We start from the raw sequence: 72,089 nt of genomic DNA, 5'->3' as shown, positions 1-72,089 counted from the left end.
TATTTGGGAACTCCTACAGTGTTCATGATGAATTGTTTATATCAGGCCTCAATGCCTTTTAGTTAATACAACGTGTGTTGCTTCTTCTTCTGTGTCTTTGCTGCTGCCAATATCTGGAATCCAGAACAACCATACCCCATATCTCAACTTTTGTATATCCAGGCACACAGTCATTTATTCCATTAACTACTATTCATATTTCAGATCACAGTACAGTTGCCTCTGTCTCTGGGAATATTTTGTTGACAGGGCTGAAGTGGTCAGTTTTCATTGAATTGAAGTGATCAATTCAATTTTCTAGATTGAATGCTCTATAATCATTGAATAAATTCATAAATGAGAGAAAAACTGGAGAATTACTAAAAGCATGAATGAATAACTGTATGAATGAGTAAACAATCTTTAATGAACATCAAGGTTGTTTCTTCAAAGTGGAACACTTTTCTCAAGTTCCTATATATCCACTTCAGCTGCAGCTTAAATCTCACATTATTAAGCCTCAATACTTGTATTTGATTGATATAAGTATATAAATGAATGAGTAAATAAAGTCATTATAAGGAATTGCCTTTACTTTTGTTTTTAGAGTAGAAAAGTGTCTTGGTTAACAGTGAAAATGAAGGGAGGAAAAAGAAAACCTCAATAAAATCAAGAAAAATGCATAAAATTGGAAAATAAATGTAAAAAATAATTTAATTTTGAAGAACTTTTATTTAAACTTTGGAGAAATTAAAAGCTTAAAATGTTATGATTGCTGTTCTCTTCTAGAATATCTTCCAATCTCTGTAAGCCCTTAGTGATTTCTCCCACCTCCCAGGACCCACAGAATTTAACAGCTGAACCATTCATTTACACTTTACATAAAATTATCTATGTATTGTAAGCACATATGTATTGTAAGTACTATTGATTGCAAAGGCTGTGGTTTATACTGTTTTGTAAGACAGTTCTACTACAATTTCCACAACATAATAGGTGCTCAAAGTTGTAAAATTAATTAGAATGAATTGTTAACATATTTATGAAAAGTCAAGGAAGACTCAAAGATGAAAGGAGAAATCAGATCTCCAGCTCCATATTAAATTCTAGCATTGTTTCCTTCATACTTTTATGCCATGAATTAATAAAGTAAATTTCATACTGTAATGACCATAACGCCTTTCATTTAGGATATAAATCAGATCATCCTTGAAAATATGCTAAATACGTTAACAATTCAACTAAATGCTAGAATGTTAATTTGTCTAACTAAATATTGCATGCACTTAGAAATTTTTGACCACAGGAACAGAAAACTTCTTCAACTTTCAAGCAGTTCTATGTTTTAAAAAATGACCTAAAAGGGAGTTAGAATGTAATGAGTTACAGTATCTTGCTGTCTAGTCTTGTTGGCATTTTAATGATTTAATATCCAACTGTTTAAAAAAAACAATAGAGGTAGAAAATAATTTTAGTTAATTCTCTGATGCATTTTATTTTTAATTCTCATAGCTCAGGGATAAGACCATCTGTGCTATATTAGCTGGGTGCAAGATTTTTAAAAGCCAAGAATTTCCTTAAGCCTGAATATACAGGTGCTATGACTCATGCAGTGGGGAGTTAACAAAACATTAGTATAACTGCATAATCTAACTCTTAGAGAAGCAAAGATTGTCTACTGCAAGAATTGGGTTTTGTGTTCATGACTGATGAGATTGTTGTATTAAGTGAAAGAAAAGGCCTCCCTGGTGGCACACATATGCTAGTTGCTGATAAGATGTTTCCTGGTTGCGTTATTTTTATGCTATCTGCTTTTAATAGACTTCTTTTCTATTTTCTTTTCTGACCACTTAGTTATTCATGACTGTTTGTTCGTATCTTGATGCGAGGGCATTTATAGGAATGTAAAACCAAATAATTTGCTTGCGGAAATTATTGTGCTTTATAGAGTTACATACTAATTTTATCTTTATTCATTATCATGGATTTCCATCAATAGTTAAAAGTTACAAGACCCCTGAAAAATCTTTCAAATATCAATTTTTAATGGATAAAACATATTGTAAAAAGGCTAAAGATCTATTAATTTTCTCTTTAGTGTTTCATTTTTAAATGATCTTTAGCATTTTTCATTAGTGATTTTATTAACTACTTTAGGATTAAATTCCGTTGAAAATCATCATAACCTCCACAATATCTAGATGTCTTTGTGTAACATAGACTAAGTTTTTACAACATCACACAAGTTTATTCTGATGAATGAGACTAAGGTGGGTAATAGAAATTTGTTCTTAATTGCTCAATTGAGATGATTACAAACTGTCAGAAATAATATTAAAAATAAGATTTAAATTCACAACTCAAATATTCTATAAATAAGCCCACATTCACTCAAGGAATATACAATGTGTGCAGATCAATTTGTTCATTTCTATGAGAAAGTAAATAAACTACAGCTTCACACAGCCTATTCTATGTAGAATGCTGAGCGTGTACTCATAACAGAAGGGAAATATGTGGAATTTCTGCCTGCAAAAATTCTCCAGGATCCTTTGTCCTCAGATGCATATTCAGCCCCTATATGACAGCTTCCTATACAAAATCATTATCAGTGAAAGTCAGTAAGTACTTTGTTTAGTGGTTACATGGATCCAAACACTGTCTTTGAATTCAGAGATAGGTAAGACCATTGTCTCTCCAGGTGCTCATAGTCTTTGGAGAGATGTAGGAATATAGCAGGTGGCTCTATAAAATATAGTAAGATGTAAAGTATAAAATCCTATAGGAATATAGGGGATGAACCTCTGCTGCGTTTGTAACTACAATTTGTAATATAAAAGGAACCATTCCTTTAGACTATGAGCCACAAGTGGGAAGTATATTGCCTGAAGACATTGCAGGTGCCCTGATGAGGCAGATGTTTTTCTAAGTAAAAATATTAGCAATATTTTATCAAATTTATTACATGTTCAATTGCTTGTCTCCACCAGGGTTTTGAATATGCAGCCATTGCTTTAAACCTTGAGTATCTTGTCTGAGTTCCCAACAGCAAACAGATTGCACACTTAAATTAGGGCAATTCAAGTTGGGCTTAAAGGTGTAAGTAGCACGTAGGGAAATAAAAAACTAATAACATCTTGACTCCTACCTTCCAAGCTATGAGGAGTAGGAGGGGGAAAACTTGAGCAGGATGGAGATTTTTGCGTGGAGAGGACTGCATTGACAGGAATGTAGCCAAAAGCTGGAAAGCAAGAGACTATTGTTTTAGTCTATACAATTCTGCTTTCTGGAAAAGACAACAGTGTATAAAATGTTACCTAAAAGTGTTAAAAGGATAACTAGTAAAATGAGTAAAACTATAATGAGGTGGATAGACCTAGAGTCTGTCATACAGAGTGAAGTAATTCAGAAAGAGAAAGACAAATACCGTATGCTAATACATATATATGGAATTTAAGAGAAAAAAATGTCATGAAGAACCTAGGGGTAAGACAGGAATAAAGACACAGACCTAGAGAACAGACTTGAGGATATGGGGAGGGGGAAGGGTGAGCTGTGACAAAGCGAGAGAGAGGCATGGACATATATACACTACCAAACTTAAGGTAGATAGCTAGTGGGAAGCAGCCGCATAGCACAGGGAGATCAGCTCGGTGCTTTGTGACCACCTGGAGGGGTGGGATAGGGAGGGTGGGAGGGAGGGAGACGCAAGAGGGAAGAGATATGGGAACATATGTATATGTATAACTGATTCACTTTGTTATAAAGCAGAAACTAACACACAATTGTAAAGCAATTATATCCCAATAAAGATGTTAAAAAAAAACAAAACTATAATTAACTAAGGAAAACGTTTTCCTAACACCATTTCCTGAAGAGACTATCCTTTTTCCATTGTATATTCCTGGCTCCTTTGTCAAAATTTAATTGACCATACATGCATGGATTTAATTTGGGACTCTCTATTGTTTTAATTGAAATTTAAAAAAAAATAAAAAAATAAAATTCCAATTATTAAGATGATTTTTATAGAGGTCATATGAATGGTATTTTAGAGCAATAAAACTGTTGTATGAGATTTTTTTTGAGATATTTTTAAATTAAAAAATAAAGGTAAGTGAATCTATGTAATTGATGATTCTCTAGTGTGCATCTCAAGACTTGGAATCTTTTTGGTTTCTGGAAACCCTGTCTGGAATTAAAAATTTAAACAAAGTAGTGGTTTATTTCTCTCTTTGAAAGAGACTTGAGGTAGGCACATCACAGCAACCCAATCTTCTATTTGATATCAACCATCCATAGAAATGGCTTCAATCTTTAGCATCACTTCATGATTTGAAATGGTCAGTTCTGTTTAAAGAAACTTTCATAAAAACTCAGTAATCAAATTATTTTTATATTCTCTTGCTAGAATTTATCATCTTTATGCCATCTATCTTCAAAGGAGAATAAGAAAGCATATTTTATTTGAGGCTGTTTTTGCCTTGCATAAAATCAAGGTTCTGATTAAGGAAGAGAGGAGAATTGATGTTTGTTTGGCAAATAATCACCCCAACAAGATGTTCAACTATAAAATATAGGTATTTGCATAATCTAAATATTCCTTAATTTTGGTATGGAAGGGTAATTTACTTTCTATTCATATAGCTAATAAATTTATAAGACATTTTTCCAAGAAGTTTTTTTATCCTACCAGTTCTATTTTATTCTTTTGAATTTTTCCTTCTCTCTTAGCATAAATAAAATTGAATTATTGTGGATGAATTTAGTAAATTGAATTATTTATTCAATATCACTGGTGCATTTCTGTGATAACTATGCTAAAATTCAGAAGTATAACAACTAAATTTAAGTTTAAAAAACATAAATAAGTCTTCATATTTTATCAGAACTGCAAATACATTGACTTATGATTTCACTGATGTCAAAGAAATTGTGAATGAAATACCCAGAATATTACATAGCATAAAAGGCTACATTACCATTGGTGACTTTCTTTGATATAGCTTGTGGAAAACCAGTTCTTCATCCTTAAGGAAACACAAAATTATAAAATTTATTGACCACAATACATAAACACAGGAGACATGTACACTGGCATTTGATTATTGTTGCTTAACAAAGAAAATTAAGTAAAAGAATTGATTATGTATTTTTACAAGGAGAAATGTAGTAAGGTTTACCATTTTAGCTATGCAAACACTGACAATATTGAGTTATAATACACTTGATTTCACACTAAATTTCAAATTCCAGTGTTACATTATTTTATCAATAGCACAAGTTTTGTTTTAAATAATATGGTATTCTGTTTGATATTTACACATAGACACTTTGGTCTCCATTCCATAGATCAGCACTTCTAAATATGAGTGAAAATATCAGTGCAGGCACATGCATGCTATATCTTTCATAAGACTACAAAAAACTTTTCTGCACATATATGGCAAACTTCCCTAAGGCTGTTAATATGCGGCAGATTTAATTGCATCCAGTGAAGTATATTTCATATGTGTTATTCATATGGTATACTTAAGTACCTTGTATGCCGAGAAACTGCATTAATAGGTAACAGCCACAAATAATGTAAACATTATAATTGGGTTAAAATAAACTGTATGCACTTGCTTTTAGTCTTTTAATTCATGCAGGTAATTTTCTTTAAAAATTACAGATCAATGATGAATAACTTTACCTACACTACTGTAACCCATTTTTGTTATTATTTGACCATTTTGTTATGGTACATCCATCTTTATTATTATTTTTTTTACTCAGTACCAATTTTTTATTTAAGTATAATTAACACATAACATTATATTAGTTTCAGATATATAATATAATTAATGGGTATTTGTATATGTTGCAAAAAAGATCACAATAAGTCTACTTACCATCCTTCCATCTTCACAGATGATACAGATTTTTTCTTGTGGTGAGAACTTTGAAGGTTGACTCTCTTAGCATTTTTCAACTGTGCAATGCAGCATGATTAACTATATTCATCATTTTTAAAGGCAAATCAAAACTGCAATGAGGTATCACCTCACACTGGACAGAATGGCTACCATCAAACAATAAATGCTGGAGAGGGTGTGGAGAAAAGGGAACACTCTTACACAGTTGGTGGGAATGTAAATTGGTACAGCCATTATGGAGAACAGCATGGAGGTTCCTTAAAAAAACTAAAAATAGAGCTACCATATGATCCAGCAATCCCACTCCTGGGCATATATCCAGAGAAAACCATAATTCAGAAATATACCTGCACCCCAATATTCATTGCAGTACTATTTACAAAAGCCAAGACATGGAAGCAACCTAAACCTCCATCTACAGAGGAAAGGATAAAGAAGATGTGGTACATATTGACAATGAACTATTACTCAGCCATAAAAAAGAATGAAATAATGCCATTTGCAGCAACATGGATGGACCTAGAGATTATCATACTAAGTAAAGTAAGTCAGACAGAGAAAGACAAATAACATACGATATCACTCATATGTGGAATCTAATTTTAAAAAATGATATAAATGATTATTTATTTAGAGAACAGAAACAGACTTACAGATTTTGAAAACAAACTTATGGTTACCAAAGGGGAAATATTGGGGGGAAATAAATTAGGAGCTTGGGGTTAACATACACACACTACTATATATAAAATAGATAACTAACGGTGACCTACTGTATAGCACAGGGAACTCTACTCAATATTCTGTAATAACCTATATGGGAAAAGAACCTGAAAAAGAATGAATAGACATATGTGTATAACTGTATCACTAAGCTGCACACCTGAAACTAACACAACATTGTAAATCAACAATACTCCAATAAAATTAATTTTAAAAATGTTACATCCATTTTAGACTGATGCTTGGTCTCCACTACCGAGAGGAGCTAGAAATGGTGGTATCAACTAGCTCTGCTTCTCTGGCACCAGAAACATATGTGTCAGTTTCTTTGTTGAATTCGGGTTAGTAAAAAATAAAGAGAAGAGGGGCTTCCCTGGTGGCGCAGTGGTTGAGAGTCCGCCTGCCGATGCAGGGGACACGGGTTCGTGCCCCGGTCTGGAAGGATCCCATGTGCCGCGGAGCAGCTGGGCCCGTGAGCCATGGCCGCTGAGCCTGCGTGTCCGGAGCCTGTGCTCCGCGACGGGAGAGGTCACAACAGTGAGAGTCCCACATACAGCAAAAAAAAAAAAAATAAAGAGAAGATAATTAGTGCTGTTCCAGTGGCAGTAGTGGTGACTTACAGGTTGGATTTTGACTGCAGAAATATAAGTGGTAGACAGCATCATCTAGCGTTTCTTGCTGGCAGCAACTGTTTTCTTTTCAGACCAGATCTCTATTGCTGTTGTTGTTTTTTCAGAGCAGTTGTGGAAGCTTAGGCTCAAACCTAGTCTTCTAGCATTCTCCACAATTCTGAGATTAACATTTTACACCTTTTGTGCTTTATCTTCCAGAATCAGTTTCTGTTAATCATACCACAGAATATAACTTATTTAAAACACTTGCATTTTGTGGTAAATCACAGTATATCATCTAAAACACAAATAAACATATTGAAGAAAATTTCTAAGTATTTATATTCATAGGTGTAGTAATCTATTCAAACTCATCCATGTTTTAATCCAGATGAGTCATACATGTTTTTACAGCTCTTTCTGAATTTATTTAGAATTATTTAGCACTGCTATATCATCTTTTCATCCATGGATTTCTGGGAAAATATATTGTGAGAATAGAAAGGAAGATTTTTTTGTGGAGATAATATATGAAAAAGCACATATTAAAATGATGTTGTTACATATATACACGAGCTCAGGTGCATATATGTTTTCTTTCTTCAAATTTCTGCAGAATATAATTTGTCAGTGTAATCAAGGATTTAAAAAGTGGGGTTTAGGTTGGACAATGAGAATTCAAGACATATATACAGAACTGAAGCTCTTATTCTCTAGCAGGTTCGTAGAATTAGGGGTTCTCCTACACTGAGCTTCCTGTCTACCAAGAGCTTCTCAGCCATTCCCCAAGATAAATGACTTTCTCTTGGCATATGTAAATCAAACAAATGTATAAGCATTACAATCCTTTGTTGCTGATCTTGGGACCTGGTATTTGACAAATAGATTTATAGACAATTTGACATTTGAATGTTGTAGGAAATCCTCATTTTATTCCACATCTCTTTCACATAGACTTGCTATAGTGTTTTCTTCTTTTCTCTTTTTAGCTCTATATCCCAAATTAGTTATGCAGGGACAGTATAGGAGAGCAAAACTTTAGGCTACTTCTTTGAGTTCTCCTGGATCTAAATTAACAAGATGCTACTATAAACATATTCAGGAACATAAATTTCTATGGTGGAGAAAGATGTGTGCTAGGCTGTGGAAACAAAAGAAAGGAATATACCCCCCCCAACCCCCACCAAAAAAAAGATGATTTTTTTGTAGAGTTTCAATCTTTAAAAGTTGAGTTCATAAAATTAGAGATGGAGATGTACTGAGTAGAGTAGATGGAAGAAAGCCTATCTGGGATATATTCCTAAAGAGCTTTTGGATTAAATAGCTCTACATTCCATTCCTGGCTCAGTAAACAGCTCAACCTTATAAATGTCCTCTCTTAACATTGGTGTGCTTTGCTTTCATAATCAACAAAAGAAACAAAAAGTCTGCCTAACAAGGTTGCTATGAGAATCAAGTAACACTCCATGTACGGATTACCTAATATATTGGATCCTTTTCTTGAAGGATTGGGATAGGTTATATCTTCTATTGTCAATGAAAATTCTACATTTTGTTGGACCATTGATGTCCATCCCGATCATGAGTATTTTGTCAATGGATGTGAGTGGCAATGACAATTATGTTTTGAGTAGAGGCTTTAAATGTGTGAGAAGTTTGGCTTCCACACTTACATGTCTGCCCTCCATGATGAGAACATGCCTAAGAACTAACTTTATCAATCTGGATCCTAGAGTGAGAGAGAGGTAGAGTGGACTTGAACCTGACCTGTAACATGGCACTTAACCCAGCAGAGCCACAGATAACCTGTGGATCTAAGAAAATGATTAAAAGTTTTTTATAAGGCTCTAATATTTCATTTCATTTTTTGGTTGACTAATATAGGCACCAATAAACATTACATTTTTTCTTATCCAAGCTTCAGAAATTTCCTGAAGGCCAACTCCAGCAAGAAAATCCTTTACCTGCTTAAATTAAACTTGTGGAGTTTATTGTTCTACTGTGGAACAATGACTTGAATTTTGTCTCCTTGAAAACTCTGGAACTAGTGACTTATAACAAGCTTAAAAGGTAGCATCTGCTGCAGCTTGACTATATAAAGTAAGGCCTGATGAAAATGAAATATTAATATGCAGTTTATGTTAGATGCTGCTTCAGAGTTTCAGAAAAATGAACAGTAATCAAATGAGGGTGTCACATAATACACAGCAAGCAGAGAGCCAATTATGTAAATGAATGCCCAAGGTTAGCATGACACAATGCTTTTTAATTTGACTAATATTAAAATCAGCTTGTTCTTAATGTAATAGATGGCTATGACAACAGTTAAAGAGCACCAAATGTTTTTGTAATCCCCTGTCAAATTAAAAATGCTGTTGTGAGTGACCTGCTATCCACAGTACAATACTTGAAAGGTACAAAATGTGCAATATTTCTTTGGCTTTACAAACATTAGACTAAAATGCTTCTGAGGTGAAAGTCATAATGACCAGTGTACATCTACCTCCTTCAATTGAAAATACACATCAGTGAACTCCAGTTACCACAGTGCATTTTCAAAGTAAGAGTTTCTCTCATTTAGCTGAATCATTTGAATTTAACAGATAAATCGCAGATACATTTTTCAAATTATATACATTTTATTCCTAACTCTATACAAAAAAAAAAAAATTCTTCAGCAGATTCTGCATTTCCCTTTTATTTTCCTCCTTACTAATCTACTTGTCCAGCTAGTACACTTTATAAAATTGCTCACAATGAATAGAGCTATAGATTTCATTCTCTATATAAAGTAAATGCACATGTATATATATTTATAAGGTGTATATGCAAATACATAAACAGACATGTAAAAACTAACCAGCCATACAATTTCCAATACTAAAAGAATACACTATTTGCAAAATCATTGCAACATTTAACATATTTGAACTTTTAAATTTAAATTTGGTAATGATAGTGTTTCATTTTGGGATGGTAATATCTTTATTTGTAATGTTCAGTGATTTATATCTGAAATTGATTTTTCTATAGAACTACAAGTGTAGAATTCTCATAAGCTATTGATTATCTTCTAAGAAGAAATGTCAAATCAATTTCACCTTGTCAGTGTTCTTTCTAACAAGTGTCAGAGTGTTTTTGTGCTAGCCTGAAATTTCCACCAGAATTTAAAAAAAAACAGGATGGGGAAAAAGAAAGGTCTGGAGAAGAAGGTAATATCTCACCTTTATATTTAAACCTTTATCTCTAGTTAGCAATCTTTATAAGTAAACAAAAGTAATGTGACTGTTGCTTTAAATTAAACAAACCAATTGGATGTCTTTGAACCTGATGATGAGAACTGATAGTGGATATTTCAGACATCTTTTTCCAGTTCTTAAGAAAGGTGAGCTATTAATCATTTATTCCTCAGTTTCTATACTAGTGTTTTTGGAACTGGAGATTATAGTATCTGCATGTCCTATTTAAGAAAAGGAATATCAAATTTCTAATACAAAATTCTGTACAGAGCTTAGAAGTGGCTCATGCTGTGAAGGGCCCTGTAGTTTACAGTTCATTAATTTCTAGAAATCTTTTCTTATGTATAAAAAATTGACGAAAAATCTGAACACATTATTAAATACTCTCTTCAAAAAAAGAAAGCACTTCGAGGTATTAAGGTGTTGAGATTTACAAAACAAAGTTAAATATAAATTTTTTTTCAGAAAGAATATATTGATTCACCATCTTAAAATACTATTATTCCACCCAATTTTAGTTATAAAAATATTTCAAGTATAATCATTTTTTTTACTCAGAAAGATAGGGAAAATTAGTTGATAGTCACATAATTTCACCATTTTAAATCTCTATTTGTATTCCAATATATTATACAGGTTACAAATTTTTATTATTCTTTATATAAAAGTTTATTAAAATGCTATACTCATGTTCTTCAAACTCTAAACAGGTTAATGAAAATTTAACGTTTCAGTTAATGGTGTTCAAGATGGTGTATTAGTAATGGGAGCTCAAAGATTCACCCATAGGCACACTTCCCATTGAAAATCACATATTAAATTATGTAAATCAATTACATAGGTTTTATTTTTTAATCTTTATCAGATAAGATTTAAGCCTATTTGAGAGCTTTAGATAATTAGAAGAAACAGTGTTTCTCATTGTTGTAATAGACATGTAAATGATAATGTTTTGAAGTAAACACATTACTTACAAATTTTTACTTCAGCTAATATATGTGGAATAATTGAAATTCATAAATAGTAATGATTTTAAAAAATTGCTCACTATGAATAGAGCTATGGATTTCATTCTCTATATAAAGTGAATGCACATGTATATATATTCATAAGGTGTATATGCAAATACATAAACAGACATGCAAAAAATAACCAGATTGTGCTTCTGTGATCACCTGTTCATTACTTAAATACAAAGGAATAGCTAGCCAATAAAATATCTAAATTACTTCTATTATTTTGTGCATTTGTTTTAAACAGAAAGTTAATAAAAGCTATAGAACTCTACTGTCAAATAAGATAACCATTAGCCACTTGTGGTTATTTAAGTTTAAATATCAATTAATTAAATGAAGTCAAATTAAAAATTCAGTTCTTGAGCTCTACCAGCTACATTACATAGTCACATGTAGCTGATGGCTAACATATTTGGTAACATATAGAACATTTCCATCATTAAAGAATTTATTATTGTGTAGTGCTATTACAGAGGTTTCACAAAATTATCTTAGAAGTCATCTCCAAATCATCTGTTGGTGATCTCCTGCTAATGATTTGAAGATACCCCAGATGCCACCAGCCCAATGTTTTACTTTTCTTTTTTGGCTTTATCTTTATTTGCTATATGCTGCTGGTTTTGTTTATTTTAAAAATAGTTTTGCTATTTTAAAAGAGGTCAGTGCTCAATGAAGTTGTACATTAACAAAGTTAAACATTTTTAGAACTGAAGTCTTCCTTTTTACTCAGATATTTCATTACAAAGTATTTTAAACATACAGAAACATTGAAATAATAACATGGTGAAAGCCCATATAAATCCTATCAATGTTTGAATACTCCTCCAGTAATTAAGAAAACCGCAGACAGAAAATCATTAAAGATGTTAAATATTTGGACAATACTATCAATCAAATCCAATCATTGATATATATTTAACACACCCAACAACACAAGAATACACATTACTTGAAGTGCACAAAGTATGTTCACCAAGGTAAAACACAAATTTTGGGCCATAAGACACCCACAATAAATTTCAGAGGGTTGTAAATATACCAAATATGTTCTCTTATTATAATTACATTAAATTTTAATCAACAAAAAGCATACACCTAGAAAATTACCAAATATTTGAAAATTAAGCATGATACTTCTAAGAACTCAGAAGTCAAAGAACTTGAAAGATATTTCAAACCGAATATTAATAAAGCCACAACATATTAACATGTGTGGGATGAAGACAGTGCAGTGATTAGATGGAAATTTATAACTTTAAATGTCTACATTAGAAATAAGAACTATATAACATCATTTTTCTAAGCCTCAAAATTAATACACTAGGAAAATAAAAGAGCATATTAAAGCTACAGAAAGTGAAAAGAAGGGAGTGATAAGAGAAAAAAAGCAATCATATAGAACAAGGACAAATATTTCAGAAAGTTGAAGTCAAAAGTTTGGTCTTTAAAAATATTAATAAAATTGATAGACTATACCCCGAGCAATACTAATTCAGAAAACACAGGAAAAATAAAAATTAATATTACATTGCCTCACAACATAAACTTTAAAAATTAAGTGGAAACTATTATAAAATAATTTGCCTTACCAAAACAGAAAGAAGAAGAAATAAAAATCCAAACAGCATTCTTTACAGTTAAAAAATGATTTTTGATTAAAAATCTTTTCCCCAAATAAATCTTGAGGCATGAATGATTTCACTGGAAAAACTCTATCAAACTTCCGTTGCGGAGCACAGGCTCCGGACGCGCAGGCTCCAGACGCGCAGGCTCAGCGGCCATGGCTCACGGACTCAGCCGCTCCACGGCATGTGGGATCTTCCCGGACCGGGGCACGAACCCATCTCCCCTGCATCGGCAGGCGGACTCTCAACCACACCACCAGGGAAGCCCCAAACTCTTTAATAATAAATAACACCACTGTAGTATATACACATACGTTCAGAAAAGAGAAGAAGGGGTTCTTAACAGTTTACTACAGGAAAGAAGTGTTATCAAATACAAAAATGGGATACTGACATTACAAGAAACACACACACACTCACACACAGAGGCACACACAAACACACAAATATCTTTCACGAACATAGACCCAAAAAGTCATAATCAATATTGGTTAAATCAAATCCAGCAATATATAAAAAGGTTGATATGCCCATGATCAATTGGAGTTTATCTTAATAGACCTTTTAACAAGTAAATCAATTTAGTAAGCACATAAACATTTTTCACCGGGGAAGCCATGCCCAGATCTTTCAGGAACATGAATCCATTGTTTATTCTTCAGCCCACAAGCTGTTGAGGTGAAGTCCTGTTAGCAGCAGTGGAATTTCACCCTTATTCCAGCTTTGTGATAACTATTTTACATCACAACATCAAGTCAGGTAGAGGAGAGCAAGAAGGTGAGTATTCTTGAACTCTTAGTTTCATTTATGTCTTCAGAGGTAATTGTTTCCTACTGGTTCAGTTCTGCATTGTTCTTATATCATTCCTGAAAGCTTAGCAAGAACCCACTCCTCAGTCCTTCCAAAAGTTTTGTAGTCATTTAATTTATCGATTTCCTTTTTGGTGATACTACATTTGGGTGATTTTGTATTTCCTTAACAAAACTGTCTGATAGACTCATGTTGGTACTAGGTGAAAGCCAGATAATTCATACTTGCTTACAAGCAATACAAATGAGTTAATATGTTTTGACAGTTTTTTGTTGGGATTATTATATTAATGATTTCATATTTATTTTCTGAATGTTTGCCATGTTATAATGCATTTATGCCATAAGAACGTTAACATTTTGTGGAAATTTCTAGGAATGTTAGAATATTTTGAAAGATTTTATTTTTATTTCAGTATATCTAGATTTAAAATTTGCAAGACATTTAACACTACTGTTATTACAGTCTTGTGATCTTTGTATTCAAGATTTTCAAGGTTGCTCAAGTTTCCCATCCTCCATCTAATGCATGGGTTTGCTTGCTTAAAATCTGAAAAGGAAGGTGGTGGTGACATAATGAGAAAGGAATTTTATTGAATATAAATATAAAATATAAATAATTATATATAAATATAATTTCTATACTTCTCATTTGAAGTATAGATGACTTCTCATCACAGTCTGTTTTTGTGCCACTGGCATGCCCTATTCATATTACCTAAGTGTCATTGTCTTTTTTTACATTCTTCCTGAGACCACTTAACTTTTCTGCCTGCTACCTTTTTGCTTCTGGTCTGCTGACATAGTTTTATTCATGTGATGTTAGATCTCTATAGTTAACCTAAAACCTTAAATATAAGCCTAAAAAGAAATTTTCTGCTTTAAAAATTAAAATTTAAATAATGACCTCTTATTTAACCTGGTCAATCTTGGTTTACATTTATGATTCAAGCATATTTACTTAGGGTGATTAATTATGTTTTCAATATTGCTGTGGGTTTTAATGATAAGTTTTATGGTGTCCCTACTTATAATATTTCACATAATCTGGAACTTACCCACCTCTCCAAACTCTTCTTTTATATGCATTTGTTCATGCACATAGTTCCATTTATTCATTCAGGACTATTTTATTTTTTCCTAAACATTAAGATCATTGTTGACAATCTATTTTCAAATATTTGGCATTCTGTGCCTGCATTCCACACACTTCATATCTTATCATCCTAATTAGGCTCATCCTTTAGGTCTTATCTTATATGTGAGTGCCACAGACAGGCCTTCTTCACTTACTAATTATAATTTGATCACTGCATATTTCTCTTTTATAACACTCTGTGTATTTTGTCTCAACTAATAATTGCATATTTATTCTTCATTAATTTATTTTCTCTAGTACTTTGTAAATTTTAGACTGGCAAAAAAAAAAAAAGCAAACATAACTATTTTGTATATAACTGTTTACATAGCACCCAGAGGAGTTCCTGGAATATACAAGTATTCAGTAAAGAAATGAAAGTTTACACTGTAACAAAAATGACCACCCAGATAATGTGACCCTCAGGACTTCACCCACAAAAAGTTATGCATTTAAAATTAATTCATAATAATCTGCTTATATGTCAATTATTGAAAATGACTTCATAGGAATAATGAAAATATTAAAAAGTCTCTTAAGCTTTATATGTTTTTAAAGATTTGTGTGAGAAGGTAACAAGAGGGAAGACAATGCCATAATCATATATTTATGCCATTGTCCAAAATTCTATATTTGTGATTATTACTGCTTTTATTTTGATATAGTGGAAGTGTTATTACTCTTTATTTAACATTGTGCTGCATGATGTCTATGAAATTGTGAGACTTAAGAAATAAGCTGAATCATTCAAACTACTTTTACCTTTTTCCATTACTAAAGTTAATGATTTTCTACTGACATTGTCATTGTTTAAAACACCTTTATGATTTATTATGAGACACTTTCATGTAAGAACATTCACCACTTTTTAGTTATATTTTTAGGCAATTAATTCAAAAGAAGATATTAAAAATTCTCATTGAACAATGGATCAATTCTAGACAAGATTATGATTGTAGCAGATGGCTTTTATGTTGTTTTCTTTCTTTCTTCACTCCTTATGCACAGGCCCAGTTTATTCATTATTTAATTAACATAAATTGATGCATATTATATGTCAAAATAGTTACAAGTTCTGGGGATAGAGCACTGCATATTGAAGCTTATTCTTGTTTTCATGATGATCACATTCTAGCAGAGAGAGACAGACAATACACAAGAGAGTAAAATGCAGAAAATGTTAGGTGGTGACAAGTGCCATGGAAAAATACTCATCTGAAAAAGGTAATAAATAATATTGATGGTTAAGAAACAGAGTGTCCTTTTAAATTCTGTGACTGGGGAGGGAAGGTTCTGTAGAGAATATTAAAACCCAGCAAAGACTGAAGGAAGTGAGAGATCAGCCATGCAGATACATACGGGAAATGTGTTCCAGACTACGGGTTCACCAAGTTCAACACTTTTTATAGGGTATGTCTGCTCCATTCAAGGGAAAACAGAGTGTACTGTGTCTGGAATTGAGTGAACAAGGGAAGCAAGTATTAGGAAATGAGACCAGAATGGTAAACATGGGCTAAATTATGTAGGGCCTAATATGGTTTTGTTTACTACGCTCAGTAAAATGTAAAGCCATTGCAAGAAATTAAGCAATAGGTTACATTATATAATTAAGTTTTCTAAAAAGACCCTTCTGGCCACCCTCTTCATATATGGCTAATAGTTAAATCAAGATGAGGACACAAGGGCTAAAACTGATTATTGGACTGACTTAGCAACATGGAGATCTTTTGTGATTTTTAGAGTTGCAATTTCAATGGTATTATTGTGAAATCTGAAGGAGAGAAGATTTAGAGATGAAATTAATAAGAGGAATTGATTATGACAAGTATAGATGACTCTGTTGAGTCCCAAAATTTTTTCAGTTTCCCGGGTCATTCCACCCGGGTGGAATGGGTGAAGTGCCCATCCACATATACTATGCTTTGGACTTTGGCCATCCAAAGGTCATTTCTCTAAGGACATGTTTTTTTACTGGATTATATGTTTAAGAAGTAAATTCTAACAATTTCATACCCACTAAGAGTTAAATCTTTTCAAATTTATTTTTCAGAAGTTCCATATGATTTTTAAAGGAAACACTTAAATATAACACTGTGACACAAAATAATGACCCAGATTTTCATTTTTTTCCAAGTATTTCACAAAGTGGTGAGGTGATAACTTAGGAAGCTCCCTGTACTGATGCATTTGTTGTAGTCATTTGCATATTTCATATGCATCAATATGCATATGAAGCTTAACTTTCCAGTTTAAACTGCTGGAAAACACACACAAGTATACTACATATGCACATACCAAGTATAATATACTATAGTCAAAGATCACTAAATTTAAGGCAGGATATCTAGAATTTAGTCCCTATTTCGCCACCCCCTATATGTGTGTCCTTGGATATGTCCCCCAATAAACTTTTGATATCAAAAATGAAAGTGTCACAACTACCACAGATGATTACTGTGGACATAAAGTAAGAGAATATTAATGAAAACAATTGGTAAATTATAGCATATTTATATACATATATATTCCAATTAATAATTTTATAACAAATACATTAATGTGAATGCTTACCTAAATCATTTATCACATAATGGTGCATTTTTATAAAACTCAGGCAAAATTCTTAGAGTTTTCTCACCTTGTTAAGCATCATAATGCATATCATTATGTGGTATCTTTTACACAGTTTGCAAAATTCTTATTTTCCTTGTTATCATGTAATTATTTTAAATGTATAATATTCTTTCAAACATTTCCTATGTTAGGAAATAATTTCTACAAGTATTCATACTATTTCCACATGTTCAAATGGTGACATCTGGGGGCTGGAGGAAGGGGCTTGTGATCAAGTGCTTAATGAGTATAAGATTTTCTTTTGAGATGATAAAACTGTTTTGGGATTAGGTAGAAATGGTAGTTACACACCATTTTGAGTGTATTAAGTGTCACTGAATTGTTCTTGTTAAAATTTAGGAATCTGAAAATTTAGCTCAATTTAAAAGACTGAAAACAAATTAAGAATATAATTTATAGTTTTGTCTTAAATCTAAGGGAATATCCCCTCCCACAATCAATCACTAGATAACAAACCATATGGTCATCTTATAAAACTTTATAAAATGATAGTTTATCTTGATTTGGACAATAAAATATATGGCTACCATATTTAAAGTCCGTAAAATAGTTAGGTACTAAGCTATATTCTTAAAATATTTCTACTTCTTTATACAAGGAAAAGTTCAATATTTTCAGAACACTTGAAGGACCCCTAATTTATATAAATATTTAGCATGAAGCTGACATTTTATATTGTCATAATTAGAATTCTACAGATCTTCTAAATATTACCTCCAATGTTATGTGAAATCTTCTAATTTCTCTGCTTTCATTAATCTGATTTTTATATTGAATTTAAACAGAATTTGTACAGTAAAAGTAACTAATAATCCTTTCTTTGTGAATGATAGTAATATGTTTCCCTTATTAATTCATATAATATTTTTAAGTTTTGGCAGTGTTGACAATTATTTCTTATTTGGTTGGGTAATGACAATAACTGCAAATAGTTGAATCTCAGTAGCTTAGTTTTACATGTGAGCTTCTTTTTGCTCCTCAGAGGCTATTATTAGTACATTATTGCTACTTTATAAAACATTCTGTACTAAAATTCAGTAGATTCTTTTTTTATAATTTTAGTATTTTAAAGCCCTGTGACATCATTAGATATACATTGTATAATGGATGTTTACATCTTTCAAAAAAACATTTTACTTTTTAATTGGCCTATTATTAATAAAGTGGGGAATTTTACAATATCAATGGCCTGATTATTCAACAATTAATAGCTTTGGAAAATAAAAGAAGAGGGATTATTAGAAAATAAAAATGATTTTATATATATATCATTTAATTTTAATATGTAGACTTCTTTCTGGTATCCTAATTCAGACATACAATTTTTTATGTAATAAGAGCTGTGATTATGAACTGGATGTTGATGATATTAATAAATTATTTTAGTAATTTCGTGTATGATAATGGCACAGAGTGTATGTTTAAACAAAAGCTCTTTGGGCTTAGTCACATAGCCCACTTGGGGAACTCTGGCTTGCTTCCTTTTCCCAGGCAAGCTGCATCTCATCCTTCCCAGTTACTCATTACTCAATAAATAATATCAACAATGGTTGGATTTGCATACAGTCTTTGTTCAGAGTTTCCCTTGTCTTGGATAAAGTAGATTTAGGTCAACCCTGAGTAATTCCATGAGTAAAGGTTATACAATGTATATAAACATGGACAAAAATCTTCTCGCATCTGAAACTAGAATAAAGATCTTAGAACCTTCTTTTAATCCATTTTTTCCAGTTTACCTCCACCCCAATCCTTGCTATCCTTGCTATAGCTTATCCAGACAGTTAAAAACAATTCTTAAAGGAAAAAAAGTCTACAAAATTAGAATTTTAGCCTCAAACACATTAAAGATATCCCTGATGAGATTTCTGATATTCCTTTACTAGCTGGTCTATTTTTCATAAAATTTTACCTACTATTATTTGCAAATTTCTACAGATGTTGATAGAAGTATTTAACTGTATGTTACTTTCCCAAAGCTAAATTTATTTCTTCCTCCTTCTATTATTAGTCTCCATGTATAATATATCAGTTTGAATTTTAAGTGAATTATTTAAAATATATGTTTTTCTGGAGGATCATTTTCTCTAGACTTTTATTCTTATTTGACTCTACATTTGGACAATAAATAATTTTGTTACCCTATAGAGCTGTTGAATAAGTATTAATATAATGATTAACATACCACATATTATTTACTATTAATGTCATTGTTTTATTTCTTCTTGGAGAAAAAACTAAGCAAAAATATTCTTTGCCATATACTCTATTTTTCCTAACTTTAAACCTTAGAGATCACTGCTTTGTAAACTCTAAGTTCCATCTTATCTGGAATATAACTATAACCAAGCTACAAAGACAATATTTTCTTTGATGCATGTTTCCAAAGTCACCCACCTACCTTAAATGGAGTCAACATGTTGTTCCTTAATCTGACTGTTCCAAATAATTGTACCAGAGAAAATAGAAGTTCCAGGCACAGTGGCCAAGAAGATGTAGCAGTAAATAAAACAATGGTAGTGATGATTTTGCATTATCTAATGATAGATAAGACCATAAGACCATAGGATTCCCCAACATTGACCTCATTATCCTGAGCCTCCAGCCCTCCCAGCCATGTCTTTTAAACACATCAGAGCATGTTGAAGTTAACATGCTTGTTAAAAAAATATTTTTTTAATGAAGATATACACCCTCTCCAAGATTTTCAATGAGATTAATGTCTTATTAAATTTGAAATAGTTGCATTTAGCTTTATCAGCTTACTAGGTTAACTACCAAACATGTTCAATTTTCTAGAAGTGAATGACATTAAGGTCTTCTTCCTGGACTTACCTTGTCATCTTCATTGTGTTCAAACCTCTAGATAATAAATTGTCCTTTGGATCCACATATTCAGCCTAGTTCCCAAGATCCGTAAGGCCCTCTTATGTATCAGGGCCTGTGTTGATTAAGCCTCTACAAGTTCTGTGTCCATTGAATACTTGTGGCATTAAAGCAATTTAAGTATAATGTATTTGTCTATTAGAATTATGTCCCCCAGAAAATGTGTTGTCCTTCATACCTATAAAATTGTCTGAACAGAATGTCATTCTGATTCACAGCAACACATGCATCAGATGTCATCTGCCAGTAGGAGTAAATCCAATCAAGCTTAGAGGGAAAATTTATCTCCAGGCTGAATAAGAACCAATATTATAAAAATAATAAAAATGTAACCTAAATGAAAATTTCTACACTGCTATATTCAAGCAGAATATTGCTGGACACAGACTGATGTCTTTCCTTCAGATCATCAAAGTATACTTGTTGGGTAAATTTCATAGCTTGAATCCATTCAATTCTTCTAAAAGGATAACAAATCAGGGGTGTCTTTGAGAACTGGCCATGAATTGGCACCAAAACTGAGAGAAACAACTCTGAGTATTCTCCTATTCTGATATGAGCTCTTTGAAGAGAGTGATGGTATCTTTCTCAGCATCATTCTCCATTTATGGGCTTCCGTACTTTCTGTGACAACTTCCCCTAATTTTCTATTTTTTACCTATCATTATACAGACTTGGCATTCTGAATGAGAGTCTCTGATTAAGCCATCTGTACTGGCTATCCACAGGGCAAGTTTCAGGAATAGACCTACCAGAGTTTTCTTTTTGGTTTTGCCTCTGGAAGGAGTAGTATTAGGAAATTAAAATATAATGTGATTGCCTTTACCACTAGGAAGTTGGGTGCACATATCATCAATTCTAGTTTAAGCTCTGAAGAAAGGTCACTCTTCAGCCTACTCTTGTTTTATTCTGAGAAATTAAAATAGTGTCCTGAGAAAAAGTCTTCTTCTGCTGGTTAATAAGTGCAGTCCCTCTCCTGGTGTAATTGTATCTGTCAAGGTAATGGCAAACATTTTGTGATGTAGGAGACAGAGAAAATTTTATCATCCCATGATTCCCCCAACACAGGCCCCCACTCCCACCAACACTTATGACACCTTTCCAAAGAATTTGCTATTCACTCACATTCAGATGAAGTACACATTCACACAGATGAGGCAGCCAGCCCTTCATTCTCTTACCATCTCCTATTCTAGTTACTATGGCTGTGTAGCAAATTACTTCAAAGTTTACCTCAAGACTGTGAGCAAATTTCAGCATAAAACCATTATCTATTATGCACCTGAATAACACTGGTTAAGAATTCAGAAAGGCCATAATGGAGATCATTTATCACTGCCTCATTAAATCTGAGGCCTGAGAGGGAAGACTCCAAGCCTGGAGGCTGAAATAATCTGAAGGCTCTCTAAGTCACATGTTTGAAGGAAGATGCTGGCTGACAGTGAGAAGGACCTTGTTAATTTACCACCTGGGCCTATACATGTACACTCCCCAAGTTGTATTCCTCATAGGATGGTGGTTGGGTTCCCAGGACAAATATCTTTAGAGTGAGGAAGGTAGAATCTATGTACTTTTTACGATTTGTCCTCAAAAGCCACAGAGTATCCCTTTTGCCATACTCCAAGGGTCTAAACCAGGGGTCGCCAACCACCAGGGCTGAAGACAAGTAGTGGTCAACGGCCTGTTAGGAGCCAGGCCACACAGCAGGAGAGGAGCAGCGGGCGGGTGAGCAAGCGAAGTTTCATCTGCTCTTCCCCATCGCTGCCATTACCACCTGAACCATTCCCCCCATCGCTCCCATTACCACCTGAACCATCTGTCCCATCGCTAGCATTACCACCTGAAACACTTGTCCCCAGCCCGTGGAAAAATTGTCTTCCACAAAACCGGTCCCTGGTGCCAAAAAAGATGGGGACTGCTGTGCTAAGCAATCCACAAGGTCAACCTCAGATTCAGTTGAGGGGGATATAGACCCCACCTCTCAGTGAAAGGAGTGTCAGTAACAGCAAAATTAGAACTTATAAGGGGTTGTGGGGGAAGGATGGAGTGGGAGTTTGGGCTTAGCAGATCCAAACTAGTATATATAGGATAGATAAACAACAGGGTCCTACTGTGTAGCACAGGGAACTATATTCAATATCTTGTGATAAACCATAATGGAAAAGAATATGAAAAACAATAAATAAATAAATAAATATCTATATCTGAATCACCTTGCTGTACAGCAGAAACTAACACAACATTGTAAATCAACTAACTTCAATAAAATATTTAAAATATTTTTTTAATGTAAAACATGTAAGATGGGAGAGAGAAGAGAGAGGACACTAGAGAATTGTGGAAATCAGTGAAAGTCTAAAACATGGGTCATTGAAATTCAAGAATGTGAGGAGAGAGAATACAGAAAGCCAATATTTGAAATGATAATGAACACACGTTTCCAAAATCTGCTGAAAGTTACTAGAAGGGAAAGGTATAACTGTTTTGGTAGTCTTTACTCCAGCATCAAGGATACCTGAGGAGTCAATTCTTGATTAAATCTACCTTAAAACATCACCTCAGGGAACTATTAGGAATTTGATTGTATTGGCTCAATGATAAATGAGAATCCAGCCCAGGGCTATGTACTGAATTAGCATCTGTATCTCAATGTCAATGTTGTTTATCAAGTAATGAATAACTGGATATGGTTAGATGCAGCTGCACTAGAAAATGGACATTATTATGTATCCCTTGAGAATTTTGCACCTAGCTAGTAACATAGCCTTGAGGGAATAATGTGAGCTGCTAAGGAAAATCGCTGAAAGGAAACCATGGCTTCTTTGAGCGGACCTCTTCCTCAAGTTATGTTAATCTCTCATAATTACACACATCTAGACTGTAGGACATCTGGGCCTTTGGAAATAGTGACTATAGGTCTTAGACTTTAGCTATTCTATGTTGGTTACCTCACCCTCAGAGACTATTGATACTCTTAGCTTTTAGCTAAGTACACTTGATATGGAGAGAAGCCTATTTACTCTCATGAATCTGATTGCCCATCCAAACCTATGACCACTGCTCCTTAAAAAGCAGAATGGGCATTGCAGGTAGATTGTAAATAAAGGGGGGCATAGAAAGTAGAAAATGGCTCTGAGATATTATTTTTTGGTGCTGCCAATCTCTTAAGTGGTAATACATCCACTGACATGGAAGGCAAAGTAAACAAAATCAAACAAAGAGAATGTTGAGACATATTTGAAACTGTGACAAGAAGAATAACATTCCTCCCCCACAAGATGCCTTTTCTATAGTTTCCTATATCTGTGGATATGTTACCTTGTATGGCAAAAGCATCTGCAGATTAAGTTAAGAACCTTGAGATTTTCCTGAATTATCTGAGTGGAAATAATGTCATCACAAGGGTTTTTATTAGAGGAAGGCAGGGGGATCAGAATCAGAGAAAGAAATATGATGATAGAAGAAGCTGTCAATTGGAGTGAAGTGGCCATGAGCTAAGGAATGCAGGCAGCTTCCAGTGCTAGAAAAGGGAAGTAAATAGATTCTCTCCTAGATCTTCCTGAAGGAATACAGTAAGTCCCCTACATACGAATGAGTTCCATTCCGAGAGCACGTTTGTAAGTTCAATTTGTTCATAAGTCCAGCAAAGTTAGCCTAGGTACCCAACTAAAATAATTGGCTAAATAGTACTGTACTGTAATAGGTTTATAATACTTTTCACACAAATAATACATAAAAAACAAACGCAAAAAATAAAGAAAACATAATCTTACAGTACAGTACTTTGAAAAATACAGTAGTACAGTACAACAGCTGGCATACAGGGATTGGCATCGAGTGAGCAGGCGAGAAGAGTTACTGACTGGAGGAGGGAGAGGAGGTGGGAGATAGTAGAGCTGAAGGATCGTCAGCCATAGGAGACAGAGGGCAAGCTATCTTTTTGCATGGCTCCACTTTCTCAATTATTTTCACTTTTGTTTCCATCATCACTGCTTGGCGCTTCTTAGCAGTATCAGCTATATCACCGCTGCTTTTATGCCTGCTTCCAGACTTCCTGGGCTTGAAATAAAGATACTGTATTACTGTACTCTATACAGTACAGTACAGTAAAGTACACAAAAGCACAATGACTTGTACAGGATGCACACACATGACAAGTACACCAGACATGTGAACTAACTTATGTGGTTGGACATATGAACGCATGTTCACATCTTTGCAAGTTCACAACTTGAATGTTCGTATGTAGGGGACTTACTGTATAGCTCTACTGATATCTTGAATTTGGCCAAATAAGCCCCATTTTGCTTTTCTGACTTCAAAACTGTAAGATAATAAGCATATTTTTAAGACACTAAGTTTTGGTAATTTGTTACAATAGTAACGCAGTTGTAGCTACCAATTACATAAGATGGAATGTGCAGTGATGAGTAATGAGGCAGGACAAATGATATGCCTCTGATTTAACCAGTGGTAGAAGCTATGGTATCAGTAGCCATCACCCCATGCATGGACCTTTATTCAACTCTCCTTTTAAGAGAGCAAGAGACCATACTAGAACCTGGGCCAACCTGCTATTTACTATGAAAACATGGTCTTTAAGGGTATTAATGATGTTTCAGTCATTTAAAAGGAGAATGGTTGCTGCAAAAATAATGATAATGGAAATAAGAATGCTAAATTGAGGGGCAATATATATTTAATCAATAATGAAATAATTAAAAAGGAGGAGATTGATGTGATTGCTACAAAAAGCTAGTGGCACATTATTGCCATCTGGATGGAGAAAAACCAACCCCTGGCAGGCAACACAGCAGCTAAAAGAACCTGCCAAATATGTTCCCTTTATCTCATCTCAGATACGTTTAAATTCAAGCACGTTAAAGGAGAAACACACACACACACACACCACACCAAGATATCAGAACAGGGTACTGAAGAAACTTAATCTTTCAACGTAGTAGTAATAGAGGATAAATGATATGATTTGAGGATCAATATAATTTCATTAAATCTCCAACAAGGGCTCCAAGATTGTACACTATAATTAAAGTTAAACAGGCTGGGTAAAATCTTTAACTTTAACAGGTAAAGTTAAACAGGTACAAAAAGAAAACTTTTTGTGGGAATAGATATTGATACACCATATACTGGAAGACAAGGGGATATGATCAGATGGTTAAAACTGAAACCTGGAATGTAAATTCATACTATGGCAGCCGTTACCAACGTTATGGTGAAAATATAGATTATCCTGTACCATGGTGTGGTAACGCCACCAGTACCAGAAGACATAATTGGAATGAATGAGACCATAAATGCAATAAATCACCATTGAATACTTATAGTTGGATATTGGGCAAGTCTAAACTTTGTTTTGTTATTGTGCTAAATAAAAACTTTTTGGAATTTTTGAAAGCAGAAATTTTGTATTCAAAGAAGAATAGCAGAAGTAAGCATACTAGATTCAAAATATCTCCACTTACAAGAGTTCTCACTGCCCTCTAAGAAAACTAGATAGTTCCTGAAAAGTAAATGCTCACTCTTATGACTTGAATTACATAGTTTCTCTAATAGCATCTGCTTCCTGCTATGATGACAAGCTAAAGTGTGAAATTGACTGTTAGGATGTTGTAGAGTTGGCTAAGGTTTCCTTTTATGTTCTATCTCAATTTTGAAGAAAGCCAAGCACATATTCCTTTTATTTTTTTTCCTTTCTTTTCTTGCTTTGTCCTGTCTGTCCCTCTCTCTCTCTCTCTCTTTCTTTCTTTCTTTCATTACTTTTTTACTTTATCTCTCGATTGATTGATTGATTTTTTGTGGAAACATCAGAGGAGACTATTCACTGCTCTTCTCATAGGGTGTCTGAATTTTCCAGTATACTGTTAATGACCTAATGAAATGAGGCATCGACTTGATTGCCATCAAAAGTAAGTTGATTCACTACATTGATTATAATATAACATTACCTTTTTCAGAAAAGATAGCCAAGAAATTTTGAGAAATAGAATAAAGTATATGACTAATCGTTATAACATATGTACAATATGCAGTGGGATACATGACTAATGGTTAATTATACCATCTAAAATACAGGACCAGATCAATTTGTTAAATTATTAGGAATAGCTTGAGCATGGGTCACAGAAGACATTCCATAAACAGTACAGTGTACAAACTCTTTTACTTCATTCTTCTAACAATAAAGTGCTACAACACTTTTCGGATTTTGGTAGACACATATATATCACATGAGGATCTTATTAACATCTATACAAAAGTTACCAGAAAGAAATCTGAATCTGTGAAAGTTTCAGAGCAAAAAAAGGTTTTTGAGAGACTTGCAGACAATTGCAGTGCAAGCAACACAATTAGGGATATATTATAATAATACACAAATATATCATTAATGATGATTTTAGGGGGACATTTTATCCATGAGGTGGTTGTCGCTTGCCTTTTGGAACCAATAGAACCTCAGAGAACTTCATTATCTTGTTGGCAGAATGGTCTAAAACTTATGTTTATTAAACAAAGCAAGCTAGTTTAACAATGGAAGCTTCCAAATCTCATTTCTATATTTAAATTGGTAATCTATCACCATTTGACTACAGAAGTTGAAGAATAAGACTTTGAATAGGCAGAATTAAGGAATTATATGTGGCTGTACAGGAAAACTTAAATCTTGTCCCCAGGAGGTGATATTTGAATATTTAAGAGCATGTGACATGACCAAAGAATTCTTTCTTATGGCCAAGCAAATGAACCCTCCTTAGTTGGGTAAATTACAACAACACTCCAAAGGGAATCTGCACAGAAATTACTGTGCAGAATACGTGAGGGGAATTAAATTTGATCCTGTAGCTTCTTCCAACCCCAGGAAAGAAAAAAAAACTGTTGCTTATTCAATTGGGGTTTAGAATTCAAAGGTGGATTTCCTACTGATCCTTGGAGGTCGCTATTTGGATATATGAAATGAGAAGGCACAGTGGTTCTTGGGCTATATGTTTGTGGGCTTGGCCACAACTAAAGATGCTGATGCAGTAAAATGTTGTTCAGAAATAATAAAGAAATGATGTAAAGATGAATCAGGAAATAGTTAACAGTAGCCTGAAGTGGCTGCAAATGGATCCTGAGAAAATACAGCTCTACATCAGGTGCTGCTTATCCTCTGATCAAAATAACATCTAACAAAAGAAGTAAGCGTTTAGAACAAAGTATTGCGCCTCAAACCAATTCATTGGGTTATGTCTTTATATTAATATAGTCATTCCACTGGAGGCAATTTGACAAAAAACAAAACTGTTGTACAGATCTAGGAGATGCCTTATTACCCCCAAGTATCAGTTAAATTGAGAGTTGGATGAGGAAATAAAACACCTGTTAACAGAAATTTAGCTGAAGAGTAGTAGATTATACTCTGCAAAAAAATGGTCTCTGTCTCTCTCTCTTTCTTTTTCTATTTTCTGTGCTTCCATTTGGACACTTTCAATTGACTTATCTTACAATTCACCACTCTGTCTCTCTCTTTATTTTTTGCTGTATATAGTCTACTATTAAATTCATTTTAGAGTTCTCGATTTTGTGTGTTCTAGAACATCTAGATTTTTAAAAATTCACTTTATAGATTCCTGTTAAATTCTCTATGCATTTTTCCATTTTTCATATTTTTATATATTCTAAAACATATTAATCAGAATTATTCTAGGTCCTTGTTAGGTAACCCCAATACTTGAATCATCTGTGAGTGTAATTCTATTTTTTTTGTCTTTCATTTCCAGTCAAATGGTCCATGTTGTTTCTGTATCTTTTCAGATACTGTTATCTTCCTTTGGAAATTATTAACATTTCCTTCTTTAGGAAAGTAGAGTGGTTACTAGTCTCATTAACTATGGGCTGTCTTGAATTGAGTCTGGATTGCAAGCCTTACAAATCTAGGTTTACCTTTGATTTGTCTTTGGCTTTCCAGGGTTTTCAACTATAATCCTCTTATATTTTGTGGACCATTGCTCTAGTGGTTTTTTTAACTCTAGTATATGCCTAATGAAGCTTTCAAAAATATCCTGTTTACTTGTCAGTGACATTTTGCTAATGATTTTAGTCATGATTTCAAGCAACTTTAGGCTTTAGCAAATGTATTAAGAGAGAAGCAGTTATGTCTTTGAAACCCCCCAGTCTTCACCAGAAATTCTTGTTTCATCTTTGTCCAGTCACAGTACTACCCTCTGGGCTATGATCTGGATCTTCAACCTCCTGCTTTAATCAGAATTAGGAAATTCTCTTAGAGTAGAAGCAGCTATATCACCCAGGTCACTATTCCAAGATTTCTCCTGCTCTATGCCTTTGCACCTCTCATTTTGATCTGCACTGTTAGCTTTCTGTCTCCTTCAAACAGGTAAGATCTGTATTTTGTTGGCTTTTCTAGTTATTTTAGGTAGAAGCACTGATTGGCTTTCAGAAACTTTATTTCACAAAACTGGGAAATATTTCAAAGCATAGTTTATTAGACTTTTTTCATGTAGAGGAAATTAGAAGTCATTAGAATCTCTTGTTAGAGCTCAATAGCATACTTGTGTATAAAATAACTATGTAACAACATAAACTGTATAGGTTATAGATACACATGTTAAATTGAAAAAAAATTAGGAAAAAAGTGGACACAGAAATCTTATTTTCCCATTAAATCATGCTTGTAAAAAAATGTGTCTTTCACTGAGCCTAAAAGCGTCCACATACTGAAAGTATATGTTTAAATTTTTGACCAACCTGGCTGCCTGGCCAAGCATTAGATGGTTATTAATGATGCAATGCATGGTGCATAATAAAAGTAAACAACTGAGGTGGGCTTTTTTGTGCATGTGCTTTGGTTTTTGTTTTTTAGTATTTTTCTGATAAAAATATGTAACAGCAAAGTGTTTAGATTAAAAAAAACCTGAGGTGCTGCTATTCAAAGAATGGCAATAAATTTTTTATCTTATGTGATTGTAAATATAGATTTCCCTAATAATAATATATATTATACACATTATTTCAATTAGAAAACATTATTCACAGGAATATTTTACCTAAAAGTCTTATTAAATATAAAGGTTTATATTCTAATTATCTTAATTCTAGCATTTGATTCTTAATAAGAGATAATGATATATTCTTATTTTTTTCTTATTTATTTCAAATATTATTGTCTCTAATGCATTTTATTTTTAGTTTCTCACTGTGTAAAACATAAGAACAATATTGAAATACATCCTAAATTATTTTTTCTAAGGTAGCCATATTGTATTATTATTACTTATTATCATTAATATTATAGTTATTCCTTTTTGACCACCAAGAAAGGAGGCAAATCAAACAATGAGTAATTAAAATACCTTCTCACTTGATCCAATGTAATCAACCACTAGACCAAATGTCCAGCTTTTTTTGGAAGTAAATCATATTAGATTAGAATTGAAACACATTGTTGTGTTGTAATACGCTGGTCCTTAATTAAATTCACAGCATCTTCCTTGCAACAGGAAAAGTTTAATCCATGTGTTCTGACTGAAAGTGGGGCATACAAAAGTCCCAGTGTGGGCTATTATCTGATCCATTATGATGGCAGGTTTTTTGTTAAAAGTTGATTTGTAGGCTAATTTGGAAATTCTTAAGTGAATTATTTCAGCATGTTATCAAAAAGTGGCCTTCGGCTATTGCAAATTATGATAGCATAATTATTATCATAGGGAGATAAATTTTGTTTGCCTGAATTCTGTTCCTGGCTATCTTTGTGGGTAATTATTCAGATTAGCGTCATCTCTGTGTTAGCAAATAGCACATGTGGCTATTTTACGTGTCACTAAAAAGGCAAAATAATACTTATTAAATGGTCAGGTTATTTAATCAATAGACATTCATATAACAGAAACCAGAGAAATCATAATACAGTAATACACTTTAAATTTCTTGATTTAAATAAATGCCCTTAAGGGCTTTCATCATTTTAATTAATTACCAAAAATTGTTCCATTAGTAAATATATGTATAGGAAAGTCAATTACATATTACATCTTAGTATTTCATTCTAGACTTGTAGAACTTACTCATGGTTTTTGTCTGTTTGTTTTAGTAATATAGGCCACTTCAGCAGATACTGTAATATATATATATAAATTATGTATTTCTGATATAGTTAGTGGATAAAAATGTTGCATAGAAAATGTATCTGTTGACATCTCACCACTTATTGTTCCAAGGAAAAATTTCTAAACCTCAAAAATAATAATGAACAAGAGAACAATATTTTATATTAATTACTTGTGAAGTATTATTTCTAAGATATATAGTGTAGCCTCTACATATGAGATCAACAAACTTAAAAGAATACTCTTTCTCTCTCATTGACTAATTTCATGTACTTTTTGACTTCTGTGTTCTAGTTCAGAGTAATTCACTCCCCGATTTTTATCAAGTTGTGTTACTTATGTACAAAAGCTCATTGTAGTTATCAATTAATGACCTATCCTGGCCCCTTCAAATCTACTACTATACATTGTCAGAAATTATAGCTTTTCTCTGTACAAGATGAGTGCAGAGAGGAGGAACAGGAGGCTCTTCATTCTGGAATGTGTGGTTATTTTATATCAAGGTGTAGAGAGAAAATGAAGAGCTGATCGTGTTATTGGGGAAGGTTTTTCTCATACACTAAATTGAAATAAGACTAAAAATGTGGCTGTTTATCTATCACACAGAATGTCCAAAATATAATACATATTCAACATAATTGAACACCCCAAAAGAAGTATAAAGACTATTCAGTTCACTAAATTAAACAGTAATATGCTGAACTATCATACAAAAATCACCTTGACTGAATTAAAGAGAAAAACATATTAATGGAAAAATTTGAAATCAGTTAAATTAAGTTGTTTCAGTTTCAGGGTAATAGAAAAACTAAGAAACATGTTTAAAGGGGGATTTATTCACTGGAACACAGATCTTTTAATGAGAAGAATAAGATTTAAAATTTTTTATTGTAATAACAACAACCATTTTTTTGTGAATTCTGTAAGACTTATCAGTGTGGTTAGCTACACCCTGAAGGACATTCATGATGATCAGATATTTACACTCCTCAGTGAAGGCTCGAACAGCACAAGTCCAGAAAGATGCTCAGATTGAGGAAGGGAGGTGAAAAGATACTGGGGTCCAAAGGCCAAACCAGGCAGAAAAATGTGTCTGCTCAGTACTTGCGTGAGATTGAGATGGCCAAGTCGCAGAGGGACAACTAGCTGAAGAAGGCCAAATATGACATCTAGGTCAACACCCTCTGAGCACAGGGTGACCTGGCCAATCAGCTTCAGGTGGCCTAGACTAAGCAGCAGCTGGAGGAGCAGAAGGCACAGGTGCAGGTGATGGAGCAGCCCAGCAGGGGGCAGTGCAGGAGCAGGAAATGGCCTTGCTAGAGCTAGAGATTCGAGGTCAGAATATATTTTTGTGGGTTTTTTCTCCCCATTTAAGTGCTTTATTGATTCCCTTATATTGTTTTCAATTCATGATGTATTTTTGTAACAAGAGGCCTATACACTGAAAACAAGGTAGGAAGCAGGGAAGAAATCAATATCAGAAGATGCCTTGTAGAATCTTAGTTAAAGTCTTTGAAAGAAAAAGTAAACTTCCAGTTAGCTCAAATAGCATAAAAGAAATTGACCTGGTGAAGCTAATTCAAATGATGACAGAACACAAATAAGAAAAGAAATGTTGGCCAAATAGGGGAGAAAAAGGAACCTTTGTACACACTTGGTAGGAATGTAAATTGGTGCAGCCAGTGTGGAAAAGAGTATGGAGGTTTCTTAAAAAACTACAAATAGAACTACCATATGATCCTGCAATTCCACTCCTGGGTATATATCCAAAAAAAACAAAAATACTATTTCAAAAAGATACATGCACCTCAGTGTTCATAGCAGCATTACTTACAATAGCCAAAAATATGGAAGCAAGCTAAATGTCCATCAAGAGATAAATAAAGAAGATGTGGTGAGGGAGACCTTCAAGACGATGGAGAAGTAAGATGTGAAGATCATCTTCCTCCCCACAAATACATCAGAAATACATCTACATGTGGAACAACACCTACAGAACACCTACAAAGATTCCTACACAGGATAAATCCAAGGAGAAACATGCCAAGACACATACTAATCAAACTACAAAAATTAAATACAAAGAAAAAATATTAAAAGCAGCAAGGAAAAGACAACAAATAACATACAAGGGACTCCTCATAAGGTTAACAGCTGATCTTTCAGCAGAAACACTGCAAGCCAGAAGGGAGTGTCAGGAAATAATTAAAGTGATGAAAGGGAAAAACCAAGATTACTCTACCCAGCAAGGATCTCATTCAGATTCAATGGAGAAATTAAAACCTTTACAGACAAAGAAAAGCTAAGAGAATTCAGCACCACCAAACCAGCTTTACAACAAATGCTAAAGGAACTTCTCTAGGCAGGAAACACAAGAGAAGGAAAAGATGTACAATAACAAACCAAAAACAATTAAGAAAACTGTAAGAGGAACATACATATTGATAACTACCTTAAATGTAAATGGATTAAATGTTCCAGCCAAAAGACATAGACTGGCTGAATGGATGCAAAAACAAGAGCTGTATATATGCTGTCTACAAGAGACCCACTTCAGACCTAGGGACACATACAGACTGAAAGTGAGGGGATGAAAAAGATATTCCATGAAAATGGAAATTAAAAGAAAGCTGGAGAAGCATTCTCATATCAGACAAAATAGACTTTAAAATAAAGACTATTACAAGAGACAAAGAAGGACACTACATAATGATCAAGGGATCAATACAAGAAGAAGATATAACACCCATATTTATGCACCCAATTTAGGAGCACCTCAATACATAAGGCAAATGCTTACAGCCATAAAAGGGGAAATCGACAGTAACACAATCATAGTAGGGGATTTTAACATCCCAGTTTCACCATTGGAAAGATCATCCAAAACTAAAATAAATAAGGAAACACAAGCTTTAAATGATACATTAAACAAGATGGACTTAATTGATGTTTATAGGACATGCAATCCAAAAACAACAGAATAAACTTTCTTCTCAAGTGCCCATGGAACATTCTCCAGGATAGATCATATTTTGGGTCACAAATCAAGCCTTGGTAAATTTAAGAAAACTGAAATCATATCAAGTATCTTTTCTGACCACAATGCTATGAGACTAGATATTAATAACAGGAGAAAATCTGTCAAAAATATAAACATATGGAGGCTCAACAATACACTACTAAATAACCAAGAGATCACTGCAAAAATCAAAGAGGAAATCAAAAAATACCTAGAAACAAATGACAATGAAAACACAATGATGAAAAGCCTATGGGATGCAGCAAAAGAGGTTCTATGAAGGAAGTTTATAGCAACACAATGCTACCTCAAGAAACAGGAAATACCTGAAATAAACAACCTAACTTTACACCAAAAGCAATTAGAGAAAAAAGAACAAAAAATCCCCAAAGTTAGCAGAAGGAAAGAAATCATAAAAATCAGATCAGAGATAAATGAAAAAGAAATGAGGAAAACAAGAGCAATTATAAATAAAACTAAAAGATGGATCTTTGAGAAGATAAACAAAATTGATAAACCATTAGCCAGACTCATCAAGAAAATAGGGAGAAGACTCAAATCAATAGAATTAGAATGAAAAAGAAAAACTAACAACTGACACTGCAGAAATACAAAGGATCATGAGAGATTACTACAAGCAACTATATGCAAATAAATTGGACAACCTGGAAGAAATGGACAAATTCGTAGAAAAGCAAAACCTTCTGAGACTGAACCAGGAAGAAACAGAAAATATAAATAGACCAATCACAAGCACCAAAATTGAAACTGTGATAAAAATCTTCCAACAAACACCCCAGACCAGATGGCTTCACAGGTGAACTCTATCAAACATTTAGAGAAGAGCTAACACCTATACTTTTCAAACTGTTCCAAAATACAGCAGAGGGAGGAACACACCCAAACTCATTCTATGAGGCCACCATCACCCTGATACCAAAACCAGACACAGATGTCACAAGGAAAGACAACTATAGGCCAATATCATTGATGAACATAGATGCAAAAATCCTCAACAAATTACTAGCAAACAGAATCCAACAACACATTAAAAGGATCATGCAGCATGGTCAAGTGGAGTTTAACTCAGGAATGCAAGGGTTCTTCAATATAGGCAAAACAATCAATGTGATACACCATATTAACAAATTGAAGGAGAAAAAACAAATGATAGTCTCAATAGATGCAGAAAAAGCTTTCGACAAAATTCAACGCCTTTTTATGATAAAAACCCTCCAGAAAGTAGGCATAGAGGGAACTTACCTCAACATAATAAAGGCCATATGTGACACGCCCACAGCCAACATCATTCTCAGTGGTGAAAAATTGAAACCATTTCTCTAAGATCATGAACAAGAGAAGGTTGTCAACTCTCACCACAATTATTCAACATAGTTTTGGAAGTTTTAGTCAGAGTAATCAAAGAAGAAAAAGAAATAAGAGGAATCCAAATCAGAAAAGAAGAAGTAAAGCTGTCATGGTTTGTAGATGACATGATACTATACATAGAGAATCTTAAATATGTTACCAGAAAACTACTAGAGCTAATCAATGAATTTGGTAATGTAGCAGGATACAAAATTAATGCACAGAAATCTCTGGCATTCCTATACACTAATGATGAAAAATCTGAAAGTGAAATTAAGGAAACACTCCCATTTACCACTGCAACAGAAAGAATAAAATACCTAGGAATAATCTTACCTAAGGAGAAAAATGACCTGTATGCAGAAAACTATAAGACATTGATGAAAGATATTAAATATGATACAAATTAAATATGACACAAATAGATGGATAGATATACCATGTTCTTGGATGGGAAAAATCAACATAGTGAAAATCACTATACTACCCAAAGCAATCTACTGATTCAATTCAATCCTTATCAAACTACCAATGGCATTTTTCACAGTAGAACAAAAACTTTCACATTTGTATGGAAACACAAAAGACCCCAAATAGTCAAAACAATCTTGAAAAAAGAAAAATGGAGCTGGAGGAATCAGGCTCCCAGGCTTCAGATTATACTACAAAGCTGCAGTAATCAAGACAGTATGGTACTGGCACAAAAACAGAAGTATAGATCAATGGAACAGGATAGAGAGCCCAGATATAAACCCACACATGTATGGTCACCTTATTTTTGATAAAAGGGGTAAGAATATACAGTGGTGAAAAGACAGTCTCTTCATTAAGTGGTGCTGGGAAAACTGGACAGCTACCTGTAAAAGAATGAAATTAGAACACTCTCTAACACCATACACCAAAATAAAGTCAAAATGGATTAAAGACCTAAATATAAGACCAGACACTATAAAACTCTTAGAGGAAAACATAGGAAGAACACTCTTTCACATAAATCACAGCAAGATCCTTTTTGACCCACCTCCTAGAGAAATGGAAATAAAAACAAAAATAAACAAATGGGGCCTAATGAAACATAAAAGCTTTTGCACAGCAAAGGAAACTATAAATACGATGAAAAGACAACCCTCAGAATTGGAGAAAATATTTGCAAATGAAGCAACTGACAAAGGATTCATCTCCAAAATGTACAAGCAGCTCATGCAGCAGCTCAATATCAAAAAAACAAACAACTGAATCCAAAAATGGGCAGGAGACCTAAATAGACACTTCTCCACAGAAGATATACAGATTGCCAACAAACACATGAAAGGATGTTCAACGTCACTTATCATTAGAGAAATGCAAATCAAAAATACAATGAGGTATCACCACACATCAGTCAGAATGGCCATCATAAAAAAATCTATGAACAATAAATGCTGGAGAGGCGATGGAGAAAAGGGAACATTCTTGCACTGTTGGTGGGAATGTAAATTGATACAGCCACTAGGGAGAACAGTATGGAGGTTCCTTAAAAAAACTAAAAATAGAACTACCATATGACCCAGCAATCCCACTACTGGGCATATTTCAAAACCATAATTCAAAAAGTCATCTACCACAATGTTCACTGCAGTTGTACAATAGCCAGAACATGGAAGCAACCTATGTGTCCATTGACAGATCAATGGATAAAGAAGATGTGGCACATATATACAATGGAATATTACTCAGCCATAAAAAGAAATGAAATTGAGTTATTTGTAGTGAGGTGGATGGACCTAGAGACTGTCATACAGAGTGAAGAAAGTCAGAAAGAGAAAAACAAACACAGTATGCTAACACATATGTATGGAATCTATAAAAAAGAAAAAAAAGTTCTGAAGAGTCTAGGGGCAGGATAGGAATAAAGACGCCGAGGTAGAGAATGGACTTGAGGACACGGGGAGGGGGAAGGGTAAGCTGGGACAAAGTGAGAGTGACATGGACATATATACACTACGAAATGTAAAATAGATAGCTAGTGGGGAACAGCCACATAGCACAGGGAGATCAGCTTGGTGCTTTGTTACCACCTAACGGGGTGGGATAAGGAGGGTGGGAGGGAGTTGTAAGAGGGAGGAGATATGGGGATATATGTATATGTATAGCTGATTCACTTTGTTATAAAGCAGAAACTAACACAGCATTGTAAAGCTATTATACTCCAATAAAGATATTAAAAAATAAATCAATAAATCAATAAATTTCATCCCCATTAAGAAAAAGATATTGTATATATACATAAACACACATGCACACATGCACACCCATAAACACTCACGCACACAATGGAATACTACTCAGCCATAAAAAGAATAAAATGTTGCCATTTGCAACATCAGGGATGGACTTGAAGGACATTATGTTAAGTGAAATAAGTCAGACAGAGAAAGGCAAATACTGTATGATATCAGTTATTTGAGGAATCTAAAAATTACAACAAACTAGTGTATATAACAAAAAAGAAGCAGACATATATAGAGAGAACAAACTAGCGGTTACCAGTGAGGAGAGAGAAGAGGGCAGGGGCAAGATAGGGGTAGGTGAGTAATAGGTACAAATTATTTTGTGTAAAATAAGCTGCAAGTATGTATTGTACAACACAGGGAATATAGTCAATATTTTATAGTAACTATAAATGGAGTATAACCTTTAAAAATCATGAATCACTATATTGTATGCCTGTGACTTATATAATATTGTACATTAACCATACTTCAATAAATAAAGAAGTTAACACTAATAAAGAATTTAAAAAAAGAAGAAGACAATGGGAGCCCAGTGCTGCAAGCCTGAAGCACCTAGTCAATACAGATAATTCCCAGCTGATAACACAGAGAGAGGCAGAAGATGTTTCTGTATGGATGCATGAGGAGACCGAGGCCTTTGCTCTAGAGGCCAGAGTCCCAGGCCAAATCTAAGCAGGTGGCCAAGAAAGCAGTAACTTTCCAGCTGTACCAGGAGGCTGCTCAGCTGATGCCTCTAGAGAACATGCCACAGGTGGCAGGAAGGACCAGTGGTCCTTTGACATCAGCCAATAAGGTCATGCTGGCATCCCGTGGAAGTGGAGCCATGGGAGTGGCCAGAATGACCTGTGAAGTACTGGACATCCTGAGCCACTGCCCTGAGAGTGTGGGGAGACTCACAGGTGTCAGCAGCTCCCAGGTAGACCACAAGCACTTGCAAACAGCCTGAGACCTCAAATTTCACTGATGCCTAGAGTCACGGCTCAAGTTCCCTGAATGCTCCCCTATTGCATGCACTTCAACTGACCACTCTGAACATGTTCATTGACAGCTGTTGTTCCACCCTCATCTCTCCTTGCCAAATTGTCTGTGCCTTGCCTCAGAGAGGATGTGCTATTTTAGAGGGAAAAGCCCTCCCTTCCATCTAATTTTGGAAGTCTTGGTGTGAGATGGGGTCTAATTTTTCTAGTAAAGAGTTGAAGATGAACATTTAATTTTTCTCCTTGTCCTGGTGTTAAGGTCACAGACAAATGAAGATGCTAACTAAGAATTTAAGTCTCCACTAAATAACTTGAAAGCAAAAGGGCAGTTTAGAACTCACCTATAGAACCATATTTCCAAAATCTGCAGCAAGAGTGACCAGTGGTGGTAGCAATTGTATCCAGCAGCAGCAATGACTAGCAAGAAAAAAATGAGATTTATTTTCTTTTGGTAGTGTTGTTGATGGTAGTGTGTATTTGTGTTTCTTACCTAAATGTGGTTATCAGATAAAATACAGGATGCACAGTTAAATTTGAATTTAAGGTAAACCTCAAGTTCTATTTTTAATAAGTATACTCTGAATTTTGCATGGGGCTACTTCTACTACTTCTTTGTTGTTGCTATTATTTAACTGAATTTCCAATTTAACTGGGCACCCTGTATTTTTATTTGGTAAATTTGTAATCTATCCAGTAGCCTTATATTGAATGTGTTTTCACCTTGAGTTAGCAGATTCTTTGTTGCCAAAAGCTTTGATTTTATAAAAGTCAGTACCATGAAGAGGGGAGCGAAAGATAATATGTACTAGTTTGTTAATTTTAATTAGAGATAGTGATAAGATTAGAGAGGAACCTAATACATGCTACGTTTAGAAGATGTCAACACTTGCTAAGCATGTACAAAACACTTATTTAAATTGTAACATTGTTTGATATTGGAATATAAGAATTGCATTTAGGAACTGAGCAAGTAATCTTCAAACGTTGAAGTGTGTTGGAAACTTTGGGTCTTGAGTATAAGTAAGTTTGCACATGTGGCAAGTTTTGTACCAAGAAGACTTATCTAAATAAGAGAAAAGAGAGCAATATGGCATTGATAAGAAAGGGTCTCTTTCCTGAAGCTAGATGTTAAATTTGACTACTGAGCAAATAATCTAGAGCCTAGCAGATTTAGAAAGTTGATTTCTCTGTACCAAGGTAATGTTCATAGGAGCAGAGAGGAAGGCCAGAGGCTGAAGAGAATTATATGGAGTATAAAAGAATACTGATCTCTCAAATATCATCTCCACATTTTCTTTTAAGCAATTCTACCTGACAATAGATGCAATACCTCCACTTATGAGGATGCAGCTGCAATGGAACCTGACAGCAAAGTGTAGATTAACTAAACAATGCTGTCTTGATGTCCCCTTAGGCGAATGGAAAGTGAAGATAAAGAATCCATATGGTATCCCTCTCATCCTCCTTATCCCACCCCTCTAGGTGGTCGCAAAGCCCCGAACTGATCTCCTTGTGCTATAGAGCTTCTTCCCACTAGCTGTCTATTTTACATTTGGTAGTATATATATATATATATGTCAATGTTACTCTCTCACTTCGTCCCAGCTTACCCTTCCCCCTCCCCGTGTCCTCAAGTCCATTCTCTACATCTGTATCTTTATTCCTGTCCTGCCCAGGATATGGGGATATACATATGCATATAGCTGATTCACTTTGTTATACAGCAGAAACTAACACAACATTGTAAAGCAATTATACTCTAATAAAGTTGTTAAAGGAAAAAAGAAAAATGTGAATTACCTTTGTAGGCTAGAGATTAAAGAAAAAAATACATATGGTTTACTTAGGTAAATTTTAGGTAAACTTTTTTTTTGATTAATTAATTTTTGACTGTGTTGGGTCTTTGTTGCTGCACACGGGCTTTCTCTAGTTGCGTCCAGCGGGAGTTACTCTTCATTGCGGTGCATGGGCTTCTCATTGCAGTGGCTTCTCTTGTTGCGGAGCATGGGCTCTAGTTGCGCAGACTTCAGTAATTGTGGCTCACAGCCTCTAGAGCACAGGCTCAGTAGTTGTGGCACACAGGTTTAGTTGCTCTGCAGCATATGGGATCTTCCCAGATCAGAGTTCAAACAATTATCCCCTGTACTAGCACGTGGATTCTTAACCAATGCACCACCAGGGAAGCCTTAGGTGAACTTTTTAAGTAGGTAAAATTTATGTATCATGCTGTTCAGGTTTTTTTAAAAAAAACAAAACAAATTTAACCCATAGGAAAATAAAAGGTAGAAAAAATATTAAAGATAAAATAGAAAATTAATGGCTTAAATAAAAATTTGTAGAGGAGGTAACATATAAATATTCAAATGATAATTAATAAAACACTAATAAATATCATAAGTACCAAGCAAGAATAATAGTAACATAGAAAAATCAGCTCACCACTATTCATCAAATATATATGTATGTAAATATGTATATATACACATATATGTATATCAGGAATGATCCAGCACTTCATAAACTGATCATGAAAATATATGAATAAAAATTTTATGCTAATAATTTAGTAAATGTACATTAGAAGAATAAATTATTTGAAAAATGTAACAAAACCCAACAAAAAACTATGTATAGAATAATATGTATCAAAAAAAACTAAAATTAAACATCTTCCCAGAAAAGTTACTCTAACAGTGTAATTTCTTTCTAAACATTTAAGGAACAAATAAAATGACTCTTTCACAATTTTTTTTTTTTGTGATATCAGTAAGAGAAAAAGACGTCAAAACTTGTTTTATGTGGGCAACAAAATTTTAATATTAAAACTCACAAAAAAACAGAATAGAGAACCCAGAAATACACCCACATAAATATAGACAACTAAATTTTGACAAAGAAGGAAAGGAACAAAATGGAGCAAAGGTAGTCTCCTCAACAAGTAGTATTAGAAAACTGGACATCCACAAGCAAAAAAATGAATCTAGACACAGATTTTATACCTGTCAAAAGAATTAACTCAAAATGAATCATGAACCTAAATGTAAGATGAAAAACTATAACACTCCTCAAAGATAACATAGAAGAAAATCTATATAAACTTGGGTATAATGATGACTGTTTAGATACAATATCAAAGACAGATCCATGAAAAGAAAAATAACAACCTGGACTTTATTAAAATAAAAATAAAATTCTGCAAGAGATAACATCAAGAGAATTGGAATACAATCCAAAGACTGGGTGAAAATATTTGCAAAAGACACATCTGATAAAAATCTGTTATTCAAAATGTACAAAGAACTCTTAAAACTCAAGTATAAGAACCCCTCCCCCAAATATGATTAAAAAATGGGCCACAGACCTTAACAGAAATCTCATGAGAGAAGATATACAGATGGCAAATAATCATATGAAAAGATGCTCCAGATCATATGTCACGAGGGAAATGAAAACTAGAAAAACAATGAGATACCACTATCTTTCTATTAGAAGGGACAAAATCCAGAACACTGACAACACCAAATGCTGGTAAGGAGGTGGAGCAACAGGAACACTCTTTCATTGCTGTTGGAAATGTGAAAGGTATAGCCACTTTGGAAGACAATTTGGTGTTTTCTTACAAAATTAAACATACCCTTACCTTTTGACCCAGGAATTGTGTGTTCCTTTGTATACACCAAAAAGATCTGAACAATTTTGTCCACACAAAAACCTGCCCACAGATGTTTATAGCAGCTTTATTCATAATTGCTAAAATTTGGAAGCAACCAAGATGTTCTTCATAAGGTGAGTGGATAAATAAACTGTAGTACATCCATACAGTGGATGTACTAAAAAGAAGTATATGTAAAGTCATGAAAAGACATAGAGGAAACTTAAATACATATTACTAAGTAAAAAAAGTCAATCTGAAAATGGTACATACTGTATGATTCAGAATATATTATATTCTGGAAAAGGCAAAGCTATGGAGACAGAAATAAAAAAGAAAAAAACAACAACAGTGGTTTCTGCTAGTAAGATAAATAGGTGGAGCACAGAGGATTTTTAGGTCAGTAAAAAACTCTGTATGATACTATAATGATGGATTCATACCATTATATTTTTGTCCAAATCTATATAATGCACAACACAAAGAATGAACTGTAATGTAAACTATGATTATGATGTGTCAGTGTAGGTTCATCAGTTGTAACAAATGCACCACTATTGTGATTGATGTCGATAAAGGTAGAGGCTAAACTTGTGTGGGGGCAAAAGATAAATAAAAATCAACATACTTTCCTCTCAGTTTTTCTAAGAAAATGAGGTGTTTAAAAAACATACAAACAGAAACTCAACAAGGACATTACAAGAAATTAAGTTTACATGTCAATAATCTCATGTAATCACAAGCAAATTGAAAAGCAAAGTTGGTTTAAATTTGAAAATCAGCCAATGTAATTTCATTACATTAATAAACAAAGAGAAGATGCTTATCATTATCTCAATAGATACAGATCAGCCAAACTTGAGAAAAAGAGCAGAATAATAAAAACAAGGGAACTTCCTTCATTTAATAAAGAACATACAATAAAAAGTTGTATATTATACGTAATGGTAAATTATTGATAGTTTCATCTGGATAGTGAAAACAGACAAGGATATCTATCACAATTAGTATTCACATTGTGATGGAAGTTCAAATGGGTGCAAAATCTGATTTTTAATTGTTGGAAAGAAAACGTAAAACTGTTATTTTTCACATGTGAATATAAGATATTTAAAATAATTTTCAGACAAATAGTACAACTAATAGATGAATATAAATGAATGTGACAGGGTCGCTAAATACAAGGTACTTTTTATTAAAACAAGCGATTGTATTTATGTGTATGACAAAAAATATTTATAGAAAATAGAATTAAAATAAAAGTCACCACTAAAATAACATGAATAAACTTAATAGAATACATTTAAGGAACACATTTATTTATTATACATAATTCATCTTTGTAGAAATCTTTGAAACGTTATTGAGAGAAACTTAAGAAGATCTAATTAAGGGAGAGATACTCCATGCTATTTTATTGGAAAATTTAATGTTGTAAATATGTCAACACAACATGCAATTGATCTAGGATTCTATATAATTCTAGTAAAATGTCATTAAGTTTCTTATCTTTCTTTTTTAGAAATGGATTTATAAATTTGAGAACTATTATGTAAAAACAAATGGCCAAAACTACTCAAGATAAACAAGAAAAACAGAGCTGGAGGATTATCATATATTAAAACTTATTTTGTATTTACAATAATTGAGGAAGTGGCATGTGATTGGAATGGAGCACAGTAAGAAACACCAGAATCAAATGCATGCATACTTGGTCACTTGTTTTAGTACAAAGTTGATACTATGGATGAATTGGGTAAGGATACATTTTTCAGTGAACTAGGCAGGATTCATTCTGTGCCCATATGGAAGAAAATGAACATAACTCCTATTTTACATCATTCATAAAACTAAATTCCACAAGATGTAAAACAACAAATATACTGAAATTTAAAATAAGATACTATGTAAATGTCCTTGAATTAGGGGAAATTTCTTCATAGAATATAGGAAAATTTTAAGAGAAATGGTCTTCATATGAAGAAAATTTGTTTTAAAAATTGACACTGTTAAGAAGGTGCAAAATCAGGCCATGGAGTAGAAGAATATATTTGTAAAATATGGAATCAAATAAGGAGTCTAGTCCAGAATACATGTTAAGAACTTCAAACCAACAGAAAATACAGATATCACAATATAATATTGGATAAAGAACTGCTACAGTAATAGCAAAAAAGTGCATCAAAATGACCAATGAACATAAGAAAATGTTTTCACATTGCATAATAAACCAGAAAATTAAAATTCAAACTACAACAACGTATCACTTCTTGCCTCCCACTCCAGAGATACTTGAGAGAGAGAGAGAGAGAGAGAGAGAAAGAGAGAGAGAATCTCGATGGAAATGAAAAGAATATGGATTCTCAAGCCTTGCTGGTGGAAGTGTATATTACAAACATTCTTGAAGATATTTTGAATTAACTAAATTAAGGAAGCACAACCGGTGCTACAAAATTTCAAATCTTATATATACATTGGGTTGGCAAAAAAAGTCCTTCGGTTTTTAAGTAAAAATAAAAGACACGTTTTTCATTTTCATCAATAACTTTATTGAACAACATATTCAGTATTTTGTTCCACTATCTTCTGCCATTTTTCAGGCAACTTCATAATTCCATCTTCCCAAAACTTTTTATCTTTTTGAGCAAAGAACTGTTCCAGGTGCCTTTTAACAGTCTTCCAGGGAGTTGAAATTTTTTCCATTAAGAGAATTTTGTGAAGACTGAAATAAATGGAAATCCAAAGGTGCAATGTCTGGGGAATACAGTGGATGAATCAGAACTTCCCAGCCAAGCTATAACAATCTTTACCTGGTCATCAAAGAAACATGCGATCTTGCATTATCCTGATGGAACATTATGTGTTTCCTGTTGACTAATTCCAGACGCTTTTTGTCGAGTGCTACTTTCAGTTGGTCTAACTGGGAGCAGAATTAATCGTTTGGTTTTCTGGAAGGAGGTCATTATAGAGGACTCCCTTCCACTCCCACCATATGCACAACATGTATATGTTCTTCTTTGGATGAAGACAGGTCTTTGGTGTGGTTTGTGCTGGTTCATTTCACTTGCCCCATGATCTCTTCCATTCCACATTATTGTATAGTATCCACTTTTCATGACCTGTCACAATTTGTTTTAAAAACAGAACAATTTTCTTATGTTTCGGTAGAGAATCTCATGTGGAAATATGGTCAAGAAGGTTTTTTTCTCTTAACTTATGTGGAACCCAAACATCAAAGCAATTATCATAACCAAGCTGGTGCAAATGATTTTCAAAGCTTGATTTGGACATTTTGAGTATGTTGCCTATCTCCCCTGTGGTATATCATTGATTATTCTCAATTAATGTCTCAATTTGATTGCTATCAACTCAACCAGTCTACCTGACCATGGACCATCATCAAGTGAGAAATTTCTAGCACGAAACTTCACCTATCACCTTTGACACATTCGATAAGTCACAGCACCTTCTCCATACACTGAACAAATCCTTTTTTGCATTTCAGTTGTGTTTTTACCTTTCTTGAAATAATAAAGCATAATAAGCTGAAAATGTTGCTTTTCTCTTCCATCTTCAATATTAAAATGGCTACACAAAAATTCATCTGTTTTGATAACTTTTTAAAAATATGCACACTGAAATAACAGCTGTCACAATACAACCTAACAAAATTGTTTCAAATTAAGTTATAGATAACTAAGCACTACTAGAACCATCTTACATAAAAAACGAGTGAAAAACTCTCATTATGTACATCATGAGAAATGTATAGTGTTGTTCTTAGCACCAATTTAAATGAAAATATCAACAATAGAATGAATAAAATTGTATTGTATTATACATATGAGTACTGCACATCACGTGTCATGAAAATAATCTATAAGCAAACTTCAGCTACACACAAAAACAGAAGTGAAGCTGACAAAAAGTGCTGTGCTAAAAAAATCAGGCACAGAACACATTCTATATGATTCCACTTCCTTAATATTAAGACAGAAAAAAAAAACAGAGAAAATTGCACAACAGCATTTTAATATATGGTTAAGTTTTACCAAAAAGTAAGATAATTTCATTAATGCCCACTTTTCAGTATATATGTTATATTTATTTAATATGTTTATACAGCTACATACAAGACATGATGATATGTATAAGTACAACTGCGTGTGTATCAAATCAGCTCTTCTAAATTTCATATATCCAAAATTGGCACTAATTTCCTTTTTGTTACCTGTTTTATAAGATATGTAATTAGATTTCATTCTCAGTGATCACACTGAAATAAAAATCACTAACTCTTTTCTTCTTAGAGATAACAAAACTGTATTTCTTCTTGGTCTTATCTTTAATGCTTTTGGTCCTCAAAAGATTTTTTTCTTTAAACCTCATTTTGTCAAAAGAGTCCCCAGCTGATCTTTCTGTTTTTTGTTGTTTTTGCGGTATGCAGGCCTCTCACTGTTGTGGCCTCTCCCGTTGCGGAGCACAGGCTCCGGACGCGCAGTCAGCGGCCATGGCTCACGGGCCCAGCTGCTCCGTGGCATGCAGGATCCTCCCGGACCGGGGCACAAACCCGTGTCCTCTGCATCAGCAGGCGGATGCTCAACCACTGCACCACCAGGGAAGCCCCCCAGCTGATCTTAATGCTGCTTCTCTTTTTCTTTTCTTTTTTCTTTCTTCCTTTCTTTTTTTTTTTTTTTTTGTAAGGGAATAGCAGTGTATATCACAATGATGTAAACTAATGGCATCTGCATGAGAATTCGGTCTTGTTTGGTATGTAAGTCAGGATAAACTAGTTGTGTTGAAGTTACAACCTGATCCCTCAACCTTAGTGATGCATCACAGAGTGGTTTAATTTCCCAGCTACATATCCACCTTAGACCAGGAGAGCCTGCTCATTTTTCTGAATCAGGGATTCAGACAAACAAATCTGATCTTGACAGGTCTTTGATAAAGTCTGTAACAGGAAAGAGGTGTAGAGAATTGTACATTGGCCCTCAGCAGCTTCTTATAAGAGTGCCTTGTGTTACTTCCCCTCACACTCCAATGGCACTGCAAGTAATATAACCACATCTAACTTTAAGGTCTGTGGGAAAGTGCAGTCTTGTGTACCTATAAATAGAAGCTCTAAGATATTTTTAGGATGCCTAGTTATTACAATATGCAGGGTTCCTAATTCAGATGTATGAATAATAGATATTAGGTCTTAGAATTTCCTAAGATGTATGTACCATTTTCTTTTTCAAAATGTTTTAAAAAGTGGGCACAAAATTATATTATTTTTAAAGTGTGCTGTGCACCTCATATACATTTGAAAACATATCTTCTAACAGTTTATAATTATGAGAAAAACTGTCTATTCTTCGGGCACAGTTATATTTTATCTAGTAGTTCACCACAAACATAGAGTCTTAATTGTTAAAACATTTTTCCATTTAGGTTATCATTATATTAAAGGAATAAAGATGTTGAGGATTCTGTGTTCAAAATTATTTGATGAAGCTACTTGAATTGCTATAGTAATACATCCAACGATTAAGATGGTAATTTCCAGAGCTATTTGCAATAGTAAAATACTGCCTTGTATGAAGGTTTCTTACCCTTTTCACTCTCTGAAATAATTAAAAAATCATTATGTCCTGATTTTCTCCACATTATCTTATTCATGAATACATTGTATGTTTGTATTTCTTTGTATATAGGATTTTGTTTGTGTTGTATTTTGTTGATACTGAATAACTTATTAATATTTTTAAATATAACATTTAAATTCCAGATTCCCTACTTGAATTACAAGTCCTTATAGTACCCAGTATGGGAATCAGAAAGGATAGATACAAAAGAAAACACATGTATAGTTCCCTGGGGTCCATTGATTTTCTGGGGTTGGCTGTGTTGATAAAAAGCTTTTAGCTTTCTTTCTTTAGTCTCCTTATCCTTAGTCCCAGATGTTAGATAGACTTATTTTCTTTCTCATTTTATATTTGCCTCAAGTTCTTATCTGTTTATAGTCTCTTGCTTGTTTGCTTTGGATTCTGCTAGCCTAACATTATAAAGTTTTGGGGATAGACAGGGATTGGGTCTTAAAAATGTTTTGGAGACTGATTTCCTTACCTGTACACCCCTATTTCAGCTTTCAAAGTGCTATGTGAACCTGTTCTTATTATTATATCCTGGTATCTAATTGTGGTCCAGCCTCCATCTCATTTTATTTTGATTCAGTATATTTCAGCTAATTACTCTTTCATACTCATGAACTCCTCCTAGATGAATTATTAATCTGTGTTATTACCCTGAAAAGTAGAATGTAGCTTAATCATGACTCAGAACTATCACCATTATATTTCAATAATTTTTCTCCATAGTACTTTAAAATTAGTCAATTAAAAATAATTCACTCATATTTGAAAGGTACGAGTTAATAAAATACTCAAAGTAAAAACACATGTAATTTTATCCCTTATGAAATATAAACAAAACAAAGGCATGAAAAATATTACATAACAGTTCATAAAAGTCATGTAAGTCCTAATTTTATATAAAATCTTATATATATAAAATCAGGACTTAAAATATATATATATAACTTTCCATAGTTTGATTATGGTCAAAGATTTCAAGATGAACAGTTGCATTGGCTATGAGTAGAAAGCATATGTTCTAATGTATTAAAAGAGAAAGAACTATGTAAGGCATTAACTTCCATATATAAAGTAACTTGATGAATGATAAATAACAGATTTGCAATGATACAGCAATATAACTTTCAGTCTATCTTCAAGTGGGTCACAGACAATTTTCCTTCCATCAGAAAATTTATAATCCGGTATGATTAGAGGCATGCCAAATTAGCAGGTACTTTTTTGAGAAGATTTATGGAAAAAATAGAACAGGACAATGTGTTTCGGAGAAATTCAGATTACATGAGACAGCCAGGTAACAATAGTCATATAATGCCCCTCTGAGGAAATTACAGTGAACACCATTGTCAAATTTGAAAAGTAGAGACAAGGACTCATATATCTGCATAATAAGAAAGAGAGAAGAGAAAGAAGCAGATAAGTAAGCAGGGTCTTTTTCTTTAAGTATTTTATAGAAAAAAGTAGTAATGAGTTCACTTACTCTGCTGAGTAAAATGATGAAATGCTCTAAAATTTAAGGCAAGGGATTATGTGAACTGATTTGTAATTTTTAAGACAATCTGGCTAGTGGATTAGGTTTGGCTCTGATATAGCAATACTGAAAGAAGAAAGGCCACATAGGAGGCTATTTTAGTAATCTTTGTGAGAGGTAATTGATACCATAGCACTGGCCACAGCCAGTTCATCTCTACTTGGATAAACTTCAAACAATATACCCTTTTCAATGCCTGTAGTAGATGGTCTACAGTAAGAGCATACTTGAAGAGAGAAGACCAGACAGCCAACATCAAAGCTCCAGATACATCATTGAGATCATTGTAACCCTTCTAGACTCACCTGAGATGCCATGGACTACATCCAAGCAGAGGTTTGTGTGTGTTTTCAGGCTTGACCATAGACCTGAAGAATGTTTTCCTGGCCAGTCCTCACAGGAGCAAACTGCCTCCCTACACAACACTTGGTTCACAGACAAGGCACTGCAGGCCCTGAAGGAGTTGTTGTCATTATCAAGGACCCCCATCCCAAGCTTTTAGGCATATCTGTATCCCCATTCCAGATACTTCCATTCAGAAGTCTATTTTTTTTCTTTTCTTAAACATCTTTATTGGAGTATAATTGCTCTACAATGGTGTGTTTGTTTCTACTTTATAACAAAGTGAATCAGCCATACATATACATATATCTCAATATATCCTCCCTCTTGTGTCTCCCTCCCACCCTCCCTATCCCACCCCTCTAGGTGGTCACAAAATCTTTTTATCAGGGTGGGTGACAGGAGGCTTCAGCGGAGGCCTTCCTCAGGTGTCTCTGCTGAGGCCTCCTTATCAAAGGGAGAGGAGAAAACTTGAGATATTGTTCTCCACTCTGACTCAGTGCCCATTGCTTTCCAGTCCTAGTCCTTTCCCTTCTCCCTCCCTTTAACCCACAGTTCCATAAAACTGCAGGGACCTTCTGCTTGGAGCCCTTCTGCAACAACAACAAAAAAGGGCTGAGAACTTGGTGATTAAGAGAAGGGGTATACAGACTCTATACGGACTACAAATTAAGGAATCATATCTAGGGTCAAAAAACTACCTAGTGCAATGCAAGTCAAAGTATGGTCCATGTACCTGCAGCATTGGATTCACCTGGAATCTTGTTAGAAATGCAAATTAATGGTCTAACCCATACCAACTGGGTCAAACCCTCTTGGAACATAAGGCAGGGATCTGTGCGGTTTTTTTGTTTTTTGCTTTTTTTCCCTTTGTGGTACGCGGGCCTCTCACTGCTGTGACCTCTTCCGCTGTGGAGCACAGGCTCCGGACTCGCAAGCTCAGCGGCCATGGCTCACGGGCCCAGCCGCTCTGCGGCATGTGGGATCTTCCCGGACCGGGGCACGAACCCGTGTCCCCTGCATCGGCAGGTGGACTCTCAACCACTGCGCCACCAGGGAAGTCCGGGATCTGTGTTTTAACAAGCATTATATTTGATTAAGAATGAAAATGTTTGAGATCTACTAAGTCAGCGGGTTCTAAGGTATGTTTGCATTCACCTAAAATTATCAACTTTATTATTTTCTACGTCAGAAGAAGAAGTTTATTAATATAAATATTTTCAAAACCGGGACACAATGGTAATCTGAGGCTAAATAATTTGCCCAAAGCCAACAGTAAATAAATTGGATTGACATTATTTTTATAATGTTCTTGTTGCCTAGAGGATAAACTATGCAGAATTCATGTTTATTGAGATGTAATATACACACAATAAAATTCACCCCTTTTAAGTGTACTGTTTGATGAGTTTTGACATGCATATAACCATGCAATGACCACCACAATAAAGAATAGTTCCACTGGCCCCAAAATACTTCCTGAACTTTTGAATAAATCACATTCTCTCTTTCCCAGTTCTCCCATGGCTTTTTCCTCTTCTTTTATTTATTATTTTTTCATTTTATTGAAAATAATATAAATGCAATCATTCAGCATGCAGTCTTTTATGTCTGGCTTGAATGCACTTAGGTTAATGTGTTTGAAATTCAGTCATGTTGTTGCATGTCTATATAGCTATTTCCTACTTATTTTCCAATAATATACAAATGTATCCTATGATTTACCCATTCACCAGCTGATGAGTATTTGGTTTGCTTACACATTTGGGCGATTATGAATGAAGATGTCTTGAACATACTGATACATATTATTGTAGAAAGTATTTTTTTGCTTTTTAAAAAATAAATATCTAGGAATATAATTGCTGCGTTTTAAGGAGAATGTATGTTTAAATTTGTAGGATAGGGCCAAGCTCTTTTCCAGAGTGGTTTTATAATTTTACATTGTCACCAACAAAGTATTATAGTTTCAGTTGAACAATTTTCTCACCAGCATTTGTTATTGTCAGGCATTTTAGTTCAGGCATTCTCATATGTGTATAGTAACACCTCATTTTGCTTTTAATTTAATTCACTTCATGATTAATATTTGTCATTGAAGGTAAAGAAAAAAAGTAGAGGAATAATTTTCTGAAGAGAGACAAGGGCCTTTTGAAGAATTTATATTATTGATTAGAGTCAAGATTGTTCATATTTTGGAAGCCAGAGAATGGAGGAAATGCCATTATTTTAACAATGGAGCTGAGCAAATTAGATGTTGGTTGCATTTCTTCCATCGTAAGTAGTTTTGATTAAACTTATACAAGCCACCACCTAAGGATCAAACACTCATGTTAACTCCCACCTCAGTATGTTAATTAATTTTGAGCATATTTTAGATAAATATTTAATATCTTAATTCTTTTAATTGAACATAACTTCTATGTAATGTAGATAAAAATGTTCAAATAAAACTAGAAATGGTGAAAAACAATAATACTTGAAAAGTGTACTTTGCTTTCAAAAATATTTTCAAGTGTGACTATTTAAATTGTTTTCCTCCCCAAATTGTCATAAATAATATAGGTCATAGAGCTTGGTTTAGAGGGAAAATAACAGTAATTTGCTGTTATAAAAAGTTGGTTTCAAATTTCCACTCCTCTACTTCCTTATTAGCTATGTGATCTTGAAAAGACAATGCAGCTCCTCTGATCCTCAGTTTCTGGTGTGTAACTCAGTCAATGAACTTTGTCTGGGTGGCCTAAGGCTTAAAAGTGAAAATGGATAGAAAGTTCCTCTAGACTGTCTGATACTTAGTAAAGCTTTATTAATACACATAGCTGTGTGCATGCAAATGTATTCACACACACATGCACAGACACTCATACACAGAATTTTGCTTCATTTTTCTTCAGTTGCTCTCTCAAATGGATTATTTCTATCTACTCCTCAGAGAGGAAAATAAAAAAGTTGATTAATAACAACAACAAAAATAACAGATATATAGCTTTAGTTTTCTACTGGCCAATATTTTATGTATTTTCCATAGATACTTATATATAAGTAAGTTTCTTATGTTCACTAACAAACTTTATTAGGGAAGTAATACATACCTGAGTTAAGCTATTTTTTTAACTGGCATGTTATATCAATAAAACATGCTGTATATTTTGAGTTACATTTCAGTATTTTTATTATTTGTCAAAATTTTATATTTTCTTGGAGCAAGACAATAAAGTACAGCATTTTCTAATGTTGTTAAAATATACTAGAGGTGAGAGTACAATGATCTTTTACAAAACCAGGTATGATGATGATAAAAATGTATATAATTCCTCTTGATGTATGATTATCTAATTATTTCAGAAACATGTTAAAGAAGTCTGCTTCAGCCTTGTTTTAGTGTAAACTATGGGATAACTGGAAGAATTTCATCATATTTTATAGAGAAAGAGAAGCATAGTAAAATTTGATAACAGTTGTTAAAATGTCTATCTTTAAGACAAAATAGAAACAGACATTTGCTTTCAAAATAAATGAGTGCACAGGAAAACTACTACTTAAAAACTGCTTATTAAAAGTATACCTCCACAAAGCAGTTCTCAAATCATGTATCCACACTAAATTATTATACCATTTGACAGCTTCCTCAGCTCACTCAGTCCACCCTCTTCTCACTTACTGACACCCCCCATCTCTCTTTTACTTCTCATCATTTCTATTACACTATTGCAATATCTTTTTGCTTAGTTTCTGTGAACTCTGACATTTTATTACTATATTAAATCCCAAATTCTAGGCAAGATGTAATCTTCTTAGCATATTAATTGGATTGACATGTTTATCTTTTTATTATTGTTATTATTCTTGTCCAATTAAAGTGAGATGGTGTACAAGAGGTAAGCAGTTCAAGCCACAGTAGACTTAGGTACCTTGAGAAGAATGATGCTGGTTTCTAGGAGAAATTAGGCAGAGAGAGTGATTTTCCACACATCTAAGTAATGTTAGTTATACTTTGTGTTTAGAAACGATGTAACTATGGGAAAGTTCAGAAACATACAACTTCTTTATGTAACATGTGGCACAAACTCAATTTGTAAAAGATTTGACAGCCTGCTAGTAAATCAGAGAATACCTGCCTGTGTAGAACATAGATTTTTGGCATCTCTTATAAAGCATCTATTTATTTTGTTTTCCCTTAATTGTGTAGGAATTCCTGTGAATATTGTTCAATTTCAAGGCTACTCTCCTTGTGGTGTAGGTTGTAAAGAGCGTTCCCCCTACTCATCTTATATGCATACCTTGAAAATAAATTGTAGTTTAGCATTTTATAATTTCCAAAGTGCTACAATTCATAGTAGTCGGATAGATGTTGAGAGACAGTTTTATCAAAATGAACCTGGACAGACAATTCATAGCTTTGACATTAATAAATTGTAGGGTCTCTAAAAAGTTCAACATAGGAATGATGTATCTATCTGACAATATTGTTAATATTTTAAAAAGATACTAAAATAAAAGTACTCTACAAATTGAAAATGCAATAAGTAAATGGATTATTTTAGTGAATTTTTCTCATTATTCCTGAGCATAGTTGGAGTTTAAAATATGTTTTCTGTTTTCACTGTAGGTTCCCTTATCAGAGCTTTATGTCTTCCTTTGAAATTTCCAGGATTTCCTTACAATACTCATCTTCCAAATGAAAATTTACTTATATTTTAATGTACCTATGGATTTAAAAGAGACAATCTCTACATTCATAAGCATAAATATTTGCTTGTTTTGTAAGGTGCCTTACATTTTTCGTGTTCTTCTTATGCCAAATACACTTTTGAAATGGTACTCAGAAATTTAATTTCATTTAAAGTAAGACACATCATTTCTTATTCAGGTATTCTTAAAGTGTAAGTATTTGAGCTATATACATACAGGAAACTTTCCAAGAAAAATATCACTAGAAGATTTGTTTTCACTCTTTAAATCAAAGCAAAATTACATTTATTTTTTGCCTAATAGATTATATTTAACATTGTCTGAGAGCTCCCTGAATAGTTTACATAATAAAAAAAAGCATTTTGGGGCTTTCCTGGTGGTGCAGTGGTTGAGAGTCCGCCTGCTGATGCAGGGGACGCAGGTTCGTGACCCGGTCTGGGAAGATCCCACATGCCACAGAGTGGCTGGGCCTGTGAATCATGGCCTCTGAGCCTACGTGTCCGGAGCCTGCGCTTTGCAATGGGAGAGGCCACAACAGTGAGAGGCCCACGTACCGCAAAAAAAAAAAAAATTTTTTTTGAATATTTTATTTATTTGCCAAAATAATTCTTTGAGCTAGAGATTGTTAGTCTCATTTTTCAGAAAGGGAAATCAAGGTATTAAAAGTTTGAAGCAAGTTACAAAATAGACAGCTCATAAATTATTAGGTTTTCCTTTCAATTGAAATCTTTGTGACATCAAATAGTGTCTCTTATGGACATATAATTTTGTTTATTAGTCAAGCAGTTGGGAACTAAAGATGGAAGTGATGTGGCAAAGAAAACGTAAATTGAGCATGGGTGGGACCCATGAAGACAGATAGGAATCAGAATTTACTCCCACTCTGAAGTCTTCAACCTTGTTTATGGGGTGATCCACCGGAGAGGCTGGACCTTTCGCCATGGATGTCATAACCCATATGGCTGCATAGTCAAAGAAGCTGACAGAGGATATTCAGGAGGAGCTGGATTTGTAGCAGATGTGCTCGCTCTTTCTGCCCACTAACTCCACAAAAAAATGTCCAGCAGATAACTGGCAACCTATGTTAACTAAACAGTTATCCTGTATCCTGTTCCTAATTGGAAGTGTAAAAGAATATGGCTTCTATTTCACTTCCACACATAACGTCCCTTGTAAATACCTAAGTTTGGAAATATTGAGCAAGGGGAATACTGGAAAAATATAGTTCAATCTTAGCTATGTTGACACACTACAGACTTACCAAAGTCCAACTCTTGTCATCTGGGTCTCCATATATACTATTTCTAACAATGTTTAACTAACTTCCAAGTAAAGACACTAGAAAAGTCATCCTTCTACCCAATATAATGCATCTTTTCTTCATATAACTAAAAGTATGCATGTTTTGAAAGCTGTCTCAAATATTTCCCCCCAAATCTATTTTTATAACCATCTTTGGGTTTTGCATGTTCTTCTAGGTAAGTACATATCCTTCTGATATTCTTTAACTTAAATATTGAGATTTAAGTTTAACCATTAATAACACTTCTTACATTACGTGTCAGGGGAATGGAAGAAAATAAGAGAAAATGACCAATAATTACACTAGTATAACCGTATCTAATTCAAAACATAGAATATTCATTATTATTGGGGCAAAATGAATATTAGGCATTTACAGTAAGACCCCATAAAAATGCATGCAATTATAGCGCTGTTATTTAAAATATTTTAGTTTATCATCTATAACCCAAAGGTGAGCAAAGGTCTGGGAAGAATGTATTTGTTATTTTCACATGTATTTTATTTTTATTTAAGCCTATTTTTATATTTAAATTTATTTTGTTTGCTAAATTAAATACATAAATTTGTTATGTTTTACTCTACTCTTTTGATAAGACAGGCTTCACTGTATTATATTTTTAAGAAAATAAATCAGCTTTTTACAATGCCAATGTAGTAGTCAAGTAAACATTGATGATTAAACATTGATGATTAAACTGATTTAGAAGAAATGACTTACAATGTTCTTTCTAGTTTCACTCAGAAGAACAATCTTGAATATATTGTTTGATTAGGTAATCATAATTTTTAGTGAAGTCCTAAGAGCACAATTCAATGTTTGCAAACATGTAAAGACTAACGAAACAATAAAGCCATCAAAATGTAAGCATTACTTATTTAACAAAACCCTGAAAAAACTAAATCCAAAAGAATATACAAAATTAAAGAATATTGTGCTAAGAAATAGACTGAAGCAGATATTCAGGATTTCACAAGCAAACATGAATGTTTTATGAACTTATAAAATCATATTCTAGAACAGTAGAATATAAATTATGATTGATAGGTAAAGATGATAACTAGCTAGATGATGGATAGATAAAAGATAGATGTATAGATGCTTAGCTAGATATAGAGAAACATATCCAATTTGTGAAATATAGCAGGAAGACTACATCAAATATATTTGTTTAAAATACTGGGTGATTCTGCAACAAAGAAGGTAGCTCAAGTGTTACTTCCCAAAACCCCATTAACTTCATATCTTCGGAAACTAGTTGTGACATGGAAGATCCGTTCATAGAAAAAAGGAAGTTGGCAAAATATTTTTATTTGTAATTTAGTTAATTTTCTTATTGTTAACCTAATTTTGTTGTATATGTTTAATTTGAAGAATTTTGTTTTTAATTCAAGACTTACAATTTCAAATAATTCTGATGTGAATATAGCATGAAGCATTTCATTGTCAAATATGTGGATTGAGGTTTAAGATTTCTTTTCATTACAGTTTTATTGAGATATAATTAACATACAGCATTGTGTAAGTTTAACGTGCAGAGCATAATGACTTGACTTACATACGTTATGAAATGAATACCACAAGTTTAGTAAGCATCCATCATCTCATATAGATAAATATGTATAGATACAAAATAAGAGAAAAAATAAAAATTTCTGATTGGGACTCAGTATTCACTCTCTTAACTTTCATATATAACACACGCAGTGCTAATTACATTTACCAGGTTGTACATTGCATACTGTAATTATCTTATAACTGGAAGTTTGTTTTGACTACCTTCATTCAATTTCCTTCCCCCAACCTCTGCCTCTGGTAAATACAAATCTGATTTCTTTTTTCCATAAGTTTGTTTGTTTTGAAGTGTGATTGACCTACAACACTATGTTAATTTCTGGTACACCACATAGTGATTTAATATGTCTATACATTTCAAAATGATGACCACACTAAGTCTAGTTACAACATGTCACCATACAAAGATATTACATAATTATTGAATATATTTCCCACACTGTACATTTCATACTTGTGACATTTATTTTGCAACTGGAAGTTAGTACCTCTTAATCTTCCTCACCTATGTCTCTCTTCACACCAACCCCTTCTCTTCCTACATCCACCTGTAACTATTTCTCTTTAGTTGTTTGTTCATTTGTTTTGTTTTATAGATTTCACATGTAAGTGAAATCATACAGTATTTGTCTTTCTCTGACTTACTTCACTTAGCACAATACCCTCTAGGTTTATCAATCTTGTTGCACATGGAAACATTTAATTATTTTTTATGGCTAAATAATATTTCTGTTTTTAAAATTTTTATTGGGGTATAGTTGCTTTACAATGTTATGCTAGTTTCTGCTGTACTGTGAAGTAAATCAACTATATGTATAAATATATCCCATCTTTTTTGGATTTCCTTCCTATTTAGGTCACCATAGAGCATTAAGTAGAGTTCCCTATGCTATACATCAGGTTCTCATTAGTTATCTATTTTATACACATTAGTGTATGTATGTCAATCCCAATATCCCATATCATCCCCTCCTTCCCCCCTTGGTGTCCATATGTGTGCTCTCTATGTCTGTGTCTCTATTTCTGCCTTGCAAACAGGTTCATCTGTACCATTTTTCTAGATTCCACATATATGCATTAGTATACAATATTTGTTTTTCTCTTTTTGACTTACTTCACTCTCTATGATAGTCTCTAGGTCCATCCACGTCTCTACAAATGACCCAGTTTCATTCCTTCTTATGGCTGAGTAATACTCCATTGTATATATGTACTATATCTTCTTTATCTATTCATCTGTCTATGGACATTTAGGTTGCTTCCATGACCTGGCTAAACACAACAACCCAAAACCTATGGGATCCAGCAAAAGCAGTTCTAAGAAGGAAATTTATAACAATACAATCCTACCTCAAGGAACAAGAAAAATCTCAAATAAACAACTTAACCTTACACCTAAAGAAACTAGAGAAAGAAGAAGTACAACAACAAAAAATGCAAAGTTAGTAGAAAAAAAGAAACCATAAAGATCAGAGCAGAAATAAATGAAATAGTACACAAGAGCAAAGACCAATAAAACTAAAAGTTGTTTATGTGAGAAGGTAAACAAAATTGATAAACCTTTAGCCAGACTTAAGAAAAAGAGGAGATAACTCAAATAAATAAAATTAGAAATGAAAAAGATGTTACAACAGACACCACAGAAATACAAAGGATCATAAAACACTACTACAAGCAACTATATGGCAATAAAATGGACAGCCTGGAAGAAATAGACAAATTATTAAAAAGGTATAACCTTCCAAGACTGAACCAGGGAGAAATAGAAACTGTGATTAAAAATCTTCCAACAAACCAAAGTCCAGGACCAGATGGCTTCACAGGCGAATTCTATCAAACATTTAGAGAAGAGATAATGCCCATCCTTCTCAAACTCTTCCAAAAAATTACAGAGAAAGGAACACTCCCAAGCTCATTCTACAAGGCCTACATCACCGTGATACCAAAACCAAAGATATCATAAATAATATTTCATTATACATATGTACCACATCTTCTTTATCCATTCGTCTATTGATGGGCACTTAGGTTACTTCCATATCTTGGTTATCGTAAATAATGCTGCAGTAAACATAGGAGTGAATATATATATATATATATATATATATTCAAATTAGTGTTTTCATTTTATTCAGATACATATGCAGAAGTTGTACTGCTGGATTATATGGTAGTTTTATTTTTAATATTTTGAGGAATCTCCTACTGTTTTCCATAGTGGCTGTACCAATTTACATTCTCACTGACAGTGCAGTGCATGAGGGTTCTCTTTTATCCACATCCTAACCAACACTTGTTATTTCTTATCTTTTTGTTAATGGCCATTCTGATATGTGTGAGGTGATATTGTGGTTTTGATTTGCATTTCCCTGATGGTTAGTGATGCTGAGCGTCTCTTCATATGTCTGTCAACCATCTGCATGTCTTCTTGGGAAAAATGTCTATTTCAGTCCCCTGCCCATTTTTTGATTGGGTTGTTTGTTTATTTGAAGTTTATTGTATGTTTCTTTGTATATTTTGAATATTAATGTTTTACTGGATATATTGTTGGCAAATATCTTTTCCCATTCAGCAGGTGACCTTTTCGCATTGTTGATAGTTTCCTTCACTGTGCAAACGCTTTTTAGTTTGAAGTAGTCTCATTTGTTTATTTTTGGTTTTGTTTCCCTTGCCTCAGGTGACACATTACAAAACTACTGCTGGGCTTCCCTGGTGGCGCAGTGGTTGAGAGTCCACCTGCCGATGCAGGGGATAAGGGTTCGTGCCCTGGAGAAGCTAGGCCCGTGAGCTATGGATGCTGAGCCTGCGCATCCAGAGCCTGTTGCTCCGCAATGGGAGAGGCCACAACAGTGAGATGCCCGTGTACCGAAAACAACAAAAACAACAACAAAAACTATTGCTAAGATCAATGTCAAAGACAATACTGCCTATATTTCCTTCTAGAATTCTTGTGGTTTCAGATCTTACACTTAAGCTTTTCATAAATTTTGAATTAATTTTTGTATATGGTGTGAGAATGTAATCCAGTTTGATTATTTTGCATATACCTGTCCAGTATTCCCAACACCATTTTTGAACAGGTTGTCTTTTCCTTTTTGTATATTCTTCCCTTCTTCATCATACATTAATTGACCATATAAGTGTGGGCACATTTCTGGCTTCCTGTTTCATTCCATTGATCTATGTGTCTGTTTTTGTGCCAGTACCACACTGTTTTGTTGATATAGCTTTGTAGTACAGTTTGAAATCAGAGACCATGATAGTTTCAGCTTTCTTCTTTTATCTCAAGATTACTTTAGATATTCAGAGTGTATTGTGTATTTTATTTTTTTTAATCTTTATTAGAGTAAAATTGCTTTACAATGGTGTGTTATTTTCTGCTTTATAACAAAGTGAATCAGTTATACATATACATATGTTCCCATATCTCGCTCCTCTTGCATTTCCCTTCCTCCCACCCTCCCTATCCCACCCTTCAAGGTGGTCACAAAGCAACAAGCTATCACCCTGTGCTATGCAGCTGCTTCCCACTAGCTATCTATTTTACGTTTGGTAGTGCATATATGTCCATGCCACTCTCTCACTTTGTCACAGCTTACCCTTCCCCCTCCCCATATCTCCAAGTCCATTCTCTAGTAGGTCTGTGTCTTTATTCCTGTCTTACCCCTAGGTTCTTCATGATATATATATTTTTTTTCTTAGATTTCATATATAAGTGTTAGCATACAATATTTGTCTTTCTCTTTCTGACTTACTTCACTCTGTATGACAGACTCTAGGTCCATCCACCTCACTATAAATAACTCAATTTCATTTCTTTTTATGGCTGAGTAATATTCCATTGTATATAGGTGCCACATCTTTTTATCCATTCATCCGAAGATGGACACTTAGGTTGCTTCCATCTCCTGGCTATTGTAAATAGAGCTACAATGAACATTTTGGTACATGACACTTTTTAAATTATGGTTTTCTCAGAGTATATGCCCAGTAGTGGGATTGCTGGGTCATATGGTAGTTCTATTTGTAGTTTTTTAAGGAACCTCCATAATGTTCTCCATAGCGGCTCTACCAATTCACATTCCCACCAGCAGTGCAAGAGTGTTCCCTTTTCTCCACACCCTCTCCAGCATTTATTGCTTCTAGATTTTTTGATGATGGCCATTCTGACCCGTGTGAGATGATATCTCATTGTAGTTTTGATTTGCAATTCTCTAATAATTAATGATGTTGAACGTTCTTTCATGTGTTTCTTGGCAATCTGTATATCTTCTTTGGAGAAATGTCTTTTTAGGTCTTCTGCCCATTTTTGTATTGGGTTGTTTGTTTTTTTGTTATTGACCTGCATGAGCTGCTTGTAAATTTTGGAGATGAATCCTTTGTCAGTTGCTTCATTTGCAAATATTTTCTCCCAATCTGAGGGTTGTCTTTTGGTTTTGTTTATGGTGTCCTTTGCTGTGCAAAATCTTTGAAGTTTCATTAGGTCCCATTTGTTTATTTTTGTTTTCATGTCCGTTTCTCTAGGAGGTGGGTCAAAAGGGATCTTGCTGTGATTTATGTCATAGAGTGTTCTGCCTATGATTTCCTCTAAGAGTTTGATAGTTTATGGCCTTACATTTAGGTCTTTAATCCATTTTGAGCTTATTTTTTTGTATGGTGCTAGGGAGTGTTCTAATCTCATACTTTTATATGTACCTGTACAGTTTTCCCAGTACCACTTATTGAGGAGGCTGTCCTTTCTCCACTGTACATTCCTGCCTCCCTTATCAAATATAAGGTGACCATATGTGCGTGGGTTTATCTCTGGGCATTCTATCCTGTTCCATTGATCTATCTTTCTGTTTTTGTGCCAGTACAATACTGTCTTGATTACTGCAGCTTTGTAGTATAGTCTGAAGTCAGGGAACCTGATGCCTCTAGCTCCGTTTTTCGTTCTCAAGATTGCTTTGGCTGTTCAGGGTCTTTTGTACTTCCATACAAATTGTGAAATTTTTTGTTTTAGTTCTGTGAAAAATGCCAGTGGTTGTTTGATAAGGATGCATTGAATCTGTAGATTGCTTTGGGTAGTAGAGTCATTTTCACAATGTTGATTCTTCCAATCCACGAACATGGTATATCTCTCCTTCTATTTTTATCATCTTTAATTTCTTTCATCAGTGTCTTATAATTTTCTGCATAGAGGTCTTTTGTCTCCTTACATAGGTTTATTCCTAGATATTTTATTCTTTTTGTTGCAATGGTAAATGGGAGTGTTTTCTTAATTTCAATTTCAGATTTTTCATCATTAGTGTATAGTAATGCCAGAGATATCTGTGCATTAATTTTGTATCCTGCTACTTTACCAAATTAATTGATTAGCTCTAGTAGTTTTCTAGTAGCATCTTTAGGATTCCCTATGTATAGTATCATGTCATCTGCAAACAGTGACAGCTTTACTTCTTCTTTTCCGATTTGGATTCCTTTCATTTCCTTTCCTTCTCTGATTGCTGTCGCTAAAACTCTATGCCTACTTTCTGCAGGGTTTTTATCGTAAAGCGGTGTTGAATTTTTTTGAAAGCTTTCTCTGCATCTATTGAGATGGTCATATGGTTTTTCTCCTTCAATTTGTTAATATGGTGTATCACATTGATTGATTTACATATATTGAAGAATCATTGTATTCCTGGAATAAACCCCACTTGATCATGGTGTTAGCCCCTTTTAATGTCCTGTTGGATTCTGTTTGCTACTATTTTGTTGAGAAATTTTGCATCTATGTTCATCAGTGATATTGGCCTGTAGTTTTCTTTCTTTGTGGCATCCTTGTCTGGTTTTGGTATCAGGGTGATGGTGGCCTCATATAATGAGTTTGGGATTGTTCCTCCCTTGGCAGTATTTTGGAAGAGTTTGAGAAGGATAGGTGTTAGCTCTTCTCTAAATGTTTGATAGAATTCGTCTGTGAAGCCATCTGGTCCTGGGCTTTTGTTTGCTGGAAGATTTTTAATCACAGTTTCAATTTCAGTGCTTGTGACTGGTCTGTTCATATTTTCTATTTCTTCCTGATTCAGTCTTGGCAGGTTGTGCATTTCTAAGAATTTGTCCATTTCTTCCAGGTTGTCCATTTTGTTGGCATAGGGCTGCTTGTAGTAGTCTCTAATGACCCTTTGTATTTCTGCAGTGTCAGTTGTTACTTCTCCTTTTTCATTTCTAATTCTATTGATTTGAGTCTTCTCCCTATTTTCTTGATGAGTCTGGCTAATGGTTTATAAATTTTGTTTATCTTCTCAAAGAATCAGCTTTTAGTTTTATTGTTCTTTGCTATCATTTCCTTCATTTCTTTTTTCATTTATTTCTGATCTGATCTTTATGATTTCTTTCCTTCTGCTAACTTTGGGGTTTTTTTGTTCTTCTTTCCCTAATTGCTTTAGGTGCAAGTTTAGGTTGTTTACTTGAGATGGTTCCTGTTTCTTAAGGTAGGATTATATTGCCATAAACTTCCCTCTTAGAACTGCTTTTGCTGCATCCCATAGGTGTTGGGTCATTGTGTCTCCACTGTCATTTGCTTCTAGGTATTTTTTGATTTCCTCTTTGATTTTCTCAGTGATCACTTCGTTATTAATTATTTTATTGTTTATCCTCCATGTGTTTCTATTTTTTAAAGATATTTTCCTGTAATTGATATCTAGTCTCATAGCGTTCTGGTCAGAAAAGATACTTGATACAATTTCAATTTTCTTAAATTTACCAAGGCTTGATTTGTGACCCAAGATATGATCTATCCTGGAGAATGTTCCATGAGCACTTGAGAAAAATGTGTATTCTGTTGTTTTTAGATGGAATGCCCTATAAATATCAATTAAGTCCATCTTGTTTAAGGTATCATTTAAAGCTTGTGTTTCCTTATTTATTTTCATTTTGGATGATCTGTCCATTGGTGAAATTGTGGTGTTAAAGTCTCCTACTATGAATGTGTTTCTGTCGATTTCCCCTTTTATGGCTGTTAGTATTTGCCTTATGTATTGAGGTGCTCCTATGTTGGGTGCATAAATATTTACAATTGTTATATCTTCTTGGATCAATCCTTTTATCATTATGTAGTGTTTTTCTCTGTCTCTTCTAATAGTCTTTATTTTAAAGTCTATTTTGTCTGATATGAAAATTGCTACTCCAGCTTTCTTTTGGTTTCCATCTGCATGGAATATCTTTTTCCATCCCACTTTCAGTCTGTATGTGTCCCTAGGTCTGAAGTGGGACTCTTGTAGACAGCATATATATGGGTCTTGTTTTTGTATCCATTCAACCGTGTGTGTCTTTTGGTGGGAGCATTTTATCCATTTAAATTTAAGGTAATTATCAATATATATGTTCCTATTCCCATTTTCTTTATTGTTTTGGGTTTGTTATTGTAGGTCTTTTCCTTCTCTTGTGTTTCTTGACTAGAGAATTCCTTTAGAATTTGTTGTAAATCTGGTTTGGTGGTGCTGAATTCTCTCACCTTTTGCTTGTCTGTAAAGGTTTTAATTTCTCCATCAAATCTAAATGAGATCCTTGCTGGGTACAGTAATCTTGGTTGTAGATTTTTCTCCTTCATCACTTTAAATATGTCCTGTCAGTCCCTTCTGGCTTGCAGAGTTTCTGCTGAAAGTCAGCTGTTAAGCTTATGGGGATTCCCTTGTGTGTTATTTGTTGTTTATTCCTTGCTGCTTTTAATATATTTTTGTTGTATTTAATTTTTGACAGTTTGATTAATATGTGTCTTGGTGTATTTCTCCTTGGATTTATCCTGTATGGGACTCTCTGTGCTCTCTGGACTTGATTAACTATTTCTTTTCCCATATTAAGGAAGTTTTCAACTATAATCTCTTCAAATATTTTCTCAGTCCCTTTCTTTTTCTCTTCTTCTTCTGGGACCACTATAATTCGAAATTTGATGTTTTTAATGTTGTCCCAGATGTCTCTGAGACTGTCCTCAGTTCTTTTCATTCTTTTTTCTCTATTCTGCTCTGTAGTAGTTTTTTCCACTATTTTATCTTCCAGGTCACTTATCCATTCTTCTGCCTCAGTTATTCTGCTATTGATCCCATCTAGAGTAGTTTTAATTTCATTTATTGTGTTGTTCATTGTTTCTTGTTTCATCTTTAGTTCTTCTAGGTCCTTGTTAAATGTTTCTTGCATTTTCTCTATTCTCTTTCCAAGATTTTGGATCATCTTTACTATCATTATTCTGAATTATTTTTCAGGTAGACTGTCTATTTCCTCTTCATTTGTTAGTTCTGGTAGGTTTTTATCTTGCTCCTTCATCTGCTGTGTGTTTTTCTGTCTTCTCATTTTCTTATCTTACCTTGTTTGGGGTCTCCTTTTTGCAGGTTGCAGGTTCATAGTTCCCATTGTTTTTGGTGTCTGTCCCCAGTGGCTAAAGTTGGTTCAGTGGGTTCTGTAGGCTTCCTGGTGGTGGGGACTAGTGCCTGTGTTCTGGTGGATGAGGCTGGATCTTGTCTTTCTGGTGGGCAGGTCCACGTCTTGTGGTGTGTTTTGGGGTGTCTGTGGCCTTACTATTTTTAGGCAGCCTCTCTGCTAATGGGTGGGGTGTGTTCCTGTCTTGCTAGTTGTTTGGCATAGGGCGACCAGCACTGTAGCTTGCTGGTCATTGAGTGAAGCTGGGTGTTGTTGTTGAGATGGAGATCTCTGGAAGATTTTCGCCATTTGATATTATGGGGAGCTGGGAGGTCTCTTGTGGACCAGTGTCCTGAAGTTGGCTCTCCCACGTCAGAGGCACAGCACTGACTCTTGGCTGCAGCACCAAGAGCCTTTCATCCACATGGCTCAAAATAAAAGTGAGAAAAAGTAGAAAGAAAGAAAGAAAGAAAGAAAGAAAGAGGATAAAATAAAGTAAGATAAAATAAAATTAAGTTATTAAAGTAAAAAATAAATATTAAGAAAAAAAATTTAAGTAAAAAGTATATATATATACCAGAGGGACAGAACCCTTGGACAAATGGTGAAAGCAAAGCAATACAGGCAAAATCTCACACAGAAGCATACACATACACATACACATTCCTCACAAAAAGAGGAAAAGGGGAAAAAAATAATAAATCTTGCTCTCAAAGTCCACCTCCTCAATTTGGGATGATTCATTGTCTATTCAGGTATTCCACTGATGCAGGGTACATCAAATTGATTGTGGAGATTTAATCCACTACTCCTGAGGCTGCTGGGAGAGATTTCCCTTTCTCTTCTTTGTTCGCGCAGCTTCCGGGTCTTAGCTTTGGATTTGGCCCCGCCTCTGTGTGTAGGTCGCTGGAGGGCATATGTTCTTCACTCAGACAGGATGGGGTTAAAGGAGCAGCTGATTCAAGGGCTCTGGCTCACTCAGGCACGGGGGACAGAGGGGTATGGACTGTGGGTCAAGCCTGTGGCTGCAGAGGCTTGTGGGATGTTACACCAGCCTGAGGCGCACCGTGCGTTCTCCCAGGGAAGTAGTCTCTGGATCCCAGGACCCTGGCAGTGGCGGGCTGCACAGGCTCCCAGGAAGGGAGGTGTGGATAGTGACCTGTGCTTGCACACTGGCTTCTTGGTGGTGGCAGCAGCAGCCTTTGCATCTCATGCCCGGCTCTGGGGTTCCCGCTGATAGCCGCAGCTCATGCCCATCTCTGTAGCTCCTTTAAGCAGCTCTCTTATTCCCCTCTCCTAGCACATCAGGAAACAAAGAGGGAAGAAAAAGTATCTTGCCTCTTCGGCAGGTCCACACTTTTCCCTGGACTCCCTCCCGGCTAGCCGTGGTGCACTAACCCCTTCAGGCTGTGTTCATGCTGCCAGTCCTCTCCCTGCGCTCCAACTGAAGCCCGAGCCTCAGCTCCCAGCCCCTGCCTGCCCCGGCGGGTGAACAGACAAGCCTCTCTTGCTGGTGAGTGCCCGTCACCGATCTTCTGAGTGGGCATCTCTCCACTTTGCCCTCTGCACCCCTATTGCTGCGCTCTCCTCCATGGCCCTGAAGCTTCCCCTCTCCACCACCTGCAGTCTCCACCCACGAAGGGGCTTCCTAGTGTGTGGAAACCTTTCCTCCTTCACAGCTCCCTCCCACTGGTGCAGGTCCCGTCCCTATTCTTTTGTCTCTGTTTATTCTTTTTTCTTTTGCCCTACCCAGGTACGTGGGGAGTTTCTTGCCTTTTGGGAGGTCTGAGGTCTTCTGCCAGCATTCAGTGGGTGTTCTGTAGGAGTTATTCCACATGCAGGTGTATTTCTGATGTATCTGTGAGGAGGAAGGTGATATCCGTGTCTTGCTCTTCCGCCATCTTCCGTGTTCTCCTTGGTTTATTGTGTATTCATACAAATTTGAGAATTATTTGTTAGAATTTTAGAAGTATTTGTTCTAGTTCTGTGAAAAATGCCATTGATATTTTCATAGGGATTGCATTGAATCTGTAGATTGCTTTGGGTAGTATGGTCATTTTAATTATATTAATTTTTCCAGTCTATGAACACAGTACATCTTTCCAACTGTTTGTGTTGTCTTCAGTTTCTTGCATCAGCATCTTATAGTTTTCCAAGTACAGGTGTTTTATGCCTTTACTTAAATTTTTCCTATGTATTTTTTTCTTTCTTGATGTTACTGTAAATAGAATTATTTTCTTAAATTCTCTTTCTGATCTTTCATTGTTATTGTATAGAAATGCAACAGATTTCTGTATATTAATTTTGTACACTGCAACTTTACCAAATTCACTGATAAGTTATAGCAGTATTTTTGGTGGTGTCTTCAGGATTTTTGTATAGTTTCATGTCATTCACATTGTACATTTCTAGAAATTTGTCCATTTCTTCTAGGTTGTCCACTTTATTGGCATATAGTTGTTCATAGTAATCTCTTAAAAGCTTTTGTATTTCTGTGGTGTTGGTTGTAATTTCTTTTTCATTTCCAATCTTACTTATTTAGATCTTCTCTTTTTTTCTTTTTCTTAATGACCCTGGCTAAAGGTTTATCAATTCTATTTATCTTTTCAAAGAACCAGGTTTTAGTTTCATTTATCTTTTCTACAGTTATTTTAGTCTCTAAATCTTTTATTTCTGCTCTGATCTTTATTTCTTTCCTCCTACTAATTTTAGGTTTCCTTTGTTCTTTTTCTAGTGTTTAGGTGTAGGGTCAGTTTATTTATTTGAAGCTTTTCTTGTTTCCTGATGTAGGTTTGCATTGCATAAACTTGCCTCTTAGAATTGCTTTTGCTGTGTTGCATAAATTTTTGGATCCTTGTGTTTTTATTTTCGTTTGTTTCTAGGTATTTTTTGATTTCCAATTTGATTTCTTCAGTGACCCATTTGTTGTTCAGTAGCATATTGTTTAGCCTCTATGTATTTGTGTTCTAGTTTCATAACATTGTGGTCAGAAATATGTTAATTTTTTAAATCTTCTGAAGTTTACTTTTTTGTGGTCTAACAAGTAAACTATCATGGGCAATGGTCCATGTGCACTTGAAGAAAATGTGTACTCTTCTGCTTTGGGATGGAATATTAGGGATATATCTATTAAATTCATCAGGTATTATGTGCCATTTAAGGCTAGTGTTTCCTTATTATTGATATTCTATCTGGATGATCTATCCATTCACATAAGTGGGGTGTTAAAGTCTCCTACTATTATTGTGTTATTGTCAATTTCTCTCTTTATGTTTATTATATTTGCTTTATGTATTAAGGTGCTCCTATATGGGGTACACTGAAGTTTAAATTGTTATTAAAATATATTGTTTGTTCCTAAATTTAGGAGATTTCATTTGACCCATTCAAAATAGTCTGATATAAAAATTAACTAAACTGAACAGTTTACTTAATATTATAATTTTTAAAAAATGAGATACACAAAACATAATGCATTACATTAAAGGTTATTCTCTTTATTATGTAATAATATAGAAGTTTTAATAAATGATAATTATTGTATATTGATATATTATTGTTATTGAAAGGAACACTGTTGAGAAAAAGGGATGAACTCTTTGTATTTCTGCAAGATATCAATTAGATCTCAACTTCATAGAATGGATAGCCATACTTTCTTATTTATCTAATATTTTCAACATTTAATGATTGTAATACTGCTTACAAGAAAAGAATGCACATTTTTCTGAAGATCAGATAATTTTAAGGGGCAAAAACTGAGTTCTGAGGAATGGTGATTCTACAGATGTTATGACATGTTCTGTAAATTGTCACTAATTATCAGTGAAGTTTGTGATGATCTTTATATTGCATTTCTGTAATTGATTATAACCAAACACCTTACACTTTAATAAAATTATTTTTCTACAAAATATAAATCATTTATTTTTCAAAAAAGAAGATAAAAAATATACTCTGAATATAGTTTTTAATATTATTTTTAAACTTAGCAATAATTTTATAGGATGCATTGTTGGAACTGGTTATGAATGAAGGATTGATGATACATTTTCTTACATTTTGAAAATATAGCATTACCTCTTTTGGGAAAAAAAAGTTTGGCATAAGTTTATTGAGGTTGATAAAATTGATTAAAATATTTGGTTCACTTGTTGTCTTTATATCTCTTTGAGACATTGTTTTTAATGAGACAGTGTTTTTAAGACACTGTTTTATCCTTATTAAAACAAAAGAGATAAACTGTTTAGTTATATAGTATCCCTTACAAATAGTGCTGTTATGAATCCAGCATGTATTAATTAAGTCAATAAACATGAAGCAAGTTCATTTGTCACATTAAACATGTTTAAATATATACAAAGCATTCATGGATGGGGGCATATATGAGCTTAATATGTCACTCTTTCATACTGTTTTGTTTACTTAAATAGCAGAAAAACAAGCAATATGAATACAACAGAAATTTAGAATTTTAACTGTCTCTGCATGCAATTTCAGTGATCAGGTACTAACGATCAGGTATTAATGTATAATTTTTGTAATTTTTTCATATTATATTTGTTCTAATTTTATTTACTGAAATAAAATGTTATGTAAGTAAAATTAAATGTTTTGTCTTTTTATTTCATTTTCTAAATCATTCTGTTGTCATTGAATTTTATAAAAATATTGGTATTGAGGTGACTATAGTGGTGGTGGTAAAAAGGGAGAACTGTCCTTTCATACAGATAGCTTGATGACACTGATTTAGTTTAGAGATACAGATGGTCTACAGTTGTGTTAGGGAAACTTTGAGAAAAAGCAAATACATCAAAGATAGCTTCCTAAAGTGTAATTAACTAGAAATTGTGATTGATAGGTTATGAGTGAGGACAAAATAAGAAAATGAATGTAAATGATGCCTCATGTTTCTGTTTTGGACAATAACAACCAGTAGTGTGCTGATAAATATTTAACAACCATTTCTCCAAAGAGGGGAGAGAAAAAAGAAAAACTGATTCAGGGCTTTTGCCAATTTCTATCATATAAATATATCAACTGTGGTTGATTTCAAGCCACCAACACATTTTCATTAACTGTGGAATTGGGAATAAATGCACATGATTGGCTACATGAGCCAGTGCAAGCACAACACTGATTGATGCTCTGTCATTAACAAAAATATATAAACTTAGAAGATTAATGGTTTTGTAAAAAACAGCCATAAGTTTTATTTTGGATTATTATATATGTGTAGTATCATTGGATTATTCAAGAGTCTAGCACTCAGAAGTGAGTTCTGGTACAAAGAAATAGATCTATACAGAAATTCTCTTTGAAGTCACTGCAGTATTTAAGATTATTTTGGAAAGGCTTGTAAAATGATGAGATACAAGAGCAGAAAAAAAGGAGGGTTTAGGGAAAGCACAGAAATAGAGGGTCACAACTGACAATATAACAAGATGTCTAGAGAATAAGCAAATTAGGAGAGTGTTTATTCATATAGTCCAAGTGAACACAGTATTTCAATAAGGAGAGAATGGGTGATCTATTGTAGGAAATGATGGATAAGGTATAAGTCAGTTGGCAACAAATATCTCATCCTATGTGCTCTTGGTGTTAGAAATCTGACTATAATATATATAGGAATAAATAAAATATTAGATACTGAAGATGGAAGAATGGAGTGGTTATGTACTATTTTGTCTCATGTCTGCCCAAGGTACAAAAAAGGATGAGTCAGTTGATAGAGGAGAACAAGGAGCTTAGAGAGTTCTTTTTGAATGGTTATTCATATTTGAATCTTGAGAAGGAAATATTCAGATGAAGTAGAGGATAAACTTAAAGAAAAGCTCATGAGAGATTTTAATCCTTAACTTAAGTGGAAGAATTTATTTTAGATAAGAGTGGAATGCCTGAAATGAGAGACAAGGATGAGGACAGATACAAATAACCATAACAGTAATGATTGGTTTGACAACAGTTTCTAGCTTTGAGGTTATAATTTTGATATACAACTTAGATATAAACTTTCAAATCAAAGAATTCTGTTATTTATTCTGTCTCTAATACTTAGTAGAGGGCATGGAAAGAAACAGAAAACTTTACTAACGTAATAACTAAAGGGATGGACATGGATGGAACATCATGGAAATCGAGCTTAAAGTCACCAGGACAACTAATGACAAAACACTCAGAACATATAGATTCAGCATCTACTCACTGTCTTGAAGCAGGTAAAGTGGTTGTAGTGAGCAGGAGGGGTCCACACATGCATCACATGCATACTGGTAACACATACTTTCCCCCTATTATACCTGTTTCAGTGTATGAGATGGATTGAAGAAATATTCAGTGGTAAAATATCTTTGTACCAGATCCAGAGAGGATAGGAACTGACTCTTAAGTAGTAAAAGTGAGTGGAGAAAATAGAGACAATATGGTAACTGTTAAGAAAGTGACAAGAAAGAAGTTATTTCATTGAGATATGGAGAAATGTGTGGCTCAGGTAGAGTAGAATGTTAGCAGGCATTTGTGAGCTGAGGAACTGTTGGATTTCCAGATGTGAAATTAAGGAATTTAACATCTGCTAATGTTAGGTGTCAAGGCAGCATTGACAAAGAAGAAAGAATAGTAGCCTGCAGTTGTACAAACAGTGTAATTC

At 34.0% G+C, this 72,089-nt stretch overlaps 1 pseudogene; it reads left to right on the top strand.

Annotated features, from left to right (window-relative positions):
- The first annotated feature begins 32,614 nt into the window (after positions 1-32,614).
- On the top strand, positions 32,615-38,305 carry LOC114888060 (annotated as a pseudogene).
- The last annotated feature ends 33,784 nt before the right edge of the window (positions 38,306-72,089 follow it).

This window comes from Monodon monoceros, unplaced genomic scaffold, assembly GCF_005190385.1.
Source record: "Monodon monoceros isolate NGI ecotype Baffin Bay Population unplaced genomic scaffold, NGI_Narwhal_1 Super_Scaffold_8, whole genome shotgun sequence".
NCBI lineage: Eukaryota > Metazoa > Chordata > Mammalia > Artiodactyla > Monodontidae > Monodon > Monodon monoceros.
Note: the sequence above shows the minus strand (reverse complement) of the source record. Positions and strands in the feature narration are given on the sequence as shown.